The 69,015-nt window shown below is 40.5% G+C and overlaps 6 protein-coding genes across 8 annotated transcripts; all 6 read left to right on the forward strand.

Moving 5' to 3' along the window:
* The first annotated feature begins 6,416 nt into the window (after positions 1 to 6,416).
* On the forward strand, positions 6,417 to 7,932 carry LOC124065413. The gene is made up of 3 exons (XM_046400800.1): positions 6,417 to 6,576; positions 6,673 to 6,731; positions 6,870 to 7,932. The coding sequence occupies exons 1-3, from the start codon at positions 6,494 to 6,496 to the stop codon at positions 7,676 to 7,678; spliced, it is 951 nt and encodes a 316-aa protein (XP_046256756.1). The 5' UTR covers positions 6,417 to 6,493; the 3' UTR covers positions 7,679 to 7,932.
* Positions 7,933 to 10,305: 2,373 nt separating this feature from the next.
* csf3r (colony stimulating factor 3 receptor (granulocyte)) lies at positions 10,306 to 23,048 on the forward strand. 2 transcript variants are annotated; one of them, XM_046398812.1, is made up of 17 exons: positions 10,306 to 10,392; positions 15,123 to 15,226; positions 16,355 to 16,429; positions 16,630 to 16,926; positions 17,265 to 17,397; positions 17,550 to 17,716; positions 18,679 to 18,848; positions 19,011 to 19,161; positions 19,456 to 19,538; positions 19,654 to 19,861; positions 19,960 to 20,148; positions 20,354 to 20,455; positions 20,793 to 20,939; positions 21,033 to 21,173; positions 21,273 to 21,369; positions 21,453 to 21,531; positions 22,145 to 23,048. In XM_046398812.1, exons 3-17 carry the CDS (start codon positions 16,366 to 16,368, stop codon positions 22,634 to 22,636), a joined length of 2,520 nt encoding a protein of 839 aa, XP_046254768.1. In that variant the 5' UTR covers positions 10,306 to 10,392; positions 15,123 to 15,226; positions 16,355 to 16,365; the 3' UTR covers positions 22,637 to 23,048. The 2 variants fall into 2 exon arrangements, with proteins under 2 accessions (XP_046254768.1, XP_046254767.1); XM_046398811.1 differs by lacking the exon at positions 10,306 to 10,392 and adding an exon at positions 12,952 to 13,107.
* A 407-nt stretch (positions 23,049 to 23,455) lies between these two features.
* mrps15 (mitochondrial ribosomal protein S15) lies at positions 23,456 to 27,663 on the forward strand. Its single transcript, XM_046398814.1, has 8 exons — positions 23,456 to 23,726; positions 25,574 to 25,639; positions 25,723 to 25,798; positions 25,945 to 25,993; positions 26,144 to 26,228; positions 26,347 to 26,405; positions 26,909 to 27,100; positions 27,366 to 27,663. Exons 1-8 carry the CDS (start codon positions 23,582 to 23,584, stop codon positions 27,474 to 27,476), a joined length of 783 nt encoding a protein of 260 aa, XP_046254770.1. The 5' UTR covers positions 23,456 to 23,581; the 3' UTR covers positions 27,477 to 27,663.
* Positions 27,664 to 28,792: 1,129 nt separating this feature from the next.
* Positions 28,793 to 32,545, forward strand: LOC124064392 (cornifelin homolog). Of its 2 annotated transcripts, none has more exons than XM_046398816.1 (4): positions 28,793 to 28,945; positions 31,435 to 31,584; positions 31,695 to 31,831; positions 32,089 to 32,545. In XM_046398816.1, exons 2-4 carry the CDS (start codon positions 31,473 to 31,475, stop codon positions 32,191 to 32,193), a joined length of 354 nt encoding a protein of 117 aa, XP_046254772.1. In that variant the 5' UTR covers positions 28,793 to 28,945; positions 31,435 to 31,472; the 3' UTR covers positions 32,194 to 32,545. The 2 variants fall into 2 exon arrangements, with proteins under 2 accessions (XP_046254772.1, XP_046254771.1); XM_046398815.1 differs by lacking the exon at positions 28,793 to 28,945 and adding an exon at positions 30,274 to 30,430.
* A 148-nt stretch (positions 32,546 to 32,693) lies between these two features.
* oscp1b (organic solute carrier partner 1b) lies at positions 32,694 to 39,607 on the forward strand. The gene is made up of 10 exons (XM_046398813.1): positions 32,694 to 33,418; positions 34,882 to 35,036; positions 35,461 to 35,628; positions 35,813 to 35,893; positions 36,032 to 36,135; positions 36,622 to 36,750; positions 37,241 to 37,310; positions 37,532 to 37,671; positions 37,823 to 37,886; positions 38,559 to 39,607. The coding sequence occupies exons 1-10, from the start codon at positions 33,307 to 33,309 to the stop codon at positions 38,676 to 38,678; spliced, it is 1,143 nt and encodes a 380-aa protein (XP_046254769.1). The 5' UTR covers positions 32,694 to 33,306; the 3' UTR covers positions 38,679 to 39,607.
* Positions 39,608 to 41,769: 2,162 nt separating this feature from the next.
* Positions 41,770 to 58,451, forward strand: stk40 (serine/threonine kinase 40). Its single transcript, XM_046399612.1, has 11 exons — positions 41,770 to 41,998; positions 45,431 to 45,557; positions 46,048 to 46,133; positions 46,990 to 47,133; positions 48,167 to 48,391; positions 48,726 to 48,778; positions 52,144 to 52,259; positions 53,615 to 53,759; positions 54,172 to 54,291; positions 54,409 to 54,493; positions 54,736 to 58,451. Exons 2-11 carry the CDS (start codon positions 45,440 to 45,442, stop codon positions 54,952 to 54,954), a joined length of 1,311 nt encoding a protein of 436 aa, XP_046255568.1. The 5' UTR covers positions 41,770 to 41,998; positions 45,431 to 45,439; the 3' UTR covers positions 54,955 to 58,451.
* The last annotated feature ends 10,564 nt before the right edge of the window (positions 58,452 to 69,015 follow it).

Consider the following 69,015-nt stretch of genomic DNA (forward strand, 5'->3'; position numbering starts at 1 on the left):
AATAAAATTTCACTATAGCCGCATATGACATTTACTGAGCATTACTGTGCAGCTATTTTTAAGGAAAACTTGAGGGACAAGATTACAGTATAATTTTTACATTACATGAGTAATACATGGTCAATATGTATATATTTTTTTAATTACCCTTGAAGAATCAAAGGGGAACTAAGGAGTAATGTTTAATGCATGAAAATTTGTATAAAGCCCTTTGTGGGCCTAGAATTAATAGTATTAAACCTGTTAGTTGAAAGCTACAAGATCTCTTCATCCTGCTCTTCATCTCTACTCGAGGCTAGTGGCTCAAGGCAACGTTAGCCAAACTGTTGACCACTTAGTTGCATTATGGGTAATGTAGGTGCCAGATTTTGACAAGGAAGGGGAATTTGCAGGGTAAAAAGAAGACAATATCTCTGGTTCTGCTGCTTACAGAATTTCAACATGACCAGGAATTATAAAAGAATATCACTTCTGTAATTTTATTGGGAACCTCACTGTTCAAGTTCCTTTCACTTTCATGGTGTCTAACCAGCAGAACTCCGTGCGGTGCCAAGTCAGGGGGCAGCGGGGCAGGTGGGTGCTGACAGAGATGGGTGCACAGACACCGTGAACAGAGGGAAGGAGCCAAGACATGCCAAGCATACACAGACACCAGCAAGCCCCCAAATGACACAACATATGGAGTACAGCTGAAAAACCCTCCGCCTTCCTCCACACGCCATCATCTCATCCTCTTTTCCTGCCACACCACAGCGCTGTGAAAAACAGGCACTAAAGCTGTGATAGCAAGTGGAGAATTTGAATATCTATTTCTGTAACAATGGCAACCATGTTAGGCATTCTCAGAAGACATGCTAAATCATATCTCGATTCATACTGAGCGCCCCTCTGTTGAAAACATCTAATTCCGTATAATAAGTGAATCAGCGAAGCTTGTTAGGCAGTAACATTCTCCCCTGCAGTATCAAAGCCTGTGAGGTGATGCCTGAATGCTATCTTCTCGTGAAGACACGGGGGTACAGGAATTCAGAAAAGCGGCATGAATTTGAGGTGAATTTGTAATGCACGTTTTTCTTGATATGATCAATATAATCGATGTGTTACCCTCCACATCTGCTGCCCACCACTCATTAAAAAGGCAGAGGCCAATTACCACTGAGATCACCTTCCATGCCTTCATTATAACTTACAGTTCTTGTCTGCAGGCTGACAAGGAGACAATGGAAGGAAGATTTGACCTTGACTTTCCACCGCTTCACATTTGTCAGTGCAGATTTTGACAAAAAAAAAAAAAAAAAAAACCCTCAGCCTTTCTTTTCTGGCAGAAGAATTATTTATCAGTTTTGTGAACAAGATAGAGATGATGGAGGAATTAAGGCTTGGCAGCAATTTCCAGCGTTTTCGAATGCCCCATAACTGAGGCATTTTATCCTTTTAGTCTTCACCACCTCCACCATCGCTCCCATTTTCCCCGTCTCCTCACGCTACCTCTTGCTGCAGCTCCACTGCAAAAACATCCAAAACTTCCCCCGCCGACCACACTAGCAGCATGACGGTGACTGCAGGGCATGTCCAGATGTGCAGTGATCAGACTGGCTTTACCAGCAGGCCCAACACCCACAGACATTTAGCTGATTCACAGGGTGTCACAGTCAGCAAATACACGCTCCTGGCTTCCCGGTTATGAGGCATTCGAAAATGATCAAGGTCCAAGTAACTTCCACCCTGCTGATTCGCTCAGAGGAGTTCATCAGTTCTTCTGCAAAACCAAAAATGGGATTCATCCTCAAACTTTGCCTTGAGTTTTACAGATGGCACATTATAAAATCATGATAGTGTTTGTTTGATGGCAGTTGGCGAGTTCATTTCCAGGACATAACACCACTAAGACCACTTACAGGATCCATTGCTGGTGTGTTTTTGTGGAGAGCAAGTGCCTGTCACCATCTGTTATCCCACCCAAACACACAGGCCAAAAGGCTTAGGGTGAGTACATGGAAAACATGAAAACATTAAAGTTTTAAGTATTAGACCAGTGTTCCTGTGTTCGAGGCCTGTGGGTTGTATTCATTCAGCAAGAGACAAGAAGTCATTCAGTGCATGTACATGTATACTCACTAACCCAACAGGCCACTGTTAAGGTGTTTTCAGACAGCTTAAATGTTGCCTCTGATGCCTTCCTTTTTCATGTTAACAGTAAGGCGAGGTATGGTGGCCACATCTCTCGCTGTCTGAGTTGGTAATGGTTGACTTTTTCAACCTGCCTATACAGCTCAGCAGTGATTTCTGTGGTTGGCAGGGTCACAACAAACTGCGACAGCAAGTTGAAAAAGTCAAACCATCGAGGGAAACTCTGCAGGAGCTGACTTTACAGATATCTGACGCTCACACTGAGCCAGTAGAGCCCCAGACTTTGAAAAACAACCCACATTAGCTTTCCTGCTGAAGTCTCCTTCTTATCTGACTTAAAAACATGAATACACATCTTTTCCTGCACCTTCGCTTGTTGAATGAGCAACCCAACATTCTCTGGGGAAATAAGTGTTTGTTAGCTGATAAGTTTTAGAGTAAACTGGAGAGAACAAAAGTTAAGATTCAGGCCTTTCACAAAATTCACAGCAACTGCCTGGATAAAAATGTGTTCATAAATCATGAACAGTGAGATACTCAAATGAGTGAAAGTGAAAATAACATGTAATTCTAAAACCACGTGGAAAGTAAATCTATTCTGAGTAATGGGGACTGAAATTATGATGTTGCTTCTATGACTGCTGCTTTCTTTGTTATATTTGTTATTATCATCATTAATATTGTTGTGAAAACAATGAGACAGCCCTTATTTGTGAAACAACATGAGGCTCAGACACTTCAAGCTGGAATAGTTGAATTCTACTTTTGGGAAAAAGTATTTAAAGACTCTTGATGAACGCATACATTGTATGCAGTGGGGAAAAAGTATCTGGAAAATGTGAAGTACCAGTCACTTGAAATGAATAAAGTTTACAGCAGAGACTTTATAAATTTATAAATTGATCTGCATTATAAACTCCACATATTTACTTACAGTAGTTACCCATCGGTTTGGCACATATTTTGCCACTACAGATAAACTTGTCAGAATTTGCTGCTGAGCATCATGGGAATTAGGGTCATTTTGGGCCTTTGTGAAGAAGACACCATTGTTGATTTGTCATCACTGTTTTTCCTTGTTTCTCTAAACTAGCTTGCATTGGTTTCTGAGTCTCTGCAAAACCAGACATAACTAATTAAACCTCGACACTGAGGCGAGAGTGAGGAGATGATTTGGGACAACACCATGCCGTGGAATCCGCCACTTCCAAATGAAGCCTGACAGGCGACTGTGTCCCCCAATGCAAGCCACTGCATGCATGTAGCAACCAGCCACACGGGGCATTTGTTGAGGACATCACAAGCAGTATTTGCTGACTGATCCTTTTCCTAATTGGGATGGAATTTAAAGGAGCCATCTTGGTGGTGTCATTGTTAATTATACTTCAGACTTTACAGCAGAAGGACAGTTTGCAAGCAACAATCTATGTTCAGTTAGTTAAAAGATGAGAAGGCAGGCCTCCGAAAAAGCCAAAATTAATAGTTGTCTCAAATCGCAGGCTCAGCAGTCCTGATGCACATGAGCCTCCATGATGAAAGTTGTACAAACAGTAGATATATTGGATGGCTTTCTGATTTATTAGTGTGGAAACAAATGGTTTGCTTCTTCTTCCTCACACAATCACTCTCTGTCTTTTTTTATTTTTTTGCAGACATCTCACTTAGTGTGTATTTTGACCATTTCTTTCTAACAGAAACCGTTGCTCTTTGGATGCTTGTGTGTTTCTCTGTTCCTCCTCTTCTCTCCCTCGCTCCCTCTGCTGATTGCTATTCATGCTTTGGAGGCAGCCTGAGCCCTAAAGCTCAAAGAGTTCAGTATCTGTTGTCTACAGTGGTGAGAAGAAGCCACAGTAGGAGTGTAGAAGAGAGAGAAGCCTGAAATTCAGTTACCAAATGCCACTGTGTTTATCTAATAATGGATCATGTCAATGGGATTAACGGTTGCTACAAGAGAAAAACAACCACCATGGTAACACTGCTTGGGCACTGTTTCTTTATTACATACAAACTTACAGTATGTGTCATTTCATGTCATCTTGCACCCTGAAGCCCCCTTAGGTGCTTTGTCTTGCACTCATGCATGGGACACTGTAGTATGGGTACCCGCCTGAAATCAAACTGTATACAGCATATTACTACGAATTACAAATGTGGATGTACATTTACTGTGTTGAAAATGTGTTCTTTTATCAGAGATGACAAAAACACTTTGCCTTTACCTGTTTTTTTCTACACAAAAATGAACTGAAACTCTAGTATGCATCTTAAAATAGCAAGTAAAATATATATCATTCATAATTCTCCTGTCATCCGCAGCCTCAGTTTTGGGGATGGAGTCCAGCATATATACTAAAAAATGCACAAAAACATATTAAAGAAGGCAAAGCTGCATGTACTCTCACTTTTTATCTCTCTCTCGATGCGTACATACAAACAAACATGCACACACACACACACACACATGCGCGCGCACACACACACACATACGCCCACACACAACCACTGGAAAAGACACTCTGGCAAATACTGTTTACTGATATGCGGATTGGGTCTAAGACCGGAACGCTGAGCATTTCAATCTAAACAGTAAACACTCTTAATTGGATTGTGTGCTTATGAGCTTTGATGTGAATCCTCTAAGGACTGTATATTATTAGGCCTAATTGATTCTGATACATATTTACACAAGTTTGGAAAATTAGTGCAAAACAAATGCAAGCGGTTTCATCATGAACCTAATAGCATTAGATTACACGCCACCTTCTGCTTAAACCAGCCATTACTGAAGCCTTGTGTCACCGCGGTTGTCAGAGATCACTGGTCATTTCGCAGTCCGGTGAGGCTGCTCTGTCTGTGTCAACATCTTATGGAAATGACACAGCAGACCTCCGGCTCATCACAAATGAGGCCCAGAGGGGACGATGAGAGCCGAGCAAAGGGTCTCAGCGTCACCCTGAGGTTGAAAGGTGGAGCACTGATCCTATGTTGCTGACCTCATATACCATAACTTGCCTCCAGGGGGTGTGTGTCAAGCGATTCGACCTCATCCACATGGGATACAGGTAAGCTTTATGTGGAGTCCCTCGAAATGGTTGTCGAGGCAAAAGCACGGCGAGTCTGCTGATAGACACGCCACCGCCACAACCAGATTGAACATGCGTGTCTGGATGTTTATCAAGAAACCAAGGAGTCAAATAGCAAAGTTCAAAAAGTCCATCCTTAACAACAGACAGGAGCAGAGGATTAGGTCTGTAGGTTCACCGAGGGTCGAAGCCAACTTTCTGGTTTCGTTCTTCTTTGGGTGACACTGTGGTGGCAACAAAACATGAGCTCCCTGGCCAAGCGGGCACACACATCTTTGGTTTCACATCACCTGCAATTTAGATTCCATTACTTTCCTTGCCACACTTGAAAGACAGCTTGGACCTATTAACTACCAAAGCATGGGTTCAGGGCAAAGGTGAACACACAATTACAGAATAAAACCAAGCCCCCGTTTAGCTTGTCAGCCATGATAGAAATAATTTGAGTGAATTATTAAATGCTTCCACTGCTCTAAGCTGCTTCAGTGTCTGTTCAGACAAGAATCACAAACTCTGCTCTTTTCTCCTGCTTTAAAAGTGAAGGAATTAACTGTGTTTTTTTTTTTTCAATTAGTCTTGAACTCAACACGTTTAGGATAAACAAAGGAAAAACAACAGACTGTTACTGCTGCACGTCCGCTTCCAAATGTTTTCTGTGTACTTTGAACCGTATAATAAAAAAAAAGGTCAAGCTTAATGAGATCATTTTAAATTTGTGGTTGTTATGGTAATCACTTACATGTCATTATCATGGGTTTTAGGTCTAGTGAGTGAGAAGCTACTGTTCAGGTAAATTACAGCTCTCTGGATGATGTTATTAATCATGCTCATAGTTGCATAATAGTTAATATTCAAATAACACTGAAGGATTCTACTCACACCTATTTACACAATTTCACATTTTTCTAAGCAAGCTTGCACAGTTTTTTTGTTTTGCTGCTGTGTGATATGAGATTACAGAATTGTAAGTTTGTTCAAAATTGCACTGGACCATAAATATTTGCTCGACTCTTATCCTTTCCGCTTACGCTGCCATGTTTTAAATGTGTGCTTCACTTTGCTAAAATGAAAAAATAATCAAAAATGTCTTGTTTTGTGGAATTCTGCTGCTTGCAAGTATTTCAACTAATTGCCTGTAATGCAGCAATTTGCTGGTGGCTGACTGGATTCAGTGCTTGAGTTTTGGTGTCTATGGCAACCAGCTGTCTGTAATTAGTAAATCAAGCCAGGGTGAGGATTTGGGCAGGCAGAGTTGCTGCAAAAGAAGTCAAGAGTGGCAAATGCTTTCAGAAACTGTTTTTTTCCATGAAGCTTATGCTGACATAGCTGCAGGGATGTGTGTGCCTCTGGTGGTTTTTCTCAGGTATTCTCAAACCTGAATGTTTCCTGTGGTTAAAAAAATAATCATTGCTGCTCAGTGCTGTGCTGTTTGGCTTACAGTGTATGTTGTCTTTTGCAGCTCCGTTGTGCTTCGCTCTGTGTCAGCTGGAGGTGTATATTGTGCTAAAACAGCAAGAGGTATGTAGTGTGCTTTGACTGATGTTACTACGTTCTTACAATTACCAATCAGCAGGTATATTTATCATTTTAAAATAATGAAATGGCTTACAGAATAAATACAGTCTGTGAACATGTCTGCTTGTTATTCTGCTGTAGCCCGTGCAGCTGCTTTGGGTTTGGATTATCCTGGAGTCCATGGAGCTCCTGATCTCCTTGGACCAGCTCATCATGGGATGCACACAGACACAATGCCATTCAGCCCTCAGTCTTACAATAGCAATGACCTAGAACTGGCTGAGACTGAATCACGTCTCATCACGTCCTCCAGACAAAACCAACCTGGAATGAGATCCCTGGACGACAGAAGACGTAAACAAGCTCACCCCAGGGTTTCAGAATCTACATTTCTACTGCACCATGGCCCTTACAATCCAGTTCAAAGTGAATACACCACCCACCGAGTGCTGAGACTTCCCAGGGGACAATCAGTTATTAACCGCAAGTCCAATTTTGAGGAGGTCAAGCATGTTGCCCCTCCAACTCTGACTGAAGCCGCAGGCCAGTCTGACCTTGTGAATTGGAATCCTCAAGGTCGCAACAAACCACTCTCATTTGTCCACAATGAGCATGACCTTGTTGTTGATGAGTCTGTCCCAAATAGACGTGGCGTGTCTCTGAGTGGGCTCCCCCTGCCCCAAAGCAAGGGTCATGGCATTTACCAGAGGGGTCTATCTGGTTATGGTCTGGGAAATGGAGTTCCTGTCCTTGGTTCATCCGGCTTCACCAGCAAAGACAGCGTCGGAGCGATGACTGGTCGAGGTCCTACTGTCAGGAGACTGAGAAGGATCAGATTGCCTGGCAGTCTTCCTCAGCCTCTGCACAGAAGCATGAATGTCAAACAGTTTGTTCAAGGTAACCCTGTTCTTAGACATATGACAAAACCAAATCAGGTCCAGTTAGAATAAGTCGGTGAGCTAAAGAGGTCTGACACATAGCTTGGCTGTCTTGTCAAATAGTGTCCCCGTGAGGAGTGCTTAAAGTTAACAGGCAAGCATTTTGTGACAGAAAAACATGATTTCAGAGACTATTGGTCTGTAACCTTTACTCAAAGAAGCAATATTGCAACTTATCTCTGTACAACTTCTTGCATTGCCACTTCCACACCTGTAGCACTAAAACAAGTTGCATCATACAATAAACACAAAATTACAGATAATAATTCTCAGTGCCTCTCTGCCTTTTTTTTTTTTCTTCCTCCATCATAAATGTCTCACTGAGGACTGGATGTTACCAGAGTGCCATCTGTTGGTTGTAATGGGTAGATATTCTTTTGGCTCAGATTGTTGTACACAGGTGCTACCTAACAGAGGGTCAGCCTTTGACAAGTCCCATAATCTGTTTACAATCTGTTGTTTGCAAGTACTACTAGTGGTGATGCTAATTTCTACAAACAACCTTGGTTTTTCTGTGGTGGCGTGTTTCACCGGTGGTCTGGTATTTATAGGAGGGAATATAAGGTGTTAAAACATAGCCTTAGATTTTAAATTTGGATGACTGTCAGCAAATATTTATCCTTGCACTCAATCTTTTTTTCTAAAGGAGAGCCAGAACTAGAAGTTCAGGTGGATTTTCTCAGCAAGAATAAATCAAACGTTCCATATGTCAACCTATTGCTTTGATTCCTCAGTGAAAGACATTTGAGTGTAGACGGGTGAAGTTATCCAATGATTGACCCATAAACCAGTTGGTGTGCGTTGGTTATGAGCATTCATTCGGAACACAAATAGGGAAATGAGCAACAGAACAAAGTAAAGCAATCAACTGTTTATGGGGAGTGGAAAGGAAGGCAGTCAAGGGTGGCCATACATCATACATCATGTATGATGTATGGCCACCCAGGTTGTGTAGAGGGGGAAAAAAATGGATGTTGGTTGGGATCAGGCAGCCAGTTCAAAGTCCTTCTGGAAAACACACATTTGGTAAAGTGAGGCTGTATCATATCACGAAGTAGAGTATATCTTGCATGTATTTTTTTGATTTCAGAGTATCACCTGAGCCACAAATGGAGGGAAAACAACAAACCCTTTTAGCACAGGTTTTCAGCCAGTCATGCAACGTGGAAGGTACATGTGCTTTACTTTCTGTGCCTATCGTCACTGCTGTCATATGTGAGTGGGTACCATTTTCATTTTTACTGAACAAAGTGTCATGGCATATGCATTTAATTCGCACAAATGGTTTCTATGAGTTTCTATGATATGCTATATCTACATCAAATCCTAGTACACTCATAGCACTTTGCACGTAAGAGTGGTTCTGCTTTGACATCCTGCAGTTGTTTACTTCCTAACTCAACTTTTACAGAGTAAGATAAAATTGGTTGACACATTGCAGATAAAGAGCAGTATGGCCCTGTGAACGGGAAAGGATTCATTTCCATGAAGAGAGAGATTAATAATTTGTCAATCTTAGTATTGGTTTACCAACAGATTTCAACAGTCCAAGGAACAGTCGGATCATTGTCCACAGACGAACACATAGTAACAGTTTATTGGGTCTGCAGAGGAAGGTGTACTCATCCTGGTTGTCAGTGGAGCTTGCGCAATTCATGTTGTTGGCTTTAGGCTGCAAAGTTTTACAAGTGTGTTATCAAAAACCTGAATATCTTAACTTTTAAATATGAACAGACAACACATGCATACTTGATCAGCTCATGATAATTTGTGATTTAAAAAAACAACAACACTTGAGACCCAAACAACAACACAAAGGCTCAATTAATATAAAGCTATTTATTTCTTTGTCGTCTGTTTCTGTGCTTTTCTATCAGTGGGTTGCGACTCTGCAAAGGGTCCAGAGATAAGTACGACTGATCAACAAGTAAAGATTTTTTTAGGTCTCTATTGCTATCTCTCTATCTATGCTTTTTATTGTGAAATAAAGCTAACTTTCACTTCTTCAGGCCACTGAACGAATCATTAAAAGAAGGCAAAGTTCTACCAAATAGTCCAAAATCACAACCAGTGATGAATTATTTCTCTCAGGTCACACCCCCCCCCCCCCCAAAAAAACAAAAAAACTGCGAATTACTTCTTTGTTTCACTGCAGAAAAATCTGGCCTTGAAAATAATACTTTTCACACTTGTGCTTATTTAACTTTTCCTGCCTCACAAAACAAATCCCCCCAAAGCTTTATCAAAGCTCGGCCGTGAGCGTGTTACACTACACACACACACACTCCTCTTGAAGCAACCTTCTTTGTCTTCCTTTACACAATCCCAGGGAAGTGTAGTTAATAATAATGTGTATTTGTGCGCGTGTGTGTTTGTGTGTGTGTGTGTGTGTGTGTGTTCTAATGCGTGTGTTTGTGCTCCTCGTGCTCCTTTCCTCTCCTCTTCTTGTCCCACGCGAGGCTCTCAGTGAGCCCACTAAAGCCTGCCAGTGCAGCTGACCTGTGGTAAGAAGGAAATCAATAGTCAATTCCATTTTGCAGTCAGCGTGTGACAGGTACTAGATAGGAGTGGATTGGGTGCATGTAAGGAGCAGGAGTGTGAGTCAGAGCATTGGCCTCCTCTCTCTTTCCTTCTCTCAGGGTCTCAGCGTCTCGCTCGGCCAAGCCTTACGGTGGAAAGAGCAAGAGTGCAAGAGGCCACACTCGTCGGCGTACAACAACTCAGAGGTAAACACATCCAGTGTGAATGTTTAAAGTGACAGGGTTTGACCCGTATCATGTGTGCGCAATCTACCTTGTTTAAGTGATGCAAACACTTTGCAGTACAGGCACTTGTGTGAATTACATGCATATCTCAGGACACTTTGTTTGGCATGTATGCGAACAGGATCCGTGCACATGCTACGATTCAGGATACATGGCCTGTCCATCTGGGAATTTTGATAATATGCACAACTAGTACAGTGCATATCTGAACTGTCACTGCAGAACAGTTTCCGTTTCAGAAGTCTGTATGAACAACAGCTCAGCCTGTTGTAATATCTTAACATATCAAATACGTTTCTGCAGTGATGACCTCATTTTTCCTCTAGTGGCACCGTAAAGTTGATATCTTTGTTTTTTTTAGTGAATTATTCTGAAAACCGTTGGATCAATTTCCTTCAGATTTGGTATGGTTGTCTATGATGTCTGATTCCAGAAAAACACAAGGTGAACGGTTCTGTCATCACTGATTGAATAATAATAATAATTGATTGAAACACGTTTACACATGAAATTATGTGCCATGTTCAGCTGGCTGTTGTACAGGTTCGATTTTTCTTTGTTGAGTTCAATCAAAATTTTATTCATGTGACAGTCCAGTTTTCCCATTAAAGTTCATTAACCTTGTAATGAACTCAGTAAACTGTACATTTTAATACTTTCTAGTTTAGCTTTAGTTTTCAATGATGTGGCAGGTGTTAATGGCACATAAACATCTGCCAACACTTTAAGGGCTTGTTAGAAAAAGAAAAATAATAGATTTGACCTGTAATTTATTTTATAGTTAACCCCTGGCCACAGTATGTTGATTTTGACTTAAAGAGAAGTAGGATCGCATTGTTTCAACAGAACAGCACTGGGCTTCAAATATTTTTAGATTTAAATGGAAGCATCTGTGATTAGCAGAAGCTGTGATTACAACAGTTGTGATTGCAGTTAACTACCGTAATTCTCTGTATAATAATAGATAGATAGAAGAGGATATTTCCAGCAGTGATTAATTTGAGGGTTAGGCTCATCTCTAATGTGAATTACAATCTAAAGAGGAGACAACATTCTATTAAGTACAGTACAAGAGCCGTAATCAAACCTAGCAAAGCTTCATCAGTTCAACTTAGCTTCGGGGCCCTCAGCTAATTTTACTGCTCACTGAAACATAGTATGTAATATCCAGTGGATGGAGAACACTTCGTTCATTACTGCTGATTAGGAAAAAAAAGATCAAGCAAAATATGTCAACGCATGATAACCAGTTAATGTATTTTTAATTAGTGCCTGCATTTCTTCCCTCCTGTTGATTCCTGTTCAAAAATCCACCCGTGCATGCGTTTAATTCTTCCTCCAGCGGCCTCTTCATTAACAGTTAGCTTCCATTATGTTTTTGAGGGCAGTAGAGAGACCAAGCAGGGATACAGCTGTTAGATTAAAAGCTGAGTAGCTGAGCTTGCTGGCTCGCCTCGCGCACCGTTTGAAATGAGGCTTCAGCCGCGGAATCATTTTACAATTTAATAAGCTAATAAACGTGATATGGCAAGTAGTTTCAAGTGCCCTTGGGAGGTCAAGGCACAGTTTACAATCCCATTTAAAAGCTTGTTCAATTACCATGCTGAAAAAGGCTTGGGCAGGTTCGGAGAGGGAGGTGGCAGCCTCTGCAATACGGCAGCTGTGCTACTTTAAAGGTTGCACTCTAGACAGACGTAGGGTCAACCTGAACCAGACTTATTGCATTCTTCAAGATGGCACCCTGTGGGAAAAGACCATCAAGTAAAGTTGAAATACTTCTGTACTCGCATAGTAAGGAGGTAGTGAATGCCAGACGCCTCACCTGTCCACAGACTGACATTTAATTGATTCAAAATGAGGTGTAATGACTGTTCTTATTACTCCACCACCAATCATTTTAATCACTTCATTAGGGGAGCAAGATGTGTATTTCTTTTGGCCGATACCGATGACACATAATTACCTGCCTCTCAATTTTGTTTTTTAAGAAGGAGTTCTTGTAGTTTATGCACTTGTGAAAGCATGAAAAGCTAAGATTTAGTGAGAAAACATAATTTAAAATTCTATAGCTCCGATTTAATCAAATATGTTGTGTTGTCTTCCACTGAACCTGTTAAAAAAAAACAAATGTCCACACCAGTGACAACCTGTTCGACTCTGTAGTCTACAAAGCCTGGCTCTACTAGTAAAGCAGTTGGATATCACAACAGCATATTGCACATATTGTATTTACGGAGGATTGCAAACCTTACAGCCATCTATTGTATTTGTGTGTGTAGACGCTGGGCTTCTTCAGTCTGATATATTGCATGTACCCCCCCCCCCCCCTGTTTTTTTTATTGTGACAGTAAATAAATGTGAAGAATTTTTAAATTTGTACCAGATTTGATTATTTTTAGCCTAACTGTTCACCCCTGCTCTTCAGAGAATTTCAACACTCAACTTTTGTTCCCATGACTGGGCCCCATCAGTCATGTGTTTCTTCCTGGAAAACAGTGACAAATTCAAAACAAGGATATTGTTGCTGCTGCTGCTGCTGCTGTTGCTTGGCTAACACACACACACACACGCACACGTCCTCCAATCTGAGCTGCTTTGAGCCACACTGTTTCATCTAGTGCTATCAGGGCTGATGAGAGGCTCTCGTCTTTCTGGGTCTGCCGCAGCTGCTGTGTGGTGAGTGGCAAGCCTCTCTGATGGCTCTCCTTTATCTTCACATCAAGCGATTTGCTGGTCCTTTCATTTTGGTACTTGTGCCAGATTGAAAAGGGAAACTTCACAAAACTTGTTTCTGAATGACACAGGTTATGGCTGGAGAGTTGTGTCCCGATCCAACTCACGGACCGCTCCACGTAATTTCATTTAAAACAATCGTTTAATCAGATTCCTGTGGCTGCTCTGAATTGTACTTGTGCCATTTATCATCTTTTGTGGTTCGCCTGTACGTTTTTGTAACCAACATGAAATACCATCTGTATTTCATGTTCATGAAAATCAGAGGGTTTTCAAATATTTATTTAAAAAGGAATTCTATGATAAAATAATCATTCAAATATAAAAACACCTAAATTTTATTAAAACGGATAAAATGAAAACATTATAAAGAAAGATTAAAGAAACATATAGTGCTGTTTGTAACTGTTTTTACATAAAAATATTCATAATGTGAGTTTTGTCAGCTTTTCTGCCATTGAGGACTTCTGCTAAATGATAACTCTATCAATATGGAAGTAGTGTTCGTGTGTTAAGCTATAGAAAACATGTTTATGCTCTGGTTATGCATTAAAAAAGAGGAAATGAAACAGACTGCTTTCCTCCTTTCTAGCTTTTTGGATTTTTACAACTGCTGACACCTAATGTTAATGTGTCTGACCACAAAGGAACCGTTGTATGATTAATGAATGTCCAAATCCAAACAATAACATTTCTTAAGAATTTTTTAAATTTTCTTATTTAAAGCGCTGTGATTAGTGTGAGAAATAAAACCAAAAAGGGGAAATAGTGGCAAGTTTGTCATTGTACTCTTGGTTAAGGATGTTGCCAAATCCTGAAAGTAGGTGTTTTGTAACCTCCAACAGCAACGGGAAAGGAAACATACGGTGGCTGTGGCAAAATGTTTCTCTACACGTAGTAATATGACTCACTCAGACACACAAATGATTCCAGATAGCATCAGTGCACAGCACATTAGGAAAGTTCACTACACTGAAAATAGTCTTATTTTATATGGTCTTTATTTTAAGCATATCAAACTGGGTTGGTTGACAAAATACAGTCAAATTTTAATAGCATATCTCTCTCTCCACTCTCCCTCCCCACCTCTCAATTGCCTTTTGTCAGAGCCACAGGCAATTACTTCTTAGTAGTAAGCAGAAATTCTAAAAAAAAAGAAAGCAGGAGAGAAAATGGAGGCCTTTATGCACACAGCTGATAAGAAAGAGGGAGAAATTGCATTCCTCTCATGTTGTTTTAACGCATACTTCTCCAAAAAAAGCAGGTTATTGTCGACGGAGGCGATCCTGACCGTGAGTTTGAGTGATAGTTACAAATTATTAAAGTAATACCTCTTTCCAACATGAGGTTTCATGCAATTTCACAGCACATACATAAAATTTCTGCCTAAAGGTACAGCATAAAATGCAGGAGTGAAATTAATGAAAATCTAATAACAAATCATCTTAATTTGTTCATTTTGCCTTTGAAGAATAAGTTGAAACGTGCTGATAATAAACATGCAGATGCTGTCAACATGTTTTGGCCTCGTGAACAACTGGCTTCAGATTCTTCAGTTTGCTATACAGAATCGGTCAGAGAGACAAAGATGGGGTGTTACAAGACTACAGAACATTTCTTAATGCTGCGGTCTCAGTTACTGCCTCTGTACATATTTGTCTGTGTGTTCACATGCACGTGTGTGTCTGTAGGAAATTTTTCAGCGGTGGAGAAATCAATAAGCGTCATTTGCCACTGTCAGACAACATATAGGAGCTTTCCTCCCTGCTGAGTTCTTAGCAGCATTTAAGAAAGTTTAATTTCACACACTGAATGGAATCGCTTTGTAATCGCTTGTAATGCTGTAAATCAGCTGCAGCTTAATGTTTTTGTCATAACTGAGTGATAATTTTTTAATAATATTTAAAAATAAATATATTTATCACAGTTTACTTTGTCTTTCCTTCCATACAACACAGAAAGACAGAAATGCAGTGAGGGCATGCCCGTGTCTTCTTGGTGTTGCTTTGTGAGCCACCAGCCAGATTTGAGTAATTTTGTTCCCTCTCTTGGTTGTGTGATGGTGAGTATTTCAAAAAGTTCTCCAATATTCACTTTCATTTAACATCTGTGCTTGTAATGTAAGGTTCCAAACAAGTGGCGAATTCAAGAAGCAGGTTTTTGACTTAATTTTAGAAAGACAATCTGCCGGAAAAGAGCTCCCATCTGCTTAGCTTACAAGCACTTCTACTTATTATACATGACCAATCAACTATGGAGCAGATGCCCAACAAATTCCTAACTGGAAAATGCAGTCTTCCTTTCAGCTTAAAGAAGTTACCTCTCCAATAGAATGGTAGAGAGACAACAACATAGACAAAAGTATCCAGACACACCTCTTTATTTTCAGGGGTGGACTCGGCCCCTTATTTTCATTGAATGCTTAATGCTTTAGCAGACCAAGACATTTTGGACAATGCTATGCTTCCAACTGTGTGACAGCAGTTTGGGGAAGGGACTTTTCTATTCCATCACGGCTGTGCCAAAGTGCGTAACATCAGTGATTGACCTCACAAATGCCTACTGCATGAATGGGCAAAAATTCCCACAGAAACACTCCAAATTTACTATGAATTTAGAATGTGATGTCATTAAAGTGCCTGTTGGTCATGGTCACGTCATGGTCAGGTGTCCCTATCATTTTGTCTATGTAGTGTACTTACTACATATATTCCACCTACAAAGTATTAAAAATGTGTTTTTTTACAGCTAGCAGAGCTTCAAATGCCTCATCTTTTGTGTAATCATGTTGCATCATGACTTTAACTGTCACAGATCTTTATATTCACAAGTGTATCTAGTGTTAGTGTTTGCAGCTTGTTGCTCTGCAGACACTTTACACAGACAGCACTGCAGGTTTTTCTCCACTCTTGTCGTGGAAAGCCTTGGATGCATTCTCTAGCTGTCGGTTTATACTGAAATGCTATGTATTATGGAGATCACATCCTTGTTCACATCAGGCCGCCATAGCAAACACTTCAAACACAGTGTTGATGATGTATTTTGAAGCGACAGACGTTATCACTCTCGATACCTCTCCTCACACAATGCGGCATGTCGCTCAGACAGAATGGCAATTCAAATATTGTTTTGATACACCATGAGAGTTTGTAATTTGAGAATAATGTATTTCATTTTGGCTGCCTAACAGGTTTTATCATCATGATATCCACATGGTTGTCAGTGATTGTCATGCTGGTGGCACACGTGAAAGGATCCAGAAATGGTGAGCCTTGCTCTCAGAATGAAATAGTACATCTAAATGGAAATACCTAACCAGCAGTTACAAAGGCAATTGTTAGTCTATTACGCATTTCCATCCTTTGTGTTGAAGACTCTGTTCAAACTGAATACAAGGCATTTTTTACAATGATAATCATTAAAACAAGATTTACAACCATGATAAATTAATTTTCTTATTTTTAGAAGCTGACATGCAGCCGTGTGCGAAGGTCCAAACATCCAGCTCAGTGGTGCCTCTGGGGTCACCTGTAACAGCCACCTGTGTCATTAGGAATGGTTGCCCTCTGCTCATTGGACAGGCTGTTCGTGTTGAGTGGCGTCTCGACAACCACTTTCTCCCCAACAGCTCCGTAGCCAATGAGAGCATCACAGTTTCTGAGGTTGTTATACCGAACTTCAATCACACCAGGGCTTCCCTCACCTGCTGTGTCCAGACCTCTCCTGTTCAAGTAGTTGGGGGAGTGGAGATCAGAGCCGGATGTGAGAAAGATTTCAACTTCTTGTGCATGTTTGTATATTAGGAAGCAAAGTAATTTATGTTGGGTTAAACACAACATACAATATGAAAATTAAACCTCGGTGTTGAACACTTGATCAAATTTAAAAGATGCTAGTAATTTTATTGTCTTCCTATCTAAAAGATCTGCCAAACTTGGATAAGTAGAAGTTTACAGATAAAGCAAGATTGTATCAGAAGAATTAATTAATTACATTAGGAAGAAGCTTGACTTTTATTTTTTATTTGACTACTTTTGAACATTCTTTGCCCAGAAATGCATCAAGGAAACTACAATTCATCTATTGCAAATATTTTTCAGATCCTCCAGAAGCACCGCAAAACCTCAGCTGTCAGACAAACCTCACGAACCCTAACACTCTGACCTGTAGCTGGGACCCTGGGCAGCAGAAGACCTACCTGTACACAAAATACACCCTCCACACCAAGATATGGTAATCTTCTGCCTCTAAATGCCATTTGCCAGGAATACACTGAAACTGTCAAGAAGCAAACATCATTTTTGTGTCAGGAATGTTTAAAGCGGCATTTACAAAATATATCTGAATGGTTGCACAATTCAGACACATTAATTTCCTCATTTCAGGGAATCAAAGGAGAATCACACTTATGAGCTACTACCAGGAGTCCAGCGATATGCCATCCCACGCTCTGGCTTTGTCCTGTTCTCAGAAATGGAAATATACGTGAAGGCTGTGAATGAACTTGGTGAAGCAGCCTCAGAACCTGTCACTTTGGAACCCATCAGTGCAGGTTGGAAACAAAGAAAATATGCAATCTTTAAATGTTTTCTTTGATTGTTTCTTTTGTGGAAATGCAGTGACCTCCATCAAACTGTCAATGACCAGCCATATTTAATAAAATGATTATATTGCCCTGGACAATCCTACGGGGGGCTGATGTTACACATCAAAATGTTTTTAACAGTCTTGGGAAATTCTACTGCCTATGTAAAGAAAAGTTAAAGTCTTTCATGGCTACAGGAAGAGCAAATTGCCTCAGATGATGTCAATTGACTCATCATCAGTGAGGGCTGAAAACATCAAGCCTGACAATGAAAATAAAAATGTGCAGAGTTAGAAATAAGTGAGTTTACCGGGTTTCTATCACCTACCTCACATCTCTGCCTAGGACTAGTGATTCAAGGCTTCATTATTCGCCACTAGTAAAACACAATTCCTGAATCTCTGAAAGAAACATCAGCAGCTATGTTGTATCATTGGTAATGTAGGCACCAGCTCTTGACAAGGAATAAGATAAGATAAAATAATCCTTTATTAGTCCCATAACTGGGAAATTACAGATTAAGAATACCTATTATTTTGAATAAACATATAAAACAATATAACATAGTTTTATACAAATTTACAAAATTGACATGAATGACTTTTGTTTCAGTAAGCTGAGAACATACTGTTTTTCAAATATAAGCATGTTTGTTAGGATTAGGAAATGGTATTGCAGTTTGAGAAACTGATTGAAAATCTATTTTTATTTTGCAGTGGACAGAATGTTTTATTCAAGTGGTTAGAAGAGTCTTTGAGTGTCCAGTAAATACCTTCCTGCCAGCTTTAGGTGTTGTTAAACAACTTTCTGGACTTTTCAGAGGTCCCTGCATTACTTTTTGGAAGTAAAATGCTACTTAGCTCTGCAGAACCTAAAAGCGTGGAAAAAATAAATTACCCTTAAATTTCATCAGGGCTGTTTTATTTCAGCTAAGTTCGATCCACCAACGATCCTGAAGGTTCAAGCAGTGCCGAAAAGGTACGGCTGCCTCAAGCTGACCTGGAGATTATCACAGGACCAGGCCTGGATGCGTAATTGCCGCCTGAATCTGGAGGTTCGTTTTAAGACTGCTGACAGCAGCCGATGGATTGAACAACCAGTGAGTATAATTCATTCCAGTCTCAATCACGTCTGAAACCTTAAGTGTTTAACGTTCAGTAAAATTCAAGTAACCCTACAGTTGGATGACCTACATGAACTTCGCTGTACGCGCGGCTGAACTCATATCCATATGGTTTATTTGCTCTGGGACATATGTTAGATCCCGCTGAGTGGGGTTCATCCATCCCGACCTGCGGACCTGTGTCGTCTCCTCCATGGGACTCAGTATGTGGCCCAGATTAGAGTCAGATACAAGCAGAGCCCCTGGAGTGAATGGAGCAGCAGCCAGTCGGGAGTCACCTTGGAGAGCGGTAGGGCTTGAATCAATTCAGAGTGACACAATCAGTCACTCTAACATTTTCCAATCTATGGCCTTTTCTTCCACTTCCTGGTCTTTTCAATATATGCTAATGTCATGTTCAACATCTCCCATTGCTTTGCTCTAATAGCACAGGCTGAATTGAAGTATTGAGTTCTGCTGCACACTCTGGCAGTGAATCCATAGCCCTGTCTTGTATAGAAAAAGTTTTATTTTTTAAAGAGTGAGAGGAGAAGTGCAGGCTTTTGACTAGCTACTAACCTGTCAGCCGTCTCTTTCTTTTCAGCTCCCACTGGATGTCTAGACTGGTGGATGAATGTATCAGGGGATCACATGCACAAACAACTCAACATACATTTGTTTTGGAAGGTACATACTATTACACAAGTTGCTTGATACCTGCTATAAACTGATATATTTTATTTGTTGTTGAGTGTGTGGAGTCTGCCTTTAAAATAACTAACTCTGCCTTTTTTTTTTTTAGCCATCAAATCAGTTTCATGCCAACAGCCAGAATGTGTCGTATGTTGTCTCACTGCAAAAAGTATCGGGTGAAAAGGGAAAGGTGTGCTCTACAGTGGAGAATTATTGTACTTTCCAGCTTCCCAGGAGAGCAAAGAAAGTGTATCTGAGTGCTGTAAATGCAGCAGGGAGATCCACTCCCACTGAAGTTCAGATTTCCCTGCCTAAAGGTAAAATCGACACCTTAAACCTGTTCTCATGTATGAGACGGTTTTATGCACATTGCATACAATGTGTACAATGTGTACAATGTGTTTTGTGTGTGTAGCTCATACAGTGATATCAGACGTTGCAGCCATTCCTCACGATGACAGCTCCCTACTGGTCCACTGGAGAAGTCTGGATTCTTTCAGTCCAACTGGTTTTGTAGTGGCATGGAGGCCTTTGTTAAAAGCTAACCTCTCTCACACACGGTTTGAATTGATTGACAGAAACCAGACAAGCCTTGTGATAACAGGTACACTTTATAGTATTTGTATTGCAGCTCCACATCCTGTATAATTTATTCACCTTTTATTTGGTTTTCCTAATCCGATGTTTATCCTTTGCCAAGAGAATTCACTCTTATGAAAGGTTTTTGTTTCTGTGCACGACCTGCCTGTACACACTGGTAGCAGCTTATCGGTGCTGATACATTCTAACCTCTTCGCTCTCATCAATAGGCAGCTTTGAGCCCTACAAGCCCTATGGGATCTCGGTGTATCCTCGGTTTAAGGATGGGATAGGCCTTCCTCAGACTGTTAATGCCTACTCAAGACAAAAGGGTAAGTCACCAAAGACACAAAGAGGATCACACAAAGAGGAGGCAGAGGTGTGAGAGTTGGGCTGCCTTAACTTTCGGTAGGCGGAAAAAGATTTTGCCACATGTATATGCATTGTGCGACTATCAGACACAGCTGATTCATGGTAGAATAATGCCCTCTTGTGGATAGAAATGAATAATTAGTTTTGCTGGCTTGAAGGTTTCAAATTATGTCAAGTTAATTTTATTTATAGAATTCAATACACCATACAGCAGCCACCAATGTTTTAACCTCTGTTTAAGTACAATTGTTCCTTAATAGCTGTATTTATCACACATGATGATAATTCTTTTTACAGCTCCATCCATGGTTCCAAAACTACAAATGATTAAGACCTGGAAGTCATATATCGAGTTTACCTGGGATGAAATACCTTTAGACCAAAGGAACGGAATTATCCAGAGCTACAAGATCTTCTACTGGAATGATGAGGGACCAATTAACGGTAGGTTAAATCTCTTAATTTTACTGCTATAATTTTCTTCTATTTGTTTGTTTTGTTTCATACTTGCTATCTGATGTCTAACTTTTCAATCAGTTGTAAGTGCTGACCTAGAAGAGAGGAGGGTGGTCCTGAAGGACCTCAACACTGGGTCACTGTATGAAGCTTTCATGATGGTCAGCACATATGGTGGAAGCCTGAATGGGTCAACAATTACTTTTGAAGCTGAGACCTTCGGTTAGTATCATCATTTGGCTTTCTAGAGCAGGGAGATCAAGACAGGGTGTATTCCCGCAGCAGATATTTCATTCAGAATACGTATTTGTCTCTTTCTAGATGCTGCTGCTGTCGTGATTATTTTAACTGTGACTGGTGTTGGGATGTCATTGATGATTATCTTCATCGTCCTGACTTGTTTTTCCAACCACAGAAGGTGAGATCCTTGCCATACTGTGAGCTGTGAAGCTGTGATGTTATTTATTTAAAAAAAAAAAACTTTTTTACTTTCTTTTGCAGGCTGAAAGGACGTTTCTGGCCAGTTGTTCCAGATCCAGCAAACAGCAGCATTAAGAGATGGACATCAGAATCAACACAGGTGTGGAAAATGAACATGTGCAGTATAAAATGCTTTCTTTGCAACAACCGCCTTCAGGGAAAAGCTGCAATAGCTAATAGTTTTATATTAAGAATGGATCAGATGACTATGTGTGATGTGAAAGGGAACGCTCAAAGTGATGTGCCCACAGAGAAATATCTCCAACTCTGCCGTGCCTCTCTGCTCTACGGCACATTTTAGCATCTTCCAGCTAGCTGTTTTAGTTTTACAACCCAAGACTTTACTGTTTGGGTACAGTCTCAGTGCTCTCCTCGACGTAACTTTCAGCAAAAAGGCTATGATGAACCCTCTGTTCACTACCTGCCTGGCACCTAACAGACTGACTAAGTTAGCAGCTAGCTGGTGAACAGAGTGGAGTAGTAAAATAGCCAGCCAATAGAACTTAAAGGAAAGGGGCTGATGTATTGGACCTATCAGGTGAACAAGATTCCAAATGAATAATAACATTGCTGCATGTCAGCTGGACATGCATGCAAGCAAATGTTTGCCAACACATTACTCACTTTATATGTCATTGTATTGTTTACAGCTTGTTCCATTGCCACCAGCAGGTCAAAAGAGCCATTAATGCAGCTTTATTTTCCTTTTGCAGGATACCCATCTTGCCTCAGACTGTGAGGAGCCCAATCCAGTGTACCTAACCCACCTCAGCTTCCTGGACCTGCCTCTGAAACTCAGTAAAGAAGACAATGACTCATGGTCAAACAGTGCAGAGGACACGAGCGACCTGGGGGAGTCTATTTGTGGTTCACCATTGATCCCTGGCTACTCTGGTTCAAACAGCACTTCTGTTCCTTATGCTACTGTAATCTTCACCAGTCCATACAACAGCCCTACAGCTAAAGCGCCTCACGTCTACCTGCGTTCTGAGTCCACACAGCCTCTTTTAGAGACTGAAGAGTCATTCAGTCCGAAGTGCTACCATAATATGGCAACTGATGGTATGCATGGGATGCCAAAAGAGCAATGTTTTTTTGGTTCCTGCCATGACAGTGAGCCCAAAGAAGAGGCAAATCTAGACATTCTGTGGGAGGACTTTCCTTTTCTACGATCATTAGCTGTAAATGAGATGCAAAATGACTAAAAGTATTTCGCTGATTACAAGAGTAACTGCTTTGTAAGATGTTGATGTAGTTCTGAGTCTGTGTAATGAGCCAGTTTTGATCAGCTGATCCAGAATAGCACACAACTGCAAATGCATGCTAGATTTAATTCTGAAATCATCTTTATATGTTATGATTATGATGTCCATGCTTTGTCTGCACCACACTTTGTAGATACGTCACCTCTTGAGAAAATAAACTTTTTTACTGAAGACAAAACTGATATTGCAGTGGTTTATGTGAACTTTCTCAACCTTTTTACCAAGGAGACCCAGTGAAAACAAAATGTATGAATTAAAAAAGCCTACATTTCACTCAGCTAAAATCACCACTCACCTAACCCAGTTAAAGTGAGACAGTTTTTTTTGACAAATGGTTTTTAAACCATTTTTTTTTTAAATGACTATTTTACACATGCATTTAGTCATGGGATAGATTGAGTGGATATGAAACTGAAACATGATTAAAATACACTGAATTTGAAACTGGGAATTTTGAATTGGTTAAAAGAACACAAGTTTTGTTAAAACGTGTCCCATTCGTGCTACTCTGCTTTTCATTATTTCGTGTTTTTACTTTCCTATTCCTCTCTGCTATTTGTCGCATTTAATGTAAAGCACGACTGTGAATAGTTATTTAACAAATAGTCTTTAACGCTAACAGAAAATAGTAGTGCAACAATGAACCCCAAGTTCGATTTGCCGTTGTTTTTCATCACAGAAAGCGAAATCGATCCCTTCATTTTTCCCATCGATGTGTTCTGGGATTGGTTAGCATAGCCTTGAAACCGAAAAAAAATAACTTCCCGTCATCGTCATTCATCTAGCTTGGTCTTGTCAAAATGGCGAGCCTCATGTAGGGGTCGTGTGTAACTACCTGTCACGTTCTCACCACTGTAAGGCAATTTATTTTCTGTATTGTTGGCTATGCTAAAAACAATGCTGCCTTTGCGAACTGCTCTGAAGACGTCCGCTTGTGTTTTGCGTGAAAGCGGCACGCTGTGCTCAGCTCTGTTAGCGACACCTCGGACATGCAGCTCCGCTTTGTTATCAGGACCGAGAGTCGGCTGTGGTAAGTGTACGCGGAGGGAATAACCCGAGAAAGCTGACCAGATGTGGTTAAAGAAAATAGCTGGCTAATTGATTGTAACGTTAAATGTTGACAGCGCCCACTTCTGCCCGTCTGTCCGCAGCTTTGACAGCATCATTAGTTAGCTAACACCAACAGCAGTGGGCAGTGTTGACAGAGTTTGCAGCGGTGGAGAAGAGAATCACAGTCTGCTACATAATAGCTAACACTGTTATGGAAAACGCTAAATAATATCTGAAAATATCACTTTGGCTCATTAATAATTAAATATCGTGAGCCTTTTTTCAAACAACTTTGCAACTTTTAGTTTTTATCAAGGTTTGAACGTACGGTATAACGTCAGTAAACTGAGTAAGTATGTAACGAAATACTCCATCAATATGATAAATAATTTATTAGGGTTTTTTTTTTTATAACCAAAAATAACATTTCTGCTCTGTATGGAATCCTTGAAAAAGACCAAGAATGATAGCCCACAATTGTAGTACTTTCATTTACACTTGTTGGTTGGAAGTTGATTTTGTGTACATTTACAAAAGTAGGCATAATATGTAGACTAATTTCTACTAATTCTTCCAGTATCACTATAAAGTTGCATTGACACCTCGTGTCTGTCTGGCTACATATACGCTTCTCTTTTTTGAGATGACTGTGTCAGCGAAGTAACTTCAGATGATTTCCTTCTTATTCACTTCTTACAAGGCTACATCACTGTGATAACTTATGCTGCACACCTGACCTGCTCCGCGTGAGATAAGAGAGATCAAAACTTACAAAGAAAAAACATCTACGTGCCAATATATCTGTGGAGATTCTCAGTCATCCAGGTCATATTCACTCAAAGAGTTAAAGCAGGGCGTCTGGACTTGTGAAGATTTGGGTTGAAGAGGTTTCGCTGCTAAACCACAACTTGATGTTTGTGTAGTTGTGTAGTAGTGTCGTGTGCGTGTGCGGGCAACCATGTTATCCAGATTACCCAGATATGTTCTTCAGAACATGCATCTTAAATTTGCAGAGTTTGTGCATCATCATCCCGCATTCCCACGTGACATCTGAAAAGCAGTACGAATAACAGTATTCAGTAGTAGTATTTAGTAGTAACAGTAATAATAGGGTTATGCCGGGACCTGCATTTTTTGACACTGCATGCCCAAAACTTCCTCTGTCACCCTCGCAACTTCTCAAGAGTTGACATTGAGCGATTACGTGTCACTGGCAACAACACGAATGGCTGAGGTGCTGTAGGTGCGCAGACATCATTCATTCAAGTTGAATAGGTTGGGACTCCATAAATGGTCTCTTTTATGTTCAATCAAAGTAATTGTTTCAGTATACGTACATCAAGTTTTAATGTTATACTCATAGAGGTCATCTGAAGGCTTAAATTTAACTTAAAACTGTACAAGAACCCTGACTTCACAAATAGATGCGGTGTAAGTGCAGATTCGTCACTTTAACAACACGTAAAAGACATTAAGCAGCGATGCCATCTTCGTTTTTCTTTTGAGTATAAAGCTGATGAAAGCATTTCTTGCTTCTTATTACAAGATTCTTGACATTCAAACCGGCTTTGTGGCATTCACAACATGCATTTTTGTAGAAACTGTCACAGATGTCTTGACTCATTTCTGTTGTGACTTTAGCATGACGTGAAATTTCCATATGCTTCACTTTCAGTAATGACTGGCGACCACTGACCTGCTGAGCCAGTTTGCTATGTGTCCAGCAAATGCCAGTCACAGCTGCGATAGCTGCCGTCCCTTTTTTGTCAGTTATTTCCACCATCCTGTCCACTCACATTCACACATTCTTTTCCACTCTCTCCTCAGTTGCAGGAAGCTTTGCTGTTCCACCAATAAGACATTATGCTCGGGCTGCAAAGAAAATGAAGACCGGTATGTAACGAGGCTGCACTGTCATGTTTTGACATTTTTTTAAATTTAGGTTTTCATTCAAATGTTTTTTTTTTCTCTTCCAGGCTATGAAGGCCAGCTCAGTGATCTTCAACCAGCAATGCTGAAGCTGGATTATACAGCTGTACCCCTCGCTCAAACGTAAACACACATACTGTGTACACCATAAGTTACATTAAAAGAGTAAAAGACACATCTTACATTCTGTATTCATTATAAAGTTGTAATCACGTATTTATTAGATAAGTCATCTACGCTCCTAACACTTGGGTATTTTTTGTCAATAGGACTGACGATGTTGTCAAAAGACTTCTTTCGCTGGAGTTAGCGAGTCATGTGAGTTCTCGTGTCTTCACTGGTTCACTTTTTCCCCCCCGAATATTTTTGATGATGACGACTTTGTTTCTTGAAATGTACACTGACATGCCTCTGGGAGAATGTCTCTTCATAATCAGGTAGTTTAACAGTCTGTGTTCATGTCTTCAGACTGAAAAGTTACAGCTGAAAAAGGAACAGCTGATTGCAAAAGTCCAAAAGGACAAGAATGACCGCAGCTCAGTGGAAGTCAAGGGTGAGTTGTCTCCCTTCAATGGTGCAAAAAGCATTTCCACTAAAATCCAAAGATACATAGCATAGATAGCATTTTAACTGTATGATGAGTCAATCCCCCTTTTAATGTTTTCTTTCAGTGGCTGTTTTGACTGCAAGAATCCGAAACTACCAGGAGCACTTGCAAAATCATAACAAGGTGAGTGAACAGAGCAGAATAGACATCATTTTTGCTTCATTTTTCTCCCCCACAAGCTGCCTCACTGTTCTCTGGACAGGTTTAATTTAAAAATCTTAGATGACATATCATATCATGGGACAGTTGACTTGCAACACTCAACCTTTCGCGTATGAATACGTCTCTCCGCATTTCCCTTCTGCCTCCTCTGGTGTGAGGCATGCGTGTGCTACAGGATATCCTGTGTACTCACCCACATGAAATAAGAACATGCGTAGCACAGTCATGGTCGGAAATTTCCATATTACATCATACATCGAACATTTTAGCTGTAATTGGCATAGATAAGGCTGAACACAGATGCTGTTGAACTGTTTGTTTGTTGCACTTGCAATTAATCATCTCCTCATAAGCCGTGTAGTGCATAAACCGGGTTTCACTTGCTGTCATCATGTCCTCTCACTTCAGCATGGTTGAATCACATATGTAGTCCATCACCATTCTTTTATCTTATTTCATTCCAGGATAAAGCCAACAAGAGGCGGATGCTCATGGCCATAGACCAAAGGAAAAAGATCTTGAAACGTCTTAGGTTGGTTAACTATGACTCCTTTGAGAAAGTGTGCGAGCAGCTGGGCATAAAGTACACTTTCCCTCCAGAGTACCACAGACGGCTCACCCGTCGCTGGCAGGTCAAGAAGGCCTTCTGCATCAGGGTAAATAACAAAGGACCCCATTATTCTGTTTACCCTTTTTTTCTGTGTCTGATAATGGATAGTGCATATCAGCAGTGTATAATATTAGTATCAATTGGAGATTCCTATTTTACAACCTTAAACCTTTTACACAACTGTTGAAACAACAGTGCACATTGTGTCCGAGAGGTTTATGTAGGTTGATGTGTACGCTCATCTAACTGATGCACTCAAGGTGTGATTTTTGCACCTCCACTGACACTTGGTTGTGTTTGTGTCTTCACAGGTCTTTAAGGAAGTGCAGAAGCTGAAAGCCGAGCAGAGACTGAACACAAAGCAAAGTTTAGCCTCCACAGACGCCGAGGCGGCCAAGAGAGGAACTGCTTTGAGCCAATAAAATACAATGTACTGTATATTGCTACAATTTATTCTAAATAGTTGTCTTAAGCTGCATCTTTACTTTTACACCTTCAAATGTGGTTTGATTTGGCATGTGGATTCATCATGCAACATTGTTTGCTTTTGCTTTCAAGTTGGTGTCAGAATTTAATAGAAATAAAATGTCCCAGAAAGTTTGATTTAAATATACTTTGTAAATTATTTGAACTGAAAAATGTGACTGTTAGTTAGATGTGTTTAATGACTACGCAAACTTCTGAAGTGTCCACTACAGTCTATAATGTAGAAGAATTTCTGACTGAAAAACGGCTGCTGCACTGCTGTCTGTGTGTTGAACCCACCAACCATGTTGCACCATGTCAGATCTGTCAGATCAACCATGTCAGATCTGTCAGATCAACCATGTCAGATCTGTCCAGTGATATTATTCCCTTGACTGTCAAAGGCAAAAGTCCTGTTGTTTTATCATTTAAGTCTAGTGAAACATAAAGTTAGAAATTTCCCCAAATTCTCACTCTTTCCATACTGTTTTTGCATTTTTTTTTCCGCAGTGCAGAATCTGTAAGTTCACATCATGCCAACACTCAGTGTCTTCAAGAGCAAATGTTGATACTACACTGTGAGTGGTGTTTGGCTTTATGCCAAAAGTCTTTTGGATGAGTGCTTTTAAAAGACAGTTGTTGTCATGAGACATTTGAGGAGCTTATGATGCTACAGTTTTGTCGATAGCGAGAATGGTGTTGATAACAGTTATCTTATTTTACAAAAAAAAGGTTCTTCCTGCATTATGATCAAGCATCATCTCAAACTGTGGCCTCAATAATAATCTGCTTAATCATTTAATATCATATCCAGCGACTATCACTCTCTGACTGCCCTGTATATGTGGACTCTACCATCTTGCAAGTTATTTAACACCTAATTCTCTGAAGACTATCAAACACAGCCATGTGTGAATCTAACAGATATTCATATGAATATTTTGTGTTTTCAGCTTCAGATCTTCAGACCTTTAGTAAACCCATCCCTTCTGCAAACTGCACTGGTGACGAAGTGCATTTGGTTGATAAAAAGCCGTATCAAGCTTTATGACAAAATGGAAAATGGTACATGATGCATTTGTGGCTGTTCTGTGGCAGTGTGGTGTTTGCTGACAACTATGTGAAGCCTGTCTTAACTGTGCTAATCTAAAGTGAGATTGGAAATAACTGAAATTGAAGCCTCCTTACAGATTTATGCCGTAGCGATCTGCTGCTGTCATGATACCCACCACCGACCTCAAAGCAAAGTAGCAGTTCTCATTAATGGCCTGAGTTTGTCTTTGTAGAACAACAGATCTTTGTCATCCTCAGAATTAGTCGTATGTCGGCAAGCCAGTATTTTACAGCCCAAGCTTGTCACAGCTTCCTGTGTGGTATGCATCTTGTCAGTTTGATCAGGAGGTGTGCAGACTGACAAACTCTTCTGGTAAGTGTGACATCTTTTTTCCCGACTCGTAGCAGATTAACTAAATTCACTATTAATTTAGTTGTGCTGATACTGCTCTCAAATCATTCATAGTTTGAATTTTAGTTGTTCATTCACTTCTCTTTCATGCTTCAGATTAATAAATCATAATAATTCAGGTTTATTTTTAAGGCCATTTGTAAAAAGCTACATGCATGCTCATAGCATGACCATTCACATTTTGTGCACAGACTTTTTAACACTCTGTTCATTGTGCTGTGTTTAAACACTATGGAATTCCTTCATTGCTCTGTTGTTCAGACCAGTTCGGTCACATTAGATCACTGCTTTCAGCAGACTTTCAGCAGGTTACGTAGCCTACATGTTTTGATGCTTGGAGGTAGCTATTGAAAGCTGCTAATACATTTGCTGTGCTTGCCCACCTTGTGTCACTACAGCAGTGTTATAAACAATTGGGTCAGAGCACTTTTTACCATAATTTCCATGCATACGCTGATGTCACAATCATCCATACAATAACTGTAGATGCAACAAACTTCTTAGCATTGTCAGCCTTGTCTCCGTCACTTTGTTGGTTGGCTGCATTTTTCCATCAAATGAATTCATTGTTTACTATTGATGAAATTGCAATTAGTCCAAGCTACATTTAAACGCTTGCAATAAAGCAACTTTTTAAAATATGAGTGAAGCATAACTGTCTCAGCTGTACGATGGCTGAGAGCTTCCCCTGCTCCAACACCTACTCCCCCAGCTCGTTCCATACAGACCCTTTGTCACCCCCTTGTGCTTTTCATCCAGACAGCTGAGGTACAATTTGGTGTCTGTGACAGACGAACAAAGCATTCCTGTCACGAAGTGCTTGACTCAAAACCCCAGTTTAGTTTAGTTTATGCACTAAATTTAGGTGGTTGACTCCTTTAACACGGGACATCATCTCTGGTCTCCTGGGTCAAAGTCACTTCGACCTCCATCCCTCTCGGGACATGTTCGCTTTATAAACTACGTCGCATTGTGCTGGTGGTCTGATGTCAGTCATTAGAGCGTTAAGACACCCCTGACTGAAGCAGGCTAATTCATTATTCAACTTTCCAGAGAGAGGTGTGTGGACTTGTTTCCTGTCTGCTTCAATCATCTTTAGCGAGAACAAATAGAAGCACATTTCTGCTCGCGCCACGTGTTTCAGGAGCTTCTTTCAGGAGGCTTGTTAGAAAGTTTCTGGATGAAGGTGCAGGTTTAGAGTTGGCCAGTTCGGTGTATACAAAACTAGAGATGTCTGCGACATATACTTATGCAAGAGCCAAGTGCTTTGCGGCATATGACTTAATTTAACTATCCAAGCGTGCGTAATTACGCATAGCTTTGAAGAAGTGTACCACTTCCTCAAGTGAGACATACCGCTTGCGCTTCCTTGAAATGGCTCTTTCTAAATACAATTAGCCAAACACCATCTATCATCCCACAGGCAGCTAGGGAGGACAAATACTGGTAAGCTCTTGATCTTAGCCACTATAAACTCCAATTCAACTCAGTGTTATTTTTGATATTTTCGATGCCGTCGTCTTTCTTTTTCTAAATTTTCGTATATTTTTTACGTGTCTTTGATTATCTGTGCAAGAATAATATTCAAGGAGGCAAAAAGGCGCTCATGTGATTTTGGCATTATTTACCACCACGGCGCACATCACTTTACGATCTGCTTTTGGCAAAAGCGATAGAGACGTTTAACAACCAGAGTAATTACCAAAACTGAAAACTGATATTAATGAGAAACACGGCCGGATGAGCCTCTCCACAGTTCAGTTCCGCTGATCTCAGTTCAGACCACAAAATGTCTCAAACTTGCGCAAACATCTCAAAGCTCGTTTAACGACAGATGAATACTGCAAGCAGTAGCAGAGCCCAGTTTTGCGATTGTGTCTATTTTGTGGTTGAAACTACCAAAACTTCACTCATTATTCTAATTGAAAAATAATACTACAGCACTTGAATAGGACTTGAACAGTATTATACATAAGTTAAGAGGGACTTGCTGGTTCTGGCAGGCTTATGCCCCTTTTATATTCTCTGTCCATCTTTGGTGACATTTACAAGTCTGTGTCCCAGTAACTCACTTTTGTATGTCAGTAGTATGTCATATGATGTAGTACTGTCCACCCAACTCTAAAGGGGAAAAAGTCCAGATTGGAATATATGGTATACAGTTTTTCATGTTGAGTCTGAGTTAAGTCCATGAAAAGTTTGATTATGTGCTTTGCAGGCAGATTTCAGAAGTTATTGATCTGTATGAATGGCACATTTTGTGTTTTAGAGTTGCTTTTCAATAGAAAGCATTATAATAGCTTCACTTATCCCACCGAGGTATAACATCAAATTATGACATTTCGTACTCAGGAAATACACATGACAAAATGTGAAAACAATTGTAGCACATGGAAGGATTGATGTTTTATTCTACTCCAGTGCTAACAGTCGAATGTGTTTCTAACTAGGCACCTAAATAAACAACAAGCAGATCCGGTAATCCAAAATGTCAAACCCAGTGGTCACCCATCAGCCAGGTGCAGGCGGCTATGGCACAAATGTCCAAACAGGAGAGTGGAGCACAGGCCTTTGCTCATGCTGCAGTGACTTGTTTGTCTGTAAGTATCATTCAAGACGATTACATTTGACATCATTCAGTTATGTCCATACACCAAAGACACCCTCAGGCATACTTTTCATGCTGGCATGAAACACTTCTGTTGTGCAGGTGCTATTGGTTGCCTCTGTCCAATTGCACTGAGCTGCTACACAGCAAATAAGTATGGAGAAAACTGCTGCTTGGGATGTTTGCCAGGAGGCATAGCAGCAATGAGGACTCATATGAGACTGACCTATGGTATTCAGGTAGGTTACTCATATATTTATTTAACGTTCCAAAATTCTGTTGGGAGACCTTTGCACAGTTTGTAGGAGGTGCTATGAGTCTGACACAGGATAACTGACCTGCATGTTTTGGCTCTTATGAAAGAGATATTTCATGAACATAGGAAATGTTGGGTGTTCCCTGCAATTGAGAAACCAAGAAACCTCAACTGAAGCACATTTCTTCATAGATGGTTTGTTTTCCATGTTGTGATTTTGTTGCAATCTTTTAACCACAGGGAACAATAATCAATGATGCCTTGATGACCTTTTTCTGCGGACTTTGTGAGACTTGCAGGATGGCGCGAGAAGTCCGTATCAGGAATGGAGATATTTCACCATAACAATCCTTTGTTGGGGATAATTTGTTTTTCCCTGTAGCAGGCATAGCTTTCATAGAGACAAAAAAGGAGAAACAGCTAATGAATTATGCAGTTCAGTGTATCAAATGTAATTTTATCAGTAGCCTTATATTTGTGTAACTGTGTGGCAAAGTGCTAGCACTCATCTGCATTATTGTAAATAAACTGCAATGTTTAATCACTCAGAACAATACAAGATACTGAAGCATGAACTATTTTGTATATCATTTTCAATAAAATCTGCAATTGACTGCCAACCAGTCCAGGGTGTAGCCCAGCTGGGATAGGCTCCAGCTCCCCCAAGACCTTTCACGAATAAAGCGGGTATAGAAAATGGTTGGATGGATGGATTTTCATTAAAATAAAATTGTTAATTTTTTAAATGTATGGAATTACAGAGCAATTTAAAGGCCTGGAGTGCAGGATTCAGTGTCATCTGCTGGTGAGGTAGTCAGTAAATACTGCTCACCTCATCCTTCCCTTTCAAACATGTAGTAGAGCCTATGGTGGCCGAAGCCCCTGTCTAGTGCCAGTGTCTGGTTTGTCCATTCTGGGCTGCTGTAGAACCATGGCTGTGCATAATTGTGCTTCCTCCTCATTCTGAGGTAACAAAAATTGTTTAAAGAGTTGGATAATTATCCAAAGATAAAAATGTTATTCTGAATATGATATGCCATTTATGCCAGTCATATTATATCCCCCTAAATCCTATTAATTGGACCTGGGAAAATGAGATGACAAGAAATTTCAACCAAAAAACATTTTCCTTTTCTGATTTTTTTTTTTCCCCCATTGGAGGGATTTTCAGACGATTGTAGTGGTGAAAACATGTTACAGGAAGAAAATTAAACCAGATGCATTATTTTTTGTGACCAGGTCGGGTTAAAATTGAAGTTTTTCATTCGGACATGACCGTTCCTCTTCCTTGAACGTCAAGACGTACCGCACTCTGATTGGCTGTTTGCGTCGTGGCCAGGCAACCGAAAGAGGCTTTAGCAAACAGACAGACCCCCGTCCCATTGGTAAGCATTTGAGCTAGCTACATTCGCTGGCTGCATACGTTTTCTGGAGAGATTTAGCCGTCCAGATACCATCATGTCTTCAAGAACTCTGCCCTTGCTATTTATCAACCTCGGCGGGGAAATGCTGTACATTCTGGACCAGCGGCTTCGGGCTCAGAACATCCCTGCTGACAAAGCTAAGAAAGGTAGCTAGCTTAGCAGCTATCCTGATTACAATACAGATGTCACCCTGTAGTAGTTAAACGGTCATGTTTCACTACGATGGTTGCACATTCACTATTGTCGGTTTGTCCGTTTGCTGTTTAGCAAATTGATAATCTGTTTATACTAAGTTTTAGTGATTCGTAAAAAAAAATATCTTTATAAAGGCCAATCAAGAGTTAACATTGGTAAGTCAACTTGTTTTTTGTTAATCCACATGTTTTGATAAAGTCAGAGCAAATTTCAGTTTGTTATTCCCAATACTCCATTGTCAATAAAAAGTGAAAAGGGCTCAAGACTACCAACCAAACAAAATTGCTGTAGAAGAAACATTTGTATACACACATGCAGTGAGGGAAAGGGAGGGGAATTTAGCTTACAACGATTTTGGTCAAGTCTTGCCATGTCATTCATCAATCTGATCTTTGAAACATCATTTCATTTATCTATCTCCTTTTTAATTCACTAAGTTTCCATATTAGCTGGCTGGATAGACGAGGACAGAAGGAGAGGTATTACTATAACCATTCAATGATGCATTAGAAGCTCTTTGCTTTGGCCTAGACTGAATCAGCATGCTGAATAAACAGTAGGACTCCATAAATAAGCAACTGATGACAGCTCATATGTAAGCACTGTTGCGATTGTCTCAGCATCCAGGTTCATTGTGTAAGTGGTTGAGTCACTCAAATGTTTCTGGCCGAAAACTTTACTGGTTATAAGCTCCGTCTTTGTATGGTCCCTTTAAATGATTGGAGTAGTTTCATCAATATCCAGAAAATTCTAGTAATCATATTTAAGATTACAATCTACCAAGCAGGCCAATATGCCATATATGATACAAGGCACACTATGCAACAAAATAATTGCTGCATTTACCTCAAAAAACAAGTGCATTGCGTTTGTTTTTCTGCATATATCAAAAAAGCTTGTCTGAGGTCCGCACACTTTATGTCTCTGCTTTTGAGAGCAGTATTTCATTTTTCACAACTCCTTTTTTTGTAGTTGAACTTTGACTTTCTTGATGATAAGTGGCAGAAAATGCTACCTAGACTCGTTTTGTTGAGCAAGTTCTTTTACCACACTCTTGAGCCAATATAAAGCTTGTGAAATGTTTGGAAGGTGAAGTTACTTTTGACAGTCGCAGCAATGATATTTACCACTTCTGTCAACTGAAACAGTTATTGGAAGAAATAACCGTAGCAAATAAAACATTTCTTGAGAGGAGTTCAAATACAAAAAATGTTCTGTTGTCCTGCTGATGGTTTTCCATGATGCTGCTTTCTTAGGGCCGTTGGGTTCGGCTTTGGATGAAATGGTACATGTAGTATAGAGAACTCATCTGCCTGCTTCTGAGCCTACAGTATGGGAAGTGCATTTGTGTAACTTTAACTTCACACATTTAACTCTTTGTGGTCTTTTCTGTCTGTACTGTTTGCATGATTAGTTATGAATGACATCATCACCACCATGTTCAATAAAAAGTTCCTAGAAGAGCTTTTCAAGCCACAGGAGCTTTATTCCAAAAAGGCCCTTCGGACTGTGTTCGACAGGCTGGCCCACGCTTCTATAATGAGACTCAATCAAGCTAGCATGGACAAGGTATGTTGTCATACGTAAGGATGTAGCCCTCCTGTGTAGCTGTACATTCTGTTGCGTCCTGAATGTGTTCAATTGATCTTTTCTTTTTTTTTTCCACTAATCATATTCTCTCATGAACTACACAGTGATGCCAGTTTGTTTTGCAGCCTCTTCAGTATAGTATTTCAGAGTTGAGCATGTGTACGATTTACATTAAATAAATCTACACATACAATGTTTTATATTCATATAACAAGATATATAATAAGAACTAGATAATATGGTTTTGCTCCCTTGAGTAATTCTCAAGAATGGAGCAATTCATAGCTTATACTTTATATATTGCTAAGTGTGGCTCCCTCTGCTGTTAATTATTCCACAGTAACATTCTTTTTATTTTCATAAATGAGTCAGTCAAGCCATTCATATGTGTCCCACTTCACAGCTATATGACTTGATGACCATGGCTTTCAAGTACCAGGTGCTTCTCTGTCCCCGACCTAAGGACATCCTCCTCGTCTCATTCAACCACATGGATGCAATCAAGGACTTTGTGAAAGACACTCCCAGCATTCTCAGCCAGGTCGATGAGACGTACCAACAGCTCATAGAGGTATGACATGTCTCATTTCTCTCATTACATGTGACTTGTCAGAGTTCTCTGTAGTGTGCAGATCTTTCTATATTAAAATCCTATTTCCATTTTATTGTTTGCTGCGTTTTTATTTTTTTAACATGGCTGGTTTAAGTTGTTTATATATTTATTATTATTATTCTTATTATCATTATTATTTCAGATGTATGCACCCTTGTCTAGTGGGGACTTCCAGCTGATCAGACAAACTCTCCTTATCTTCTTTCAAGACATGCACATAAGAGTAAGTCCATTGTTTCGCTAAGTTTGTATCAAGGGGAGAGAATTAACCAGATGATATTATGTATATATTATATATCTTTTGTATTGTGTATTATTTTCCATACAACTCTCTCTCTTTCTCTGTTTTCCTCTATGCCAGGTATCTATTTTCCTTAAGGACAAAGTGCAGAACTCCAATGGCCGCTTTGTGCTTCCCACTAGTGGTCCAGTACCTCATGGAACACAAGTCCCTGGTTTGATAAGGTACCACAGTATGCGGCTGTTTTCACTCAGGACCCAAACAGTCTTCACTCTAAAACATGATGATGATAACCAGGATTAAACAAGTGGCCTGAATATTAACATGTACCTTTGTTTCTTCAGTGATATTTGATCTTTGCCTTTTTTTTTCTTCAGCCAGACACTGTAATCTTAAGTTAAGCAGGCCTATCTGTGGCTAATTGCATTACAGAGGTCTTGTTGAACGAGCGTTTACATTCTAATTTTAGATGGTTGTATGCGTAGCTGGGATTGAACTACTTAAGGATTGTACGTGCATAGTTAAACATTTAATACAATGACGAAATGAGATCACCTGTAGAACATCTGAGCTATAACAGAAGTTGTGGTGTTCCACTTAAGGGGACTGCTTTAACTACATGAAAATGAAATTCAAAAGAAATTGCTGTGGCTCAAAATGGTAACATCCTTGTCCATAACAAGTTCTGTTTTTATATCTGGTAATTTCAGGATGTTTAGATGTACTGGTGAAGAGGTGACCAGACTGCAGTTTACTAACGGAGGAAACTATACTGCTGCTCTGCGGGAGGGATCTTTCGAGATATTTGGTGACAGGGTCACCAAATTAGGCACGAACATGTAAGACACTGACAAAAGATGTACATAACCATGACTTGGTGGAGCTGTATGTATGGAATGGTAGTGGACTGATGAAGATTTTGTGTTATCGATATCATGAGATATTTAGAAATATTAGGTCAGAAGCAACTGAACTTAATGTTGTCGTGTCATCCAAGAGGTCTGATGAGTTCCTCTGAGTTCTAATTATGTGTTTTGCTGTCATATGACATTACAGTGTGGACAACCCATAGAGGATTAAATTTTTACTTTATTAGATCACATCTACTCGACTAGACAGATTTCTGCAAAACTGAATCAGAAAAGCCCATTAGCTTTTGATTTAGTTATCTTACTTTATGCAGTGATAGCAGGTCAGTAAGTCTGATATTTTAAAGAACAGTACGCTGTAAATAGAACATAAGTAATGTCCAGTGCAGGTCACCTTTTTGGCACTGTGTTGTATGATCATAAGTGTTTTCATTCTCTCTTTTTTTATCCCGTCATTCAGGTACAGTGTGAGCCGTCCGGTGGAAACCCATATGTCAGGCACATCTAAAAATTCTGCTCAGCACACTAAGGTGCTAAAAATTAATTATTTCATTCATAGATAAAATGTGTGTTAACTTCGTGTGCACAAGGTAAATGTTGAAGGCTCTTTACGGAGTCCACAGTACATGACATGGTGAAATGGCCCTGGTCCAGAGCCATTCTGTACTGTGTGATCGTCAGTTGCAGGATTTTGTAAACAACAGGTACAACAAGACTACACAGAAGTAAACAAGCAGTTGTGTGTCAACAGGTCAACACTGCTCCCAACCCTTTGGCCAAAGAGGAGTTGAATCTGTTGGCCAAGTTAATGGGAGGATTAGAAGTTCAAAAACCAGGAAATGCAGACAGCAGCTTCCGAGTCAACCTCTTTGCCACTGATGAAGAAGAAGAGTGAGTGTTTATGTTCTGTCACGCTAGAGTGTTTTTCAAGGGTGGGTGGTGGGCAAACGGTCAAATGAAATGACTAATTTTCCCCTAATTACAATAAAAATCCCATTGCACTTTAACTACTAACTAACATTGTGATTGTTTTTTGTTGCAGAGAGGCATTAATATCAAGACCAGATGAGCTTTCGTATGGCGTCATAAAAATCCAAGCGACAAAGGTAAAACTTTGTTATCTCTTCCCACATAGTGTTTCTTTCAGTAGGAAATAATTAGGTGTCCAGTATTTGTGTAATGAAAATCTGAACTGCACATTTAGTGTCAGAAGTGTGCCCATACATCTGTCATCTAATGGCAGGTGCAGACTACAAGACTTTGGAAGTCTAACCTTGAAGTTGCCATGCTGTTTAAACCACAAGGCATTGTTTTGCCTGTGACTTTCATAGCTTCAGGCCCACTTTCAAGTGTTAAAAAAATTTCCACGGACCACCTTCCCAAATAAATGAGAAAGAAACCAGAAAGAAAGGAAGACAAAATAAACTCACTTTCACAACGCTGTGCTTTCAGCTCAGCACCAGAACTTGTAATGATATGCACTAGTGTAGATTTTGTGCCCACTGGTTTTTATATCACATCTAAAAAGTTTGTCTTGGGTTGGCAGTTCATGACTATAACCTTGCAGACTGCCCTGGCCCAGCATATCACAACTAGTGGGTTGCCATTTACCCTTCATGAGGAATCCCCATGACTGGACTCCAAATTTTGCTTATCTCAGTGATAGGCTTAAGGTTATGCAGCCCTCAGAGATGTGGAGCTTTGCCAATCTAACAGGATTTACTGTAATGAGGTGTAAGTCTCTGGCACTGTGATTGGTGGATAACACTGTCTTTCAGGACCAACAAGCCAATGCTGAGCTGGCCAAGATCATGGGAGAGTTTACAGAGTCTGGAGATCAATCTCCCAGTGCCAGCAGCAAAGGAGATGACCTTCTGGCCATGATGGACGGCCTGTGACATGGTCATCCTGACAGAAATGCTTGGGGTGGGCACAATACATCATCAGCAGTCTGTTCTACTGTTCTACTGCTGTTTGTACCTGCCGATACACTGCAACGACCTCACATGCAGCCAGAAAACCTTCATCTTTGGGTGCTTTTTAAAATGCAGATGTGAGCAGGTGTTTCCATTGGTTGTCAAATGACGAACTGCAAATTTGCCTAGTTATCAACTAAGAATATGGTGAGCCAAGCTTTTAAAGCTGCAATACACAGAAATAGTATGTTTACTGTATGCTGAAAAGAGTTTCAGTGCATCAAAACATACATTAGGCCTGTATCGGTGTGTATGTGGTAATAGCAAAACATCTGTTTGTATAATGTCAAGATGTCACTGCACTGTGTTGCACAAAATACACATTCCTTGAATTTCACACGTCATTTTTTCTTAAATGATAATAAAGCATTACAGTTTTAGATGATTGTCAGGCTTACAGTCCATAATCCCATGTTTGTTTATTACAGAGTATGAAGAGGAGGTTTGTTAAATTCTTCTGTGCTGTAATGAACAAGTGATGAAATGATGTTGTGGGGGAATCAGAGGAAACCCAAGTGCTCTTTCTAATGTGATTCAGATTCCCTCAAATATTTATTTTGGTAATAAAGATGTATAGTTTGCATCATAAAAGACATGATGAGCTACTTCTAAAGACATTTTTCACTACCTTGTGATGTCTGTGAATAATGACCTACAGCCCAGAAATGTGTTCATTGATGACAATGATATTATGATATAGAGTAATGCAATATAAGTAATTGCCTAACATGTAAATATGTTTATTGTATACTTTATTTATTTGAATGTATCATTTTTGTGTATAGGGAAATGCATATTACTTCATATGTTATGTGATGTAGAATTTTTAATAAATAGTTGTTTAAAAAATATCCTGTTTTTACATATATTATTGTATGAATTGTATGATTGACTTGTGTTGTGATGCAATATTGTGTTAATAATGGCATGAAGCTTGTAACAGCTTGTTGTAGTTGAGAAGATTCAACAGTAGGGAGAGCTGTCTGACTGTTCTGAACACCCTGTATTGTGTGTGGTCTTTCTGAGCTGACTAACATACATTGCAACACCCTATTTTTTTTTTATTTTTTTTTTTTATTTTATTATTATGCAGTCATGCTGTCTTTTTTAAAAAATACACCAAAAGTTTTTCATGAGGTTAGTTCATTGTGTTAATTTTATTTAGGATTCTTCTATATTTAACCACCAAACCAGAACATTAAATGGCATGTGTTTGAATGTAATCCTTAATTAGACTACTATCCCTGAGGACAGACCCACAGTGAGAATTGCTACAGCAACCGCTAGCTGAATCCAAGATATTTGTGTGCAGTCTGCCATACAGACAGGTCAAAGTGAGACTCAAGTGTCTGTCTGCACTACCCCAGTCAACCACACTAAGAGACACACGCGAACATAGTGCATACCATGCAGGCAGAACATGCTGAGACATTTGTCTCTGAATTGATCTGAGGGAGGAGTTTTCTGGAGAGGTCTTCCCAATAATCTTAGCAAAGGAGAGACGAGAAACACTACGTGCCCTGAGGACGCAACCTACCTGCAAAACAAACAGAAACTAAAGCTCATTCCAGTTATCCTGCACGAGACACTGTGCACTGGAGTCAACCAATATTTAACCATAAGGACTTGCAAAACATATATTTCATCAAAACACAATTTAAAAGTTATTAAATAAATGAGAATAAATGAGACTTCTGAAATAATAAATAACACTCACTTATTTCTTAAAAAGTGCTATAAAGGGAAGACTTGTGAGGGTCTGAAGTAACATTGGGAAAATACAAATTTACAGACAAAAAAGTCTAAAGTATGGCCAACCTTGGTTTCCCTTAACGTGACATTAAATCGTGATTAAATCATGCTTCATTCACAGACCCTGCATTTTGAGTTATGAATCAGTTTCCTCTTTAAAGGCTGCGGGTAGGACACTGTAAAGCCACAGGCAGACAAATGTTTCATGTGGCCGGGGGCATATGCTCGTCTGAGTCAAGGCAGGAAGACTAAAGCAACTCGAGTAAGCCTCTGTCAAGTTGGTTACCCTCCATGTCTATCACACCTGCCCACTGGTTTGAAACTGGTAGCTGTGGGTGGTATTTAAGATCAATCAGGGAGTCTAAATTGGGAGCATAGGTGGGCTTTACTAAATGTCACTGTCATTCAGAACTACGTTAGTTAAATAAAATGGGTAACAGGTTGGCTTTTTAATGTTAGCAACTGCAATTTTCCCTATCTGCAATTTCTTGTTTCAACACACAGGTTGCATTGATCCATTTTTTGAGGGGACAATGAGTCTCAGATCTTGAATATCTATTGCATTTTTTTTTTTTTCTAACTGAACATGTGACACAAAGTTTCACTGAGTCATTTGGTTAACCTGAAGAGATTCCTCCCATGCACAGTTGCATTAAGGCAAATTGTTTTTATCTATGGAAACAGGTAAGTTTAATGATTTCCATGATGAAAAAATTTAGTTTTTAAGTTATTACGGTGATACTGAAGATGAAAGGATTTTATTGTTTGTTTGTTTTTTTGTACATATATATTGCTTGTTATATTACAATTCAAGGACAACATTTGTTTTTTAGAAGTTCCTTTTTTCTGATTACTTCTTCTGTCTATTAAACCTTTTATTTGAACATCTTAGGACAGATCACAATGTTCTTAGTTTGCAATGTATTGTTAAATGTAATAAGTTATGTTTTGAAGGGCAAAACCAGAGTGGTTATTTTTAGCGTCGTATCCATGTGGGCTGGGTGTTTATTTGCAAACAAGCTCACGATGAGATTCAGTGTACACGCTGATGTTTGCAAATGGTGTTGTTTCACTCCACTTAGACTTAATTTTACTGTATCAGGCTTTTCTCTCACAGACAAGCATGACGTAATGCGTTTCATTTCGCAAGTCTTAATATGCAAAGAATTTCATCATCAGTGCACAACCATTTACTTGAAAAAAACAGACCGGTGTTGGCATTGGTGGAGCGCAGCTGTCAATCAAATAAGTATGTGCGTCATTTCCGTTGTCAGGTGGCGTTGTCGCTGTGGAAAGATGCGATCAGCGAAGAGCGGAGGCTTTTCCTTAATTGCTCATTTCGGTAACAGAGGCTAAACAACCCGAAACCAACCCTCTGTGGTCTCTCCTGCTTAAGCGAGAAGCTCCGCGCATCCACCACAGCGTTTACCCAAGAAATGTCGATGTTGTAAGCAGACAACGCAGACTTTATCCGGCGGTTTTGGCTCGAGGTAAGCGAGGTAGCGACTACATTGCTCTCTAGCTTTCTGGCACGGCTAGCCAGCTGTAATGTTACCTACTTTGTTTAAATGGCCTCCCGGCTGCTCTGTATCCTCCGGCTTCACGTTAGCTAACGTCCGTCGCCGGCAATCTTATTGAAACGTTTCGGCACGTAAATATACATGCTAAAACAGCCGTAACCTAGCTAAGGGCTGCTTTGTGTAGTTTGCACCGAAAGCCCAACTCCTTGTTGTGCTGTGTGCCCCTTTGTGTGGCCGGTGTGCCTGAAGCTGTGGCAGCGTATTTAGCCGAGGAATTCAGTCAGCTTTGTTGTCGCACTAAGTTTGTACATGCACTCAAGTTTCTTTCAGTGTTGATGTTTCCCTACATAAATGTGCACCATAAATAGTAATGTGTACATTTGTGTTTATTTAAACAACCGCCTCAGTCAGACGTTGTCTACGTTAACACACGTCGTGTATTAATGCGGTTTAGTGTGTAATTTTAAACATCTCGAGCCGGTCAAGTAGTCATTGTTGTGGGCAAAACACATTAGTACCTGGATACTCGAGTTATGAGCTGTCTGTGGAGTGGTTTTGCCCAAGTTATAAGGCATAACGTCAGCGTTTTACTCTTACGACTCGTCTCGTTTACGCTGTTCGCTGCCAGGACTGAACGGTGTCCAGATCCTGTGGTCTCAAAATGGCACCAAACAGTGTGTGACAGTCTGTGTGCATTTGCAATTATTTTCGCCGTCTAGCAATTTATAATATGACCTTGTGTACACACACACTTGTTGTGGAAGTTGTTGTTGCAATAATATAGTCAACGACTACAGTAAGAGGTGTGCTCCATAGCGGTAGGTGTGTGTGTGTGTGTGTGTGAGCTGACATGATTGATTGACATTTCTTTCAAGCCGCAGGAGTGAATCGTGTATGACCTTCGACTTGTTTCACCCCTTTGTCCTGTCTGCTGTGTTTGATCTATGCGTGGATCACTATCTTGCTAGCTTTACAATCGCTCCAGATTTTGTTATCCACTTGCATGTTTACCTGCTCAAGTGTCCTTATGATTTCTTTGTCTACCCTGATACTATACTGATTTTTGCGATCAAGCTGTTCTTGCAGAGCCAGACAAGTGGCATGGAGTCTGGGTGGGTGGATCTTGAGACACCTACGTGGTTGTTTTGTTCTGATACTATTTAAGGAGCCCACATTTCTCGTGGGCACCGGCAGCGTGTCTCTCCTCCTTTTGTGTGATATGATTCAGAGGCTGTATCTGTTCTCGTCCTCCCTCTGGTACAGTCAGAGGCGGTCGTGCTTGCCAGATCACTGGCTGTGCAGAGAGGCGCAGCAGTGTCAGAAAAGGATGGCTGTGTGCTGTCATCGTGCTGATGTCATTTAGGTCAGTGTGCATTAGTTGGTTGCTTTGACCTTTGCTTTTTAGATGTGTCAGGGGCTGGCTCCACAGCACTAGAACTGGTATTTAGTAGGTAGATGGATAGCCTTGGGTCCATGTGTGTTATGTATAAGTTTGTGTCCCTGAGTCAGTTTAGTCCAAGGTCCATTAATTATTATGTTGTTAACTCTTAACTATGTAGCTGTAGACAAAGGAAATGCATACAAAGTACAATCACAGTTAACCTTGTTAAACATCTAGGAATTGGCCACAAATGAAATGCCTGTTAGTTCTGGGTTCTGTCTGCTTATTTTATTGAATCAAGTGGTCTTTCTAGCATTCAACCAACAATTTAAAGTGCATTTCTCCGACAGAACTGGAAGCGGTGTGTAGATTGCCTTTTCTGTCACTCTGGCTTATCCATTGCTTTGCTTTGCGTGCTCTGCAGTAAGATGCTCTCTTACTATTGGCAGCGTGACTTGGTGTCACTCTGGCTTGTGCCATAAATGCTGTCAGAAAACCTCAGCTCATCAGACACAGTGGGTGATGACTAGTGGAGATGGAGACAGATGGGCGAGAGACATGATGATGACACTGTCTGCTGTCTGGGATCACAAAAAGCCTCATGGAAGTGAGAATTCATACCAGCCCATACTGACTGCCAACTGTCCTGGCTCCTCTCTGCCCAAAAACGCCAACTGGCGAGTGGCGCACGATTAGTTTTGAAACAGGAAGATGGCCTAATTCATCAAAAATATCTTTTTTTTTATGGTTTGTTCCACTTCCAAAGCTGATTACATATTCTGAAGTTTTTTGGTTTTCCTCACACTCTGTACTCAATTTCTAGTGTGCCGTTCTGGAGCTGCTTTGAATTTTACTAGTATGAGTCACCTGTGTTTTGTAGTGGACTAAAATATGCACACCCCTCCCATCAATCAGTGACCCTTTTACTTCTTATATGAAACTTTGTGTTGTCCTTCCTGTGGCCATAACTTCTATATGGTGTCCCCCCCCCCCCCCAGCTGATATGATGTACATGTCAGTGGCTTGGGGGCTCATTTCATGGTCTTATTGGTGTCATCAAATAGAAATGTAAGTATTTCTGTCCAATGGAAACTCAGGACGACAACAGGGTGAGTCATTCCTCTCGGTTCAAGGCACTACTTCCCTGTTACAGGAAACAGATGGGGTTTCATCACATTGGAACTCAGTATCAGTAAACAAAACATACCTCGCACACTCTGAATGCTGGGAGGTAGATCTGCTGTGTCGCTGAAAGTAGTTTGTGTAATGACAATGTGTCATACTGTGTCACCGGCTTTCCTGTGAATCTAGTTCCTTGTCATGGTATAAGGGCTTGGCATCTTTTTTTGTTTCAGCCTTGTTCGAACATGCATGTCCTTTCAGCGTACAGTCTGTGCAGATAAGCCGGATGTACAGATTTGGAGATAAAACACGCAGATTAAGAGCAGAAAGATTTTCTAAACCCAAGTACACTGCTGCAAGAAAAGCTGCAGATGGATATGTGGTTCAGTACTGAGACACTTATTTAAAAAAAAAATGCTAAAAAAAACAGTTTTCAGAGTTTTGTTCTAATGCAACTAATTTTATGTACATGAAAGAATTTTCATTTAAATTGCAAGTGTGGCACATTTGCATTGCCTTTTGGGTAGATTGAATCTGAGGTGTCGCCCTTGACACCAGCAGCCATCTCTCTGGATGGAGCTGTAATGGCCTCACGTTCACACCAAGGTGTTGGTAAATGTGTGGGAGGGATATTTAAAATAGCCTGGGAGGAGCTGCCCTGAAGTTTACCTTCTTTAACTTCTGTTCAATAACCAGTGCATTCTCAGCTAGCCTATAGGACCCTTAGTAAAACTCTTGGTATGGTCTTATTTTTCAACAGACTATTTATGAAACTGTTTGGTTACAGATTACCGATGCTATTTTTTTCTCGTTCTGTGTCCGTGCAGCCACATGTATGTACTTACCCTTTGACTTGGCTGTCTTTATCCTGTGAACTAATCAGGTGTATTCCCTTGTAGAGCTCCAGTATGTACAAGCGGCGCTCGTCGGAGAGGGGAGCTGGAGAGACATCAGGCAGGGCCAGCAAGCTGCAGTGTCCTGGGATATCCAGCAATAATGCCAAGAGAGCTGGCCCCTTCATTCTTGGTAAGGAGGTTACTAGTGTTTGCACAAGCTCCACAGTTATGGAAACAGTAGTCAAAAATGTCTGTGGCTGTGATTGCATGAAGTATGCAATTTTTTTTAATGAATATGTGTAAATTGTGCAGGAAATCAGAAAAGGTTTGTGTGTGAATATGAGAGTTGTGGGGTGTCTCTGTGTGTGTGCACGCCTGAGAAAAGAATGTGAAGAATTTTGCTGATCCCCCTTGACATCGCCAGAAAGGTCTAAGTCTGCGTTGGAGCAAGGTTATTTCCTCCCTCTGGAAAATGCATATCCCTCCCTCCCAAACTTTAATGTTTTCTACTACACAACTGCTCTATTATTTGCAGTGCAGAGTGCCAAAGAAAACATTACACTTGGGGTGTTAATGGGTACGTGTGCATGCAGCCTTTTAATGAGTTGCAGTGAGAGCACGCACTCCAGCATGTAGCTTGCCTTTTGGTCATGCAGCTGTTCCTTTTCCTATCCTTGCAGGGCCTCGCCTGGGCAACTCACCAGTGCCCAGCATAGTGCAGTGTCTCGCCAGAAAGGACGGCACAGATGACTTCTATCAGCTCAAAGTAAGTCTGCTAGGGTTGGAATGTTTTGTGTTTTTCTCTCTCACAAACACGATGAGTTAAACACTCGGTTCAGTAAAAAACTGAGCATGTCACTCAAAACAAAGCTGTGATGTTCCAGTAGACAGCTGAACCTTTGACCTTACTTTGTTGGTATTCATTTTATGGCCCTCTGTTTCAGTCTGGTGCAAACAACACAACCTCTGCCAGGCAATCTGTTTATTGGGGCTATCCAGTGCCTGTTACACAAGGGTGGGGGCTGCAGGGGGAGGCAGAAAGGTAGCGCCCCACCTGGAATGTTGACTTAAAACCCCCAAGACCATGTAGTGAGTCAATATGTGACCCTCCCCTCATAGCTGTGACTGCAGGTCCCAGCCTGTAGAAGGTGGGATTGTTGTGGCTTCATTGTGCCTTGTTGATCTGTATAAAAGGTACAAAAGCAGAAAGGGGGACATTGTTAGTTGTCTCTAAGCCAACAGCATTGGCAGTAACCACACAGAATATGGAAATTTAAAAGGCAACTTGCAGCAGTTAGCAGAATTAGCGCTACTTGACGCTTATATTAAACATCAAGTCTCTTTTGCTTGCAGAATGTTGGTATGCTATCTAAGATCATACTCTGCTGGTGTTTTGTGTCTGCCACATAAATTGTTTACTTCACATTGGTATATAAGCAGCTGTTTTAAAGTCGCAGCACTGTTATACCATTTCCCTTGCAGAGATAGTATTGCCATAGTGCTAGGACTGAATATTAACTTTATGTTAAATGGTTAAAGCTCTTTTTCTGCTGTCTGATCCTATATGCACTCTTCTGTTATGACCTCGAATGATTGCCCTGGCTCATGTGTTGTTACGGCAGATCCTAACGCTGGAGGAGCGGGTGGATTCTGCAGGGGAGACTCAGGAGGAGAGGCAAGGGAAGATGTTACTGCACACAGAGTATTCCCTCCTCTCGCTGCTGCACAACCAGGATGGGGTGGTCCACCACCACGGCCTCTTTCAGGTACGTTCGAACATGTGCACATCCTGCAGTTCAGTTCTATGAATCAACGTCATGGGCAAAAAAAAAAGAGAAGAGTTTCTTAGTTGTGGGGTATTACTCAGCCCTTTGTGGGCGAGTATTCTGTAGAATTGAACATGATGAATACACCATCATTACCGTGGTGAAGTTTGTCACTCTCTATTCAGGTCACTATTCAGAATATGGAATCACCATGTAAATACAAGTAACAGCATGCTCTTTTCAGCTCAGTAATAGCAAGGGTAAGATTGTCATTAGTCCAGCCAATTTCTTGCATTTTTTTTATCAATAGATAAGTGGGAGTACCATTAAAAGCTATATTTATCTGCAGTCATCCTCTATTCACAGCCACATCCATTCAGTGTGCCCCCTCCTCCCTCACCTGTCTTCCTGTCCGCCTGCTCCTTTAACTTTGTTATTTTTCCATCTGCTTTCTCTCTCTGTTTTTCTCCTTTGTCTTTCTTTCACATCCTGTCTCTTCCACTCTGCTGGTGTTCTCTGCAAAGCAGCATTGAGCCATGCACTATGATTCATTTAGCCCTGCAGTATTGATTGGATTATTATAGTGCATCTCCACTGTGAGAGAACCAGTTAAGATTGTATGCTTTCAGAGGTGCTGACTGCATCAAAAAAAAAAACAACAAAAAAAAACCTGACAACCCGATACAGAAATCAATAAGAAGTGGTGACTCTGCTGAGACTGGAGTTGGAAGAAGAGGAATGACCCGTGTTATTCGTCCTCCAGATGTACATGTGTCTTATTGACATATGCAGGCTGATGACTGATGGCCTCTACCCTGCTTGAATGTGTATCTTTCTAAGCTGAATGAATCCCCTTGATTAGTTGGAATAGTGCAGCAGTCCATTCAGTTTGATGCATTCACAGATGCCTTAACTTATATTGATTGGATGCTGTTGGAAAGTACGTCAAAAATACGTCAACAACTCTGTCTACTTAAATGTCGAACCTTCCCGAAGATATCTGCTCACACTTCTCTGCATCGTTGTTCCACAGGATCGAGCCTGCGAAATAGTGGAGGACATGGAGGCCAACAAAGTGCGCAAGATGAAGAAGCGCATCTGCCTCGTGCTGGACTGCCTGTGTGCTCACGACTTCAGTGACAAAACAGCAGATCTCATAAACCTCCAGCATTACGTCATAAAGGAGAAGCGACTGAGCGAGCGCGAGGCCATCGTCATCTTCTACGATGTGGTGCGTGTGGTGGATGCCCTTCATAAGGTGAGTGCGGGATGTATTTGGGTGGACCACTCCAGAAAAAGGGTCCACTTCTTCTAAAAGGTCTTAATCATCAGAATACCTTACCTTTTAGACATAAAAATATTATGAAGGTGCAGTTTTGTATTTCTTCAGTGAAGAAAGCTCAGACGTGACATTGTTTTGCCAACTGTAGGAGAAATTGCTTTGTTATTGTTAGCTAATTGCACATCCTTTCTGATTACATATCTCCCCTGCTTGTGCCACTCTCAAAAACAAACTGATTGTTTTGATGCCAGAGATTCCCTAAAGACAATGTGACTAAACATTTTTTCCTCTCTCTCTTTCCTGCATGCAGAAAAACATTGTGCACAGAGACTTAAAACTGGGAAACATGGTGCTGAACAAACGGTAAGAAGAAACACGTTCTCTCATCAATCGGTTAGCTTGCCAATAATCTCTCCCATTATAACGGGTCAGTCATTTTAGCCTGCCAGTAAGTCATTCTATCTCATGTGACCTGTGTGAGAGGCCCCAGCAGCCTGTATCCAGTGTGCATTTGGCTTTAAATCCAAGCAGGCGTCACATTCTCAGGGTGAGATCAGTCGTAGGAACCTAAAGCCTTGCTCTCTTGCTCCTTATCCGGGGTCTGTGTGTGCTGAGAGAAAGATGATTACTCTTTCCCAGTGGTTGGACTGCAGGAAATGGAGGGTGAACTGAACTCTGGTGCAAAACATAGTAAGAATATGCCACTGCTTTGTTCTCGGTGGGAGAGATTTCGGGGTGGGTGGAACATAAGCAGTGTTATATGGCACTTATGTTATATGGAGACTCTGATCATTATCCTGCAAAGACAGTCTTTTCCATTTGGAAGGACATGACTAACATTAATACACACATATTTTCTAGCTTATGCACACCTTCACATCCAAACATCGAGCTGGTTTGCATCACGCACAAGTGAGTGCAGTGCCCGAGTTGCCCCACACTCTACTCAGTCACTTCTCATACATGGTCTTCATGTCTGAGTATGTGCATTGAAATGTCACATTGTCAGCTTATGTCTTTACCGCACGCTCTGCATCTCAGGCATCAGAGCGCTTTGTCCTCACCACCACCAACAACAGCAGCAGCAGTAGCAGTGGTGATGAAACAGGAGAGTGTTTTGGCCGGGGGTGGAGGGTGGCGGAGCGAGGAGCAGACGAGCGGAACACTCCGTCCCAGCTGGAGACAAAGGGGAGGCCTGCCAAAGGCCCCATAGCTCAGAGCTGACTCACATGTACACACATAGTCATCATTTATTTACCCTCAATTCTGCTTTTTCTCTATTTTCTTTCACACCCCAGTCCCTTTCCTGCCTCGATTGTTTTCCCGTTTTAACCCGTTTTGTCATATCCCGTTTTTCTTTTCACTTTTCTCATCTTCCTAATACAACATACCTAGCTAGCTTGCATGTTTCCTCTGGCACTCCACCCTTGATGAGTATGAATGTACACTCCGTATGGGAAGGCCATGGTCATTTTAGATGCAGTCCAATCCCAAAATCCCCTCTCCTCGCCTGTGACTTGCCGTCATTATGGGAAATGCACCAACGCCATTGACCAGCTCAGCAGTTTATGCAATAATGATGTGATTTCCTCTTACAGAGCCAGCTGTTGTGAAAGCAGGATGTCATAAATCAGTCTGCAGAATTGTTAACGATGTATGTCAGAGCTCTTTTGACTTCTTGATTTTTTTTTTTTTGGTATTTTTAAAGGGACATTCAATTTTATTTTGTTTTTATTTCTTCCAGAGACATCACCTGACATACATTGTTTTGTCTCAAGTTTGATTACCCCTTTTGACTGTATCTGTGGATTGATATTGTCCGCTATTCAGCAAAAGAATTCACCCTGAGATTATTCTTTAGCAATGTTTTTAGTACATTGAAACACAATATTAGATGACCAGTAGCTGTGATGTCCCAATGCCAACATTTAGATATTAGGTTTGAAACATTTGCTACAGCTCAGCTTGAGCGCTAGTATAACCCTTCAAACCACTGATTGGTTACACTTCCGAGAAATGAAATATGCTGATCTCTGTAGGATTTGCCCTGTGTTTAACCTCTCTTCTCAGCTGGCAGATTTTCAGAAAATGTTGTGGGCAGGAAGGAGACGTAAAGGGACTGTTTAGGTTTCTGGTTTCCTGATTTACTTGGGGTCACATGACTAGGAAGCAGTGATGGTGTGCTCTCTATTCAGTCTCCGGGGACCCTTGCCTCATGAGGCAAACATGCAATTTCATTTACCCAATCTCCGGTGCAAGAATGGAAGCCTGGGTCGTGATGCGCGCAGACAAAAGAACAGACTCCTACATAAAGGAAGCTTTTATGTCGAGGGTCCTTGAGGCATTGCACTCCGGTCCTTGGGCCCATCCTTGTACAGATCACAAGGCCACCGTATGGTTATAGAGACTTAAATCACTGAAGCTGTTGAAGGGTTGGATTGCATAAATAGTTTGAAATTGAGTGAACCGAATGTTTAAAGGGAAGTTTGAGATTGGAGCATTTGGTTGAAAATTGAGTGTTTGACAGGAATAGGCTCCAGACACTGTAATGGGAGCTGTGTGTGTGTGTGTGTGATGGAGCAGGGTGTGAAAGTGAGAGAGAATAGGGGAAGCTGTTGACCTCAGGCTTTTTAGAAAGCGGATGTGGGTGAGGAGCGTGATCGAGAGAGGACCCAGACTCTAAACCATGGCTTTTTTTGTGTGTGTTGGTGCTTTTGAATGCATTTTTGTGTGTGCATGTTCACCATGAGAGTGATTGTGTGGGTGCACTTGAAGTTTGTGTACATATTTTAAATCTTTGTGAGCTTTATATATTCATTTGCCAACCCATCACCATGCAGGATTAGTCATCGAGTCAATTATCCCAAGCCACAGGTTGACTCATGTGTTTGTCAAAGTGCGGCTTTTATATTTTCTCTTTCCCTGCTAAAAGAACATGAACAACAAGAACAAGATATAGACAGTCCATAAACCCTTAGCTTTAATACTATTAGGTTTCACTCCACCACACGCAAACTAAATTTACCTTGATGACTCAGAGAAAAATCCTATAGTGCCACATTGTTTCCACAGAAACCAAATTAATCAAACAGTGCTGCCTTGTCTTCTCAGACTTTGAAGCGCCAGTCTGTCTGGCATGATTCTCAAAATGTCTCAGGCCTGATGTAGGATGATGGGTATCAGCCAAAATTGTGATGCATTATGTAGAATGTCAGAGTTTACATAAAGCTTAACTAGTATGTACATAAACAAGAAGGAGCACACTTAAAAGAACATTGTATGGAGAATTATCTACAATGAACAATGAACACCTAATGCAATGTCCTACAGAGTCTACATGCCCTCATGTCAAAAACATGTCTTAACTACAAGTGTAACATACGTACTGTATTTTAATAAGACAGGGTGTGCATGCTCTATTTTGCATCTGGCAATTTTCAGATACTGATGTATTAAGGCCCAGTGAACTGAAGAGTAATAAAGCAGCAAGACATGATTGTAAGTCCCTGTCTCTGTTGGCTAGTGTTTACTTCATGCTTTGAGACGTGAGTGTTTTGCATTCAAAACTCCAAAGTTTATGGACATCACCAGGGCAGATTATTTACAGAGTTCATAAGCAGTGAGAATATTTGGGTAATCACTTGATTCAGGAATCAGGTTCTTGATTCAAATCGGAAGTATAGGAAGTATTTATCAAGTGTGTTTGTGTTGTTTGTGCTTGCTTACAGGACTCACCGAATCACCATCACCAACTTCTGCCTAGGAAAGCACCTGGTGAGTGAGGACGACCTGCTGAAAGACCAGAGAGGAAGTCCAGCCTACATCAGCCCTGATGTATTAAGTAGTGAGTGAAAAACCGATCTGTTTCCTACATGTTCTTTTTAAAGTGCTGAAAAGCTCCTTTCTGACATTCAGCATTGAGATTTATGTAGTTGAAACTGACAAAAACAGTGAGATGCTGATTCTCCCAACAGTCATACCTGCTTTTGCAGTGATTGATCACGTATGCGCATTTATGATAACCAAGTCGCTGCCTGGGTCTCCCCCGTCTACAGACCAGAGAGTTCCGGTTCGAAGAGTGACCCGTGTTAATCGTTCTCCAGATGGGATCCTGGGATTCTTTTAAATAGCATTGCGTAACATTAAACACCCAGCCTTGTGTTTGATTTTCCGGTTATTAGGCAACAAGAAAGAAGTTATGTTGCAATCTCGGACTGGCAAAAACTCGAAATAGCATTTTTTTTCTTTGTTTGTATAGTCACGGTGAAGTTGCACTTTCTCATGGTATGTGTGCAGAGGAAGCTACTTTCCTCTTTGTGTGAGACATGTCCTTTGTCAGGAGAAAAAGCAGAAATCCATTTTTTATTAAGCTTCACAATGCTCGTTTGTCAAAGTAAATGTGCAGACCTGAGCGCCACACACAAATCAGGTTGATATTTGAGCATGCACTTAGTAAACCCCAGTTCCATCCATTTGAGCAATGATTTCTGGAACATCGTCCTGGACACTGTACAAGACTAAGAAGAATCATTTCAAACAGAAATCATTCACCTTCAACCACTCAAACTGCAGATAAAACCCGGGCGTGTGTATCAGCATAACGTGACAGGCACACAATTAAGCAGAGCTTCAGTGACTCATGCGCTGATGACTCACTAGAGGGAAACTACTCCCATCTACCCCCACCCCCCTCCCATCTCCTGTGTGAGTGTGTGTGCGTGTCACAAGCTTTAACATAATTGTCCGCTGCTGTTGCTACCGCCTGGCTGGCTGTAACAGCACGCTGCCTATAGTCATGTACAGCCCTGATGCTCCACCCTCAGCGGCTCCAGTTATTCATCACAGATCCATGGCAGATTTAGTGGCTGGGAGGTTAATTATAAAAACTGCTCTCCTATTTACAAAGGCGGCACTGTACTGCAAATTTCTAGAAAATACAGAGGATGTGGAGTCATTGCTTGTTTGTGTTTGCTCATCTTGTTAATGATTAGACCTGATGACCCGACATGAATTGGACTTGTTAAAGGGTTGATCACCTCTGAGTCACACTGGGCAAAAGCACCACACTAAACAAATGCCAGTTTCAACCTTTATGGCTTATCTGATTTTGAGTATAGAAAAGCACTTTGCTGTCACCTTTTTCAAATTCGATATTTGTTGATCTCATTGGCTGTGTTCCCCTCTCCTTCCTGTGTCCAGGTCGGCCGTACCGTGGTAAACCCAGTGACATGTGGGCTCTTGGTGTGGTCCTGTTCACCATGCTGTATGGCCAGTTCCCCTTTTATGACAGCATACCTCAAGAACTCTTCCGCAAGATCAAGGCTGCTGAGTACTCCATCCCAGAGTGAGTCCTTGTGACAACTGGGGGACAGTTTTTCAAAGCAATGGAACGACAGCTGCTTTGACGACATCATTAGATGCACACAGTTTCAACTCTTTGCTCTTTGCCATAATCCTGCAACACAAAACGAAATTAACTGCAGTTATACTGACAGAATTTTTTTGGGATTTCCCCCGACCAATCAGATGAATCATTGTTTATGTGTTTTGACCAAATATTTTTGCACTCTTTGTGCAGGATTAAGGTTTTCCTTTTAGGCAAAACCTTTACTGAGAGTTGACCCCATTTTCATATTCAGTTTGGACCTGCAGAAATGACAGTGTTATCATTCAATAGAGACTTTGTGGACTTGTGACTTATAGTCTCATTTAACAAATAAAACTGTCCCTTCCTGTTCTCCTCCACCTCCTCACAGGGACGGTCGTGTGTCTGAGAACACAGTGTGCTTGATCCGAAAGCTGCTGGTGTTGGACCCTCAGCAGAGGCTTACTGCAGGAGAAGTACTGGAGTCTCTCAGTGTCATCATTGCCTCATGGTAGTTGCTCCCCCTGCTGGAAATTTGAAAAATTACATACAGTGACTCCCCACAGGTCATCTCAGATTGCTAACCTCAGTGTTGTTAATCACCCTCATTGTGTTTTCCTAATCACAGGCAGTCTGTTTCATCGTTGAGTGGCCCCCTGCAGGTGGTGCCGGATATTGACGATCAAGTTAATCACCCAGAACATCTGCAAGAGGTAAGTTATTATTATCTGAGTAAGGATCCTGTTGGATAAATCCAGAACAGCTAAAGTAAAGTCACAAAAGATGGAGTGTTAGCTAGATGCAGCTATGTTCAATTGTATCAGCAGGTTTATATAACTCGCCTTTTTCATGTAGTTTACCTCATATTTACATTACTTCCCAGATACACATTGAGAACATGTTTATGTCAGTCAGCTCGGATGTTGCAGCACATTGAACAAAATTCTTTCCTCAGGCCAAGGTGATAGAAGAGTCTTCACAGTACGAGTTCGAGAACTACATGCGCCAGCAGCTGCTGCTGGCTGAAGAAAAGAACACTATCCATGAGGCCAAGAGCTTTCTCACCAAGCGCCAGTTTGGCAGCATTCCACCTGTGAGGCGCCTGGGCCATGACGCCCAGCCTGTCAGCCCGCTAGATGCTGCAATCCTGGCACAACGTTTCCTCCGGAAGTAGTCCCCCACCAACCCATCTCGGTCACTCTGACCTCCCCAGGGAGTTCAGGGTCCTGCGGAGTCCAGAGAGGACTGAGGAGGATAAGCCCCAAAACTGAACTCGCATACAGGAGGCCCAGCCAAACCAGGGTATAGACAGCCACATTTGTAGGTGGGCTTTGGGCAAGCTATGTGGAGCCTGTGTGAGGAGGACACCAGAACAAACTGCCAATGTAGAACTTCACTCCTCATGTCTGCATCCTCTAGTGAAACATGGAAGACCCGGAGGAAGATCTGAACCAAAGGTTCCTTGCCCTCAGGTCACCTGCAGTCAGATCTCACTGTGCAACCAACCTGATGGCACAGTCACACATGGGGCTAACACAAGGCTCTGCCTGAAGTGTTGAAGAGACAATTAACCCCATATTCCTCCTCCTCCTTTTCCCTCCTCCTTTGAGATCTCCCTACTGTAACAGTTCCCCCATCAACTCTGGATCCCCTGAGCAATACAGGACCAGAATCATGTAGCAACCCTTTCTCTTCCTAGTGGTTAATGGTATTGCCTCAAGTCAGATCACCTGATCACAGATGTCACTTCTCTATACCTCCATTCCACTCTCTTCCTCTGCCTCTTCCCACTCCTTTCTCTCCCTCTCTACTGTTTTCCTGTATCGAAATGATCCAGACTGGTCCTGTCTGTTGACTTCAAATCAATCTACCTCTCTGTCTCTCTTCTGTTGGTAAACCATGCTCACTGTTCTGAGACAAGGGATTGTAACAATGGAGTCTTGATGCCACCAGTGACATAAAGCATTAATGTCTTCTGTCAAAGTGATAATGCTTTGAAACCTTTTCAGTGGTTTCAAAAAAAATCTGAATAAGCTTTTTTATCATATTTACCTTAATAAGTAGCATTTTATCCCTACCTTTTGATTGAAGATACTGAATATCAAATTATGTGTACACACATCCTTTGATATTTGCAGAATGCATTGTCTCCTTTTGCTCATCCCTGTGGAAATCTATTTTTAGCATCTAGGCAGCTAGTGTGAGGTACCTGGAAGTCACAATGCCAAGAACTGAATGGGGAATAACTGCTGGATCCTCCCTGCCAAGGCATATTGATGGTGACGCTTTCTCAGTGCCATTATAGAAGATCAGGCACTGTTGTGTTTCTATTGCCAAAAATCATGTCTTAATATTACTCTTAGCCAAGGAAACCGGCACCCACAGCCCCATTCAGAATCAAATGGATTCCAGGTATTCCTACTTCCCTCTTTTTCTTTATCAAGACAGATCATGGGACAAGTTTGTTTTCAGTATGAATGTGAATTATCATTCTACGCTTTGATACGTCTGCAGCGTCCATGAGTGTGTACGTGTGTGTTTTTCGGGCCAGGCAAAATAAGAGTCTGCAGAACTGTCGAGCTGTTAACCTCTGACAGTCACAGACCCTTAAAGCTATCCTCCAGTCATTGTGTTCTGTTATCTGGCCTGCCTCAGTGGCAGACACTGTGAAAACCAGAGCAGGCTTTTCCAAGACAGGGCTTGACTGAATGTTTTTAGCAATTGTTATGATTGCCGTGAAAGCTTTCTTAAGATTGGAGAATATCACATATCTATTACCATTCTTAAGCCCTCTCTCTAGCTCATCTTGTACAAGCTCATATTGTCTCACCATGTTGGCTCTCTGTACAGAGAGGCTATCTGGTGGCAGTAATCGATACTGTAATATTTCATAGAGAAATGAAAATACAGACTTATAGGTTTTTAATTTAGTTGCTGGGTTTTGTTAGCTATAGGTGCATTTTTCTTTTTTTTTTTCTTTTTTTTTTGATAAGGAGTTTTTTCAAACCATGGCAAAGCTACTAACCAGTGACTGTTAGGCATCTGTACACTGCAACTTGCCTTTGCATATTGGTAACTGCTTTAGGCTATCTAGACTTCTTCCTATTTATATTCAAACTGACTGCATGAACATAGGCTTGGGAATATTTTCAAATGTCTTTAAATCTTCTTTTTTTTCCTTGTAATTTCACTTTGATTTATTTATTCACTCATCTAGCTTTCCCAAACCTCCCCCCCTTCAAACCACTGGGACTTGTATCGCAGACATTGATCGTAGCCTGTCAAAAATGTCCATTTAAATAGAAATATATCCGAAGACTAGGTGCAACTTCCGACAGTGAAACAGGCCCCAAATCTCTGCTCTCTCAGCTTTAAGAAGTGTTAACTCCAACAGTGGTTCTCATTTTGATCCTTTGAGCCACATTCATGAAAGTGTAGCATCTACTTTTTTTTTTTTGTTTTGTTTTGGTTTGTTTTTTGTGTGTGTTTTTCTGTTCCTAAATAATTTTCTTGCCATTTTGCCACAGAGTCTGTGGTCAATTTAAGCTACACTAATAACAAGACTGACTTTTGTTCCGTTTTTTTTTTCTTTTAACAAAAAAAGACAAAATGATACACATTATCCTGATTTGGGGGGGGTCCAAACATTAATCCCCATAAATTCCCACACAAGGGTGCACTCTCTGGTCAGTATGTAAATATATACCACCATGACTGCTCCAGTCATATTGTATGTAGTTCCACCCAGTGAGATACCAACTCTGTTTCAACACATACCGATTGACGTGCATTATGGGCCACGTTGGCCATCAACCACCACATCTGGAGGCTAAAATAATATGTAAAGAAAGCTGTCGGCTTTCTCCCACCTCAATGTGAATTCCATGGGTATACAGCAGTATTGTAGTAGTCTAGATTGTTCATCAGAAAAGGGTGTTTTATTAACACCATAGCCACTGCTGAATGCTGACATTAAGTGATCGTCTGTAGAAAGTGTCTTAAGCCATCTTCCGTGCCCAACTACAGATTAGTTAGCAGCTACAGCTTGAGTAGGCCCTCGATGTAGATGGTTTTTTTCCCCGCCCCCCGCAATCAAAAAGTGTTTCACTTTCTAGCTAGTGGATTGTACCACATTTGATGTTTGTTTTACAGAGTTGTATTGGTAGACTGCAGTGTGGACTGAAAAGCATGGAAATAGTGTGAGGTTAAACTCTGTGTAAAACATGTGACCGTTGCATGATTGTAAACTTGCAAAGTGTGCCAACCAATAGAGAACCTGCAGATAATTTACTCCTTTGGGTCCGACAAGAAACTACAAAGCAAAATGGATATACCTGTTAATTGGACGAATAGTCAAATGTTACTGCAAATTTTCAAAAGTTCATTTTTTATGATGATTTTTCACCCTGCTTCTAAAATCCTAAGTCGTCAGTATATAACCAATAAATTGCTGACTGTTTCAACTGGAAACTTGGTGTAGGATATGAAAAGCGGTGTAGCTTATACCCAATGGGATAATGTGTTGTAAGCTGCTTGGTCAGACATGGGCATCTAGACACAGAAAACTGCGTAATTGTACAGATGAAAAACACGTTTGTATAAAAAACATATTTTTCTACTTCATCAGATCTCTACATGCATGTCAGCAATAAACTTTGATATGGAAATATACAACTTTATGTTCTTTTTTTGTATTCCCTTCCTTTGCCAGTAGGTGGTGTACTTTCTTAAAAATTAAACTAAAGGCAGGAGTAGGAGCAGTAGGTTTAACGTTGGCACTTGTAGGAATGTTATGCTGAATGTTCCTCTTTGTTGGCTTCCACATATTTCTCTAGCATATGTGGACCATACAACCTACAGAACATATTCAGTAGTGCCAACCATCTATGCGTATTTCAACATGATGCAGTCTCAAGCCTCTGAGGGTGAAACCTGTATGAAGAACGAGCAGAATAAAGAATAAGTGAGTCTGTGTGCGTCTATACCACCTCAGTTTTGGACCAGACAGGGGTGGACGTGCTGAAACAGGAAGCCTCCTGCTGACTGCCAGCACTGTGGGACTCTGTGGGCCGCTCCGTCGATTCCCCCACCTAACCTCAGGCTTTTGAATGCACACACACCTTCTCGAGCAGGGCATTAATTCCATTTTTTAAAAAAAAAAAAAAAATCATGCGTGCCTGCCAAAAAATACACACAGGCAGATGGAAATCTCATCATATGCAGGCATGATGGACACACTGGGTTAAATCTGTGATAATGATATGTGCAAATGTCAACCAGTCACTATGAATGGTACATACACATTTATACTGTGATTGTACATTTTACCAGGAAGATTTTAGAGTGGGATCAAAGAACAAATTAGGAAACCTATTCAGACCTGTGGCCAACACATTCTTGCTTCAGTCAATAAGTAGTAGCCAAAGGGGGGAAATGTTGTGCTGATTTGCTCAAGAGAATAATAACAGAGTTCAAGTTTAACCTTTCCCACCCTTCTGAGATTCTCACCACAGAGTTTGTCTCAATTGGGTCACTCCTCTGGATCATTACACCCCTCTTCCAACTTGTCAAGCTGGGTGGAAAAGTCTCAAGGGTCAGAGTTCCACAGATGCTTTGTCCCTATAAACTACAACCAGCTGGCCTTGAGGAGGTCCATCCAAGATTCATGTGTGTCTCAAACAAACGATTGTTCATTAAAGACTACGTCAGACATCTGTAATGCTCTTTCTTAATTACCTTAGAGACCATTACATATTCAGTTTCACCAGAAAAGAACATGCTTCATCCAGTTGGACACAGATGACATGGGATAAACAGCAACCCACTTTTCCAGATGTGTGTACATAGCACTGTTGTCATAGCTTTACGTGTGTCAGTTACTGGTAGCAGTATATTTAACTGTTAAAAATGCATTAGAAATAATTAATTTGAGGACACAGCTGCATCTGCTCTGTAGTTATTATTCTATGTGTTTATGTGAGGGGATGAATGTGTCTCCAGCTGTGCACAGCATGATAAGGCTTTATGGCCCCCTCCTGACAAGACACTCAGATTTAATGTTCTCACAGCTACATAAGAACAGGCCACATGATATCAGATGATCTAAGCCTAAAAAGACTGAACATCAGATTTCATGCAGTTGAGTTTAGTGACTGGTGGAAGTTCCATCTCTAGACATGTGCCTGCACTGCATACTGATGATACAGTGTCTAGCCTTGTCTGATATCTACTGTGCTTCAATGAAGAAAAAAGGAAAGGGAAGCCTGCACTCTAAATGAAAATTAAAACATAAAACCCTGCAAAATTAAAGGGCTGGATGTGCCAAACAACATAGTGATAATTTAGCTATTTTAGACGCTTACCAAAAGCGTAGCTAACATTTTATAAGAATCACTGTAATTGAAAGAGTCTCATCACATCATCCCTGTTAGATTATAAAATATATAATGAATTCAAGATTGACATATGGCCCCAGGGCAGTACTACATGGAAACTGGTTCTACAATAAAACTTTTGGGGTCATCAAAAGGATTTGTCCTGTGCAGCGAATGAGGTATATGTTTCATGTCAATCCGGCCAATGGTTGTCAAGATATCAGGCTCTGCTCTGATCTGGGGTATTGGACAGACACAGATCAGAGTCACTCCTGATAGCCCCTAACACTACAGGAACAAGAGGCAAAATTAAATTTGTAAAACTAATATCCATATCCTATAGTATATTTGAAGAGAGAAGGAACAGTGAAAAAACATTTCATGCAGCATTTTGATTATAATTTAAAACTTTTTAGACTCATAAGAAGAGAAGATGAGATTTGCAGTATAATGATTTGTACTCACAGACATGCTGAAGTTCATTTTGTTGGCAAGCCATCATGGCCGCAAAACAGGCTTCAAAACAGAACATGCGTACGGTCCCCAAATGGGTAACAAGAGGGAGGACATCTGTTAAAAGTCTTTCTTTACTTAAGTTACTTTGTCTTCAGTCCTCATATTTGAATGATGTTAAAACAGATTCTAAAACAGAAGATCTGTAAATGAATTACTGTATAATCAACAACAGGGTGTACAGTCAGTGTTACCACAAAAACATATAAATTATCCTGATATCCTTGATTTATCCTTGTTTTTATTTACTTTGCAGTCCAGTTGACTACAGTCACATGGGGCCATGTTGTCTAAATTAATACTGTGTGGCTTTGAAATCAACGCTCATGCACCAGTGAAGGTCTCCCAACATGATATCTTCATTTAAGACAATAAAACCGACGAGATAACAAACCCAATACTTCTCATGTTCTTCCCACATTAAACACTGCAGCCTAATTCAGTAACAGACAGCGACTTTAAATGTGGTTGTAAAAGTGGAGCCAGCAGAAGCAAAGACTTTGTTGTGGCACTGTACACATGGTGCACCCCAGAGCAATGAAATCAGAGAACAGCAACAGGATATCTAATACAGATAATAATTGTTTTCCTGAGGTGAACTGGCTATTTGTTTCAGCACTTGATGCAAAATTGGTCCAGTGTTTGAATTAAATATAATTTCATAGAACTTCAACTGCAAGTGCAAAGTTTGACTCACAAGTAATTTAGTACAGCATATTGGGAATTCATTTGCTTTCTTTGTGAAGAAAACCAGGAGGTAATTAGCTTAACTAGCATAAAGCTAACTGGAGACAGGGGGAAACAGCTAGCCTAAACAGCTAAACACAATCACCTCTTAAGCTCACCAGTTAACATGTTTCTTTCTTTCTCATTTGCTTCATAAGTATAGAAATTATCTTCTGAAAAGGATCATTTGTGGTTTAAGAGGGAGTAGCATTCAGTAAGCAGTTAATCTGTTTTGTTGTTTGTACATCAGTGCAGTGTCTGTGCACTGGTTGCCTATTAGAGTTACAGCATGTAACTGCTACTAAAACCACAAATGATCATTTTTAAAATCCCGTTTGTGAACAGATTTAATAAACAAGGTATAATATGTTAAAGCTGCAAGCAGCCCTCACGCAGGCTCTGCACTTATTGGGGTGTATGGCAGCTGCAGCCTTGTTATTGGACATCCACCAGTTGATATGGCTCCAGTAATCATGTGTTTTGGATGCTGGGCTTTGAAGCTAATTTGACATTTTGGCCAAACCATGTGAATTACAATGTGAAATAAGCAGCTATAAAACTGTGGATACTTTTTTTTTTTTTTTTACTTTGGAGCTTTACAAACCCTGAAAATGGACTTCAAGATAGTGGAAGGCTAAACTGGAAATTAGCTGCTCAGCCTGCTGAAGACTTTAGCGTGCTTGCTCTATGGGCTAACAGTGTGGAAGCTATGTAGAATATACCTGGGAAATCAACTTGTTTTGGCTTCATGCACCGCTGAGCAACTATAATGAATGATGCCTTTTCTCAGATGCTGCAGATCTCCCTTATACATCCATGTTTTGGATGCCATACGAAAGAGTCACATCCTTTGTCTGTTATGTAGAGTTAAAGAACACTCACTAATTCTACATTATGTTTCAGTATACCAAATGTTCACCACAGCATGAGCATTTCTTATTATTCTCTAATTTTTCATCAACAATCTGATATGTGGGCATGAATCTTACCAGAAAGCATTATTACTGAAGCAGCAGACCCAGGGCACAACCCCTCTTACTCATAATCATCTGAAACCCATCAGTGAAGATTGTTTACAGCTGCTCTTTGTCTCCCTGTGACCTTGTCCTGTTTCTGCGAGAAGAATGAAACACCTCTGTTTCTTGTCTAGTTTAGGATGACATCTTAGGGCATTTATACACGGTGTCATAGGTCTTCAGTGTGTTTGCAGTGCATTACATTTGATGCGATGCAGAAGGGGTTGTGATGGTTGCAGTCTTTGCATATTTTGCCTACACATGGCTTCATTTGGTGTTGAGAAATAGCTTGCTCTTACATAAATCTCAAGAAGAAGACATTGAGAGGATCCAGACCAGCTGATGGTGGAGTAGGGAGTAAGAAATTTGAGTTTTGCATGCTTTTTTTAAAAAATAACTTACAAGCACATCTGTCTTTTCACAATGATATACTATTTCTGAACTGCTTTTTACCTTTCCCTGTGCAAACTAAAATTTGACCTTCTCCTTCTGCATTTCTTCACCTCCCCAACTCATCCAACAGGAGGGCAAGGGGAAATTCAAAATGGTGCAAGTATGAGTGTCATTTTCAAAACTGCCCGCTAACTCTGAACATCTGGTCCCACATGGAGGACCCTGTCAATGGGAGCCCTTGTCTCCCCTGTTAGCACCACAAGAGCAGCTCACCACAAGGTGAACAAGGAGGCATCTGTGTGTTTTAAACGTGTGTGTATATTCATACAAGAATGACGTTTAACAGACACTGTTAAGATTCATAAATTTGTGGAAGGAGCTACTGTAATTTGAATGTCAACTGAAAAAACCTGAGATTGTTGAATGCATACTGATGTCTCAAGTCAAACCCTTCTTCAGATTGATTAGTGTCAGACCACTCAATTCCACTCAATGACATTTCAATTACCTGAAGGTCAAATCCCTTTACATATTCAGTCACATACTCCTTTATTTAATATTCTACAGAATTAGCCCTGAATGAAAAGTTTGTTTTCAGAGCACCTTCCAAATCATGAGAAATTAAACTCTCTTAAAACTCTTTGCTTCCTCTTCTTCTTTGTGTCTGTTAGACGTGTAGGTTGTAAAGAAAATATTTGTCTTTTGCAGTTTGGTGCGGTTATAATGGTTTCAAATCTCACATACGTCACCCTTGTGTGCTGCAAGATTTCCAGTTGGAGGGCAAAATGTGATTGTGATGAGTAAACCTTGGGGTATCATTATGTGAAACAAGACACTCTTGAAGCTGATTAGATAATCTATTTTTTTACGTCGAAAAAACAAGACTGAGTCGATGTAATATCAAGCGCACGATAGATCCAGGTGGACTTAATGAAGAATCCTAAATTCTAAACATTGAAATATGACAGAATCAGCTTTATTTGTGAAGAAAGATTTAATTGTGTCTCGTATCTTTGTTTGCTTTACTGTACTTGCCTTCCAAATGAAACAGACTGAACAGAAGTTTGAAAGCGCACAACCTCAAATATAGTCTCACTCCGGCCAATCCCACACTGACCAGCTGTGGGCAGAGCGAAGAGTCGGCTTGGGAAAAGAGCTGCTTGTCCATCGATGGTGATTACGACTCTCACAGCTGTCCCCACTCAGCACAGTCAACAGAGAGAAGACTGCGGGAGCTCCTCTCATCTATGCTGTGGAAATACTCGGGAAAACTCACATTCTCTCTAACACAGAGATGGAAACACTCAAGACAAATTATTAAGTCATACTGTACTTCCCTGATGGCTGCTGCAACTGTTGAGAAGTTGAGGATTAGGTGGTTTTGAAGGACACTTTATTGGATAAATCACCTACAGGGGATAATTTACAGTAACACAAATGAATACTCTCATTTGTATTGTTCTAAACTAGTTTTTCTATAATGAAATTAAGTTTCTCTTGCTTCCAATGTTAATTTTTGGCACAGCTGATAAAGCTGGTCCATCAGTCAATCAGAAAACTGAAATATCTCGAGACATATTAGATGGCTTGCCATAAAATTACAGACATGTTCTGCTTTGGAAGGAATTGCAATAACTTTAGTGACAAGCTAAACTGGGATGGTGAGTCTGTGTTTCAAATCTGCAGCTGCACTCACAAAGTGTGCTTTGCACACGGTTTGCATACTGTAAGCGTGTTACTGCGTGCTAACATTGTGCCTTGAGCTTCAGTCCTGTTGCTCACATGTCTGTCGAAGTCCTTACAACAAAATTTGAGGTTTAAAAAAGAGGCAAAGTTTGCAATTTGGAATGCAGCCATTGTACCTTGTGAACATCAGCATGTCAGCATGCTGACAGCCAGTGTTGAAATGTAACTAACACAAGAGCTGTTCTTAAGTACAGCTGTAAGAGTTGTACTTGAATATTTCACATGTAGATCTACTCGACAAGACTTCTGTGGAAGATGTACTTTTATATTACTACATTTATTTGATCATTTTGATTCCTTTGCATTCAGATTAATAATCCACAAATATATTATGATGCAAATAGCAAATACTTGTCCATAGGTTTTTGTCCATGCATCTGCCTCATAGAATAAGTTGTGAACTGTAATGTCATGTCAGAAGACATGTTTCTGGGCCATTCCTGCAAGCAATAACATGTGTCCAAAAAACAGCTGACTGCACTTTATTTTCACATTTGTGACTTATTTAGACACAGACAGCTGACAACCAGAACACAGAGGAGCTTTCATTCTTTTATCCTTAAAAACAAAACACTAAGTCTGTTTTTGCCTTAGGGTTTGTAATTTGACTTTAATCCACTAACTTCAACACCTTCAAAAAAAAAAAAAAGGGCTAGACTGCTGTCTGCACTTCAACATCTCAACGTTTAGACAGCTGAACACATTCAGGAGGATGTTCATGGGTTTTGCCTTCTGTCATGTGGGCGTTCAATAGCTGAATCATTTACAGAAATCTAGTGATTTTACTTGACACATGAGAATTTAGAGGAAAATAAAGCCCACCAGCACTGTGAAACAGCGAAACCACAACGCTTTGTGCTCATCATTATGCCAGGAAAGATATCAAATTTACCAAAACACTGAATAAGTTCTTCCTCTCACATCCTCCTCCTCCTCCTCATCTTCTTGAGAATCTTCCACTCCTTAATCCTGTATCTGTTGGTGGCCCTTGGATTTCCTCTCACTGCCCCTTCAAAAGCAAGCTTTGGTGTGGGCGGCTGAGACATGTCTCTTTGTGTGTGTGTGTGTGTGTGTGTGTGTGTGCTGTAAATATGTTCTACAATCAAAGAGTCAAACTTCAGAGCTGTCTAATCACTAAAACACACATCAAAGCACAGGATGAAACAGATGGGTTAAGCGAGCGAGAGTTAGTGTACGCCTCTGCCACTTAGACTGGTGTTTGAAGTCAGAAGGACTTTATGATTTCTGCAATTCACAGATAATAATAATAATAATATGGATTGTCCCTATAAGCGGTATAGAAAATGGATGGATGGATGGATTGTCCCATATTGTGTAAAATGTCTCTAAATGGTCACAATGCCTTAAAGCTGATTTAACGTCTTCATCTATGCAACAGACCTTCATTGTTGTCCAAAACTTTTGCCACACCACACATTCTTTGTAATTGCATTGTAATTTATTTTGAGTCAATCCATCATCCACCATCCAGGTGCTATAATACCCAACTGGTGCACCAAAAATGTAAATCTTAAAAAAGTTTCTAATAAATTCACTATTTAGTAAAGTCCATCCAAGTTCCATTTGCTAAAAACTACAGTACCCAGCCGTTTTTGGAAACCAAGAGTCTACAGATTGATCAGACGGAAAACGGATACATTCAAACATTTTAAATTATAGCTGGCAGTAATCGATAGTATAATTGTTAGGACGATAATTCTTGGGAAAATTAAGTCTTGCAATTGTCTGTTTTGTCTTATCAGTCTCTCATTTAGGTCATTATTTTATCTTTCCTTGGTTTTGCATGCTTTTATTTTCAGGTTTCAGATTCCAAACTAGTCTAGACCATGTGCGCTGACCACCGCACCAACACATTCAATGACTTTGAGTTGCCTGAGTGAAAAAAGAAGTGAAATTCAAGAATAGAAAACAAAAAACCCACTTATAACAGTCATGGAGAACTTTTTTTTTAAATCTACTGTTTCTGTTTCTCTCTGAGCCATCACTCTTCCCACAGAAAGCCAAATAGAGCTGGAGGTAGTCATTACGGGCTTCCCAAGGTAATGCTTGACTGACTGCTCAGGTCTATTCTCGTTCCATCAGGGCGAAGTGGGCACGCGGTGGTTCTTATAGTAGACACTGGGTGACAAACATTCATACAGGGTGTAATTCTTGAGGTTGTGTCTTCAACCCCAATGAGGCATGGGTGGAGTGCCACTCACTAAAACCAAACCAGGATTTCCCATGTGGTACCAGGCATCCACTGAGAAGAAACATGTCTGAACCAAACCCTGGCGACGCAGTGGCCCAATATGTGAATTCCTCTAGGCTTTGGTTTGGAATCAGTCCCACCAGGCAGCTGGTTTGTTTTGCAGGTCCATATTTTTGTGTAAGGCCAGACTAGTTGTAGGATGTGGGAAACAACACGGCCTTCAAAGGTTTGTCGTCAGCATGGATGATATTTGGAGGTGTCCACTACTGCCTGGAGGTTCTTATTCAGCAGACTGTTTGGGGTTTTGGACACGTGGTTGCTCTCAGTCGTTTTGAACGTTTGAGTGGATCAGTCTGTCAAAGCAGGCCGTCGAGTCTCCAAGCGGTTAGCAGTGTGTACATCATTGGTGGAGGAAATATACAGGTCCTTTACTTTAGTAAAAGAATGAATGCTACAGTACTTCTATGTAAGTAAAAATACAAGATATTACTTGAAGTAGCACAGATAAAAATATTCAGAAAATAGATTATTAGATTGTTAATACGGATTCATCAGCATTTTACTCCTGTGGCTGGCCAAAGTAAAGCTAGTTTTAACAACTTCGCAGATAATTAGGTAGTAGAGGCCAATGGTTGGGGGTCACGTCTCCTCTGATGGGTAAATCTGAGGGTTTGTGTGATGATTTATTTAAGTTTTGCCACAGTTTTGGCAATTTTCACTATTGTATTTGTAAAATAGAATTTTGATTAAATGAATTAATGAAATGAAATCTTCTGAGAAGATTAGAGGGGAAATGAAATGAGACAAAGGGCAACCAGAGACCATAAAGTAGTTGCCAAATGTCAATATGTGGACTCTTCAAAATTGTACTTAAGTACCATTCTTGAGTAAATGTACTTAGTTACTTTGTTAGCTGCTTTATCTGAAGATGTAATAAAACATGTTTCCTGTCAAACGCTGCTAACATCGCAGTGATTTTAACACTTCCCTCACATGCATCAAGCTACATTATCATGTATTGTACACAACAAGCACATACTGTTTCAAATGTTTGAAAGCCATTTAACATTTTGACCAGAATGGATTACCTCACAAATTATAGCGCTCACAGGGTGTGTGTACTTTGGCTCTGTTTAGATTTAGAAAATTAAGACCTGCTCTTTTTAAGAACCAGCCCTTCCTTTTGCACAACACTCTTTTTAAAGGCAGCAGAGCCTGAAAACCTCTGACAGGCTGTAATTTCCCCTGAGAAAATGAATGTATTTGAAAAATGTGGCAACAAAGCTATATCATTTAATATTTTTTTTTCTGGAAGTGACGCACACTGTTCTGTGTCAAGTACACTGAAATAACATGGATAAAGAAGCAGTTTCAGAAGCCTGGATATAACACAGATAACATCTCTTCCTGTGTTAATTGAATTCAGATACCAAAAGAGCCTTTTAGAGTATGAGAACACTTTTAAACTCTGCAGTGTTATTGTGTGTATGATTTGGAACCATGTTGTAAATATTAATTTGATATTACCAAGTGAATACATTCTCTCATAAGTATGCGCTGAGTGCACTGAATAAATCAGTGACTGGATGACCGAATTTTCTTCCAGAAAAACAGAAATAAAGGTTTATGGAACTTAAGAAGAAAGTCCGAGCTCCACTTCACTGGACGGATATTTAACATTGACTCTCTTCTCACCAAGACAGCCATCGTGTCTGCTTAAACCATGAAGAGACTTGCAGCTTAAACACAACAAAGCCCCTTGGCACAAATTGTGATGGTAATCCTGGCACTATATCAAAACTGACTTGACTCCTGTAAACGTGTCTTTACACGGACTTTCTGTGTGTCAAATATTTGCCGTTAAAATCCCACTGTTGTGTCACAAAGCACTGAATATCGTAGGGTTAAAATGCATTTCTGATCTGATTTGTGAAGCGAAGAGACAGATTCTGTGCACATATCTGAAACAAACTCCCAGGCTCTCTCTGTATTGTAATTTCTGTGTTTATACTATATGAAAACTTAATAAAGCATTTTATATTTAGACTTTTAAAACCCTGCCTTGTGTTTCTTTTTACATCTCACTTTGATCCTTTTTTAAATGTAATCCAAAACACTTTGAATGCCACCTTGTTGAAAAGTGTACAAATAATCTGGCCTTTCCTCTCCTTGCTTGGTAAAGAATTAGAAGGCAGATATGAAACACAAACTAAAAAGTCTCTCTACACAGTCATAATGAAACCTGGACCTTCATT

This window comes from Scatophagus argus, chromosome 9 (assembly GCF_020382885.2).
Source record: "Scatophagus argus isolate fScaArg1 chromosome 9, fScaArg1.pri, whole genome shotgun sequence".
Classification (NCBI taxonomy): Eukaryota; Metazoa; Chordata; class Actinopteri; family Scatophagidae; genus Scatophagus; species Scatophagus argus.

Coding starts and splice junctions, on each gene's coding strand:
- LOC124065413 (XM_046400800.1), top strand. CDS start 6,494: ATGCTTTCAGAAACTGTTTTTTTCCATGAAGCTTATGCTGACATAGCT. Junction 6,577..6,672: donor CCTCTGGTGGTTTTTCTCAG/GTATTCTCAAAC, acceptor TGTCTTTTGCAG/CTCCGTTGTGCTTCGCTCTG. Junction 6,732..6,869: donor TTGTGCTAAAACAGCAAGAG/GTATGTAGTGTG, acceptor ATTCTGCTGTAG/CCCGTGCAGCTGCTTTGGGT.
- csf3r (XM_046398812.1), top strand. CDS start 16,366: ATGATATCCACATGGTTGTCAGTGATTGTCATGCTGGTGGCACACGTG. Junction 16,927..17,264: donor AGTGGAGATCAGAGCCGGAT/GTGAGAAAGATT, acceptor AATATTTTTCAG/ATCCTCCAGAAGCACCGCAA. Junction 19,539..19,653: donor ACATACATTTGTTTTGGAAG/GTACATACTATT, acceptor TTTTTTTTTTAG/CCATCAAATCAGTTTCATGC.
- mrps15 (XM_046398814.1), top strand. CDS start 23,582: ATGCTAAAAACAATGCTGCCTTTGCGAACTGCTCTGAAGACGTCCGCT. Junction 23,727..25,573: donor AGGACCGAGAGTCGGCTGTG/GTAAGTGTACGC, acceptor CTCTCTCCTCAG/TTGCAGGAAGCTTTGCTGTT. Junction 26,406..26,908: donor ACTTGCAAAATCATAACAAG/GTGAGTGAACAG, acceptor ATTTCATTCCAG/GATAAAGCCAACAAGAGGCG.
- LOC124064392 (XM_046398816.1), top strand. CDS start 31,473: ATGTCAAACCCAGTGGTCACCCATCAGCCAGGTGCAGGCGGCTATGGC. Junction 31,585..31,694: donor CTGCAGTGACTTGTTTGTCT/GTAAGTATCATT, acceptor TCTGTTGTGCAG/GTGCTATTGGTTGCCTCTGT. Junction 31,832..32,088: donor GACTGACCTATGGTATTCAG/GTAGGTTACTCA, acceptor TTTTAACCACAG/GGAACAATAATCAATGATGC.
- oscp1b (XM_046398813.1), top strand. CDS start 33,307: ATGTCTTCAAGAACTCTGCCCTTGCTATTTATCAACCTCGGCGGGGAA. Junction 35,629..35,812: donor CGTACCAACAGCTCATAGAG/GTATGACATGTC, acceptor TTATTATTTCAG/ATGTATGCACCCTTGTCTAG. Junction 36,751..37,240: donor ACCAAATTAGGCACGAACAT/GTAAGACACTGA, acceptor CCCGTCATTCAG/GTACAGTGTGAGCCGTCCGG.
- stk40 (XM_046399612.1), top strand. CDS start 45,440: ATGTACAAGCGGCGCTCGTCGGAGAGGGGAGCTGGAGAGACATCAGGC. Junction 45,558..46,047: donor AGCTGGCCCCTTCATTCTTG/GTAAGGAGGTTA, acceptor CTATCCTTGCAG/GGCCTCGCCTGGGCAACTCA. Junction 52,260..53,614: donor CAGCCCTGATGTATTAAGTA/GTGAGTGAAAAA, acceptor TCCTGTGTCCAG/GTCGGCCGTACCGTGGTAAA.